Source organism: Pyxicephalus adspersus, chromosome 12 (assembly GCF_032062135.1).
Source record: "Pyxicephalus adspersus chromosome 12, UCB_Pads_2.0, whole genome shotgun sequence".
NCBI classification, from domain to species: domain Eukaryota; kingdom Metazoa; phylum Chordata; class Amphibia; order Anura; family Pyxicephalidae; genus Pyxicephalus; species Pyxicephalus adspersus.
The window spans coordinates 6,307,601-6,379,689 of record NC_092869.1 but is presented as its reverse complement, the minus strand read 5'-3'; the positions used below and the strand labels follow the sequence as shown (position 1 = coordinate 6,379,689).

Sequence of the window (72,089 nt, the reverse complement as noted above, 5' to 3'; positions counted from 1 at the left end):
GATTACCAGCCAAGTTCTGACATTAAAAACACATTCATGGTGATGTATATAAGATATATAGAATGACCTGAATGATCTAGTATTTTGATTACATCAAAATTGTAAGTCTACTACACGTATGCTTATCTTACTGATTTTGTTGTTTACGTACCAATATATATTCAATTACTGTATGATAGAACATTCTGCTTAGTCATTGATCCTTAATTATTGATGATCTGCAAATACATTTTTTGCTGCAGTTTGGGAAAGATTTCAAATTTGAAGTATAACTTCCACCGTAGGACTTCTGTTCCCATCTCGATCTGATGAAGCAGACCTTGTTTTGCGAAACGTGTCATTGGTTTAAGAAGCAGTAAAAAACGTGTGTAAACACTCTCTGTATTATACTTTTATAAACATGACATCTGTGGAACTGTGTTTCTAAAAATTGCTCACAAATTTGCTTTGTGCAACAAAGTTGTTTCTTTATAAGTTAAGTATGTGAAATTTTACTTTGATTCTAATAAAATTATATTTACAGTGTTATTGATTGTATTATAGATACACAAAGCTCTAACATACCATGCTCTTTTCCTGGTTTAAACTAATGCCCCCGTCTAAACGGTGAAAATTTGAATCAAATCAAGAAAATGTTCCTCTTTCTGTAAATAGGCATTATAATGTCAGCAAACACTATCACTATGCAAATACAAATATGAAAAGAAAACAGGCACCCTGGGAATGGGGATAGGGCAGACTCTAAAGCAGCTGTTGTGTGTTTCTATACAAAAGAAAAATGAGATCCAACAGGTATAGTGAGAAGTTCCTATGATGGCCCCGTCATGAAGTGAAGACTTAAGAAATTAGGGATATAAGGAACTTTCAGAGGTTTAAACTCTTTGTATTTTAAGAAAATTGTGATGATTGTTTTCGGTGACCTACCCTTTTCCTGTTTACTTCAGGTAATCACTAAATTAATGTGTTCTATCATATTGAAAGGTTTAGCCCACATGTGGTGCTCATAAAGTCCTCACTTGCTAAGTCCACCCTATTCCTATTGAATAAGGGAGCTTAGGATGGTTGGGTGAATGATTTTAATGATGAACCCATTCTGAAAAGCAATAGATTATATGTACATTTACCAAAAGCAGACAGCTAGTATAACTTGTAAGTTATTAGTACTAATATAAACCAAAGTAAAACACACATAAACAAACACATGTCTGACCTATTTTGCTTTCCTTTATACTCCCTTTTATGATAAAACAAAAATATCACACATCACAAAAATGTGGTTATGCTCAGTGGGTGGGTAAACACATAGTAAGTTCTATAGATGGCTAGTTTTGAAATGATGTTCCTATTTGTGGTTGAAGAATCACATTTTGATCCCTCAAGTAAGACGGCTGTTTTATTTTTGTATCTCCCATTTGGATGATTTGGTCTTTTGTGAATTTGTGGAATCTGTAGGTAAACTCTATTACCGAATCATAAACAAACTAACACCATACAAAATGTGAAAAAAAACAATATACAAAAAAAAAAGACAAAAATCATAGCCTTGAGGTCAGCTGCAAAATAACATTGCAAAACAATGGAAAACATTTTTTTTTAATTTTTTTGGTTTTTGCTTTAGTATGATATTTGCATATATCCAAATGAATTTTGAAGGCACCTTTACATCAAATAACATCATTTAAAGTTTAAAAGGATAGACATATGCATTATCTTTTGCAAATATCCAAACAAAATATATCAAGTCTTAATTTTGTGAGTATTGGAGGTGTGGATGCAATAAACCCGTTCTTGATATCAATTTTTTAGTGATAAGAGAAAATAGAACATGCGACCTTGCGTACTATTAGGAAAAGTAAAGAAGATATTAATTTAAATTATGTTTGTAGGATACCTGGTAATATGAAGATCTTACTTTAGAGGATTACTGGTTATCCCATATATGGGCACAAGTAGATGGGGAGTGGTTTGTTAAAAAGAAAAAGAAAGGGATGCATATATATATATATATATATATATATATATATAGTATTTTCAACAGAAGTTTTAGTATATAAAAGTATAATTAAGGAAAGTAAACTTACTATTAAAGTATTATTGTTGTGGTTTAGTGTTAGGGAGCAAGGCAGCGGCAGCCGTCCAGGCAACAGCTGGCACTGCCCACGGCTCTCCCTTAAATGGGTTAAAGTTTCCCTTAACAAGTTGACTAATGTGCGCGCGCTATTGAGGGCGCATGCGCAGTTTTATAAAAAGTGTTGGTTGAAGGAAATATTTCCGCCCCTCTGTGAGGCTCGCAGGTTAATAAAGTTTAGGTTGCTTTGTATACGCATGAGTGGTAACTATGTTTAGGGTATTCATTCATTGTAGTCAGTGGGCCGAGAAGTCTTGCCCACAGGGAGGAGAGCTAGTGATTCGATTGGGTTTTTATCACCGCCTTGACTTGCCTAATTAACTGAGCCAGGAGCTCTGAGATGGCAAGTCCTGGGTATCCATGTTATGGATATCCAAACAGGGGAGAGAGAGGAACAGCTGGCAAACAGGATACGGGAGGGGGCTGAACTACACACCCAAAACATTGGGTGCTCCCATGCCCAGTAAGGCTAGTGATGGAGTAATTGCCCATTAAATTATAATTGAAAGGTATAAAATGTAAGGAATTCTGTGATAACAAGTTTCAAATTAATAAAGAACAGCAAGTGACCATTCCTATGTATAGTTTGGAAAAAGGGTATTCTTTTGAAAATAGTTGTAGGGTTTAAATTTTGTTAAAATCTGATTGTACATGAGGAAGTTTGGCTGTAGGTATAACATAGTTACAATGCAAAAATTACAATAGGATCTTCTTGTTACAAAAAATTTTACATGAATGAAAAAAAGTATAGTAAAGTTACATGCTGGTATACCTCCACAAGAAAACAAGTAAATAGTGCATAATAATAATAAAAAATAATAATATTAAAAAAATATTATGTTCCAACAAAAGGTGTTACAAAATAACTACTTTTTTGGTATAAACTCTATATATGAAACAGTGGGAATAGCCATTAGCGAGAAATAACTAAGATTACTTATTACTTATAAGAGATACCAGGGAACTTACTAGTGGTAGGAGGGAGGGTAGGTTTTTATGATGCCTCTATAGCTGTGTGTCCTGAATTAAAGGATTTGAAAGATACCATATCATTCAAGCCTGGTGGTGTGGTGGCTTTTAGATCTAAGATCTATTTTGTTTCGGATTGTAATAAGGGCTTGCCAATATCCCCACCCCTGGGGTTGGGGATGATGTTTTCCAAGACTGAAAAGGAGATCACGGAGCTATCAAAATTATGTTACATGCCAACATGGTGACCTATAGGAGTGAGCAGTTTTCCTGTAGTATATATGTTCATATATGCGCTTTCTAAGTGAGTGTTTCGTCTTTCCTACATAATACCACCCACAGATACGTGTAATAAATAGATAATTCCAGGGGTGGAGCAGTCCATGTGATTTCTAATTTTATGTATTTTGTTGTTGGGAAGTCTAAATGCCAGTTGTTCTTTCAGCCATGGGCATTGGGAACAGCTTTCACATTTATAAGTACCAGGCAGTGGTAATTGCTGTTGTGTTGGTTTTTCAGTATACTGGCTACAAACCAGTAAGTCTTTGGAAGATGGCGATTTTCTATATGTAATACTTTGGTAATGCTGTATAAATTTGGAAGTTTTAGGGTCTGATGCAAGAATGTACCAGTGTTTTTTAAGGATTTTTGAAATAGCTTGATGTTGGTTGCTGTAAGTGGTAAAAATACGGGTCTGTGGGTTTGGCAAATTGGGTTTGTTTGTGTGATGAAAACATTACAGTCAAGGGTTTTGGTTTTCTGGTAAGCTCTCTTAAGCAGATTTTTACTGCAGCCATGATCTAGTAGCCTTTGTTGTAAGCCTTTTGCTTCAACCTCAAAATCTTTAATCTCCGTGCAATTTCGTTTAGGTCTGATATATTGGCTGCCGAGAATGTTATTTTTCAAAGGAGCGGGATGTGCGCTACTAGAATGCAGGATAGTGTTTCCAGCTGTACTCTTCCTATAAAAAGTTATGGTGACAGTCCCCTTGTCTGTTAAGCTTATGTAAGTGCCCAAGAACGGTACTTTGGTTCTATTTGAGAACATGGTACATTTCAGGTTATAAACATTATGTTGAAGTTCATAGAAGAATTCATTCAGGAGTGAGACTGAGCCTTTCCATATCATGAGGATATCATCAATGTATCTTCTCCATATTAAAATATGGGGAAGATATTTCGTGTTAAGGGGATTGGAGGAGATTGCTTTTCCCAATCACCTAAATAGATATTATGTAAGTAATAGGTGTTTTTGAAGATGAAAATGTTTTTGGTAAGTATAAACTCTAAAAGAGAAATGATGAATCCATTGAAGGCATGGTTTTGAGGATAGTGTGTCCCTAACCCCCCTAGCAGTAATCCCGAGTCACACTCTAGGTAGCTTTAACTTAAAAAAAAAAAACACTTACCTTGCTCCGTTGTTGCCCCTCGGTGTCCTGCTGGTCCCCAGGGGGACCAACCTGGGGACACGTACTGCTCCTCCAATATCCAGCCGCGAAATGCAGAGACGTTCTCCAAGGTTTCCCGGTGACGTGGGTGCATGCGTCGGTGCGGGCGGGGGGATTGGCAGGAAATTCAAATAATTTTGAATAATAATCAAAACAAAATAGCTGTATTGAGTCCAATACAAAGAAATTTTCATATAATATATATATATAATTATATTATATATATTATATATGCTACTGTACACTTACATTACATGTTTAACTATTTTTTTATAACAGATTCTTTGTTTTTTTATTTAAAGTTTATTAATAAATTTATTAAATGTATTAAATATTGGACATAAATGGGTGAGTTATGGCTAAAAGCCATAGCCTGCTAAATAGCCTGCAATGTCAAATAAATTTCCATGCAAAAGAAGTAACACTTTATGAATGGAAATTTGGATGGAATTAGAACGCAAGGGAGGTTAAGTATTTTTTAATAGTCCTGATGCCTTTGTTGTGGGGTATACTACAACAGAGTGCTTCTAAATCTAATTATAGTAATTATACTATTATAAAATTAGGTTATACTTATTATTTATTATTTTTTTGTCATATTTTTTCTAATTTGATTTCTTTTTACCATAATGATGATTTTACAATCATCACAATTGTTAGTTATGAATTATTTTTCCAACCAGGAACTTTAAATCTTGCTACACAATGTCCTTTACCAAATCATAAACAAACTAAGCAAAAACACCACACAAAATGTAAAAAAAAATAAATAAAAACAACCAAAAAAAAACGTAGACAAAAATCATAGCCTTGAGGTCAGCTGCAAAATATTATTGCAAAACAAGTGTTCTCATCCAAGACTTCCCAAACAACATGTACCAACAAATATACCATTCCAACATTTACCCAAAAGTGAATCTTTTACTTTTGATTTAATTAGAAAATTATGAATATTGATGAGAATTATGAAAATAATTAAAAAAGTATGAATCATGAGTAAAAGTTGATTCATACTCTTTCTAATTAACCACCCTAGTGGTAATCCTGAGTCACATCTGGGGTAACTTTAAGAGCCCCCCTTACCTTTGCTCCGCACTCCAGCGGCGATCTGATGGTCCTGCTGTGATGCCGTGGCGCCGGTCCATCGGGAGGCGTGGCCGGGCGGGAAATTTAGTAATCTGCTTTTAAATACCACCCGGGTCCCTGCCACGCCACTGCCCGCATCAGCAGGACTTCTGCATTGTGCTTCACATGTCACTGCAGATGCCAGCAGCAATAGCAAATTCTGAGGGTGACCACCCCCTCCGACGCAGCAGCAGCTCCAGTGTCGGGGTGAGGCGGGCGGGGCATCCCCACTCGCATCACCCGGGAGGATGTGACATCTTCCGGGTGATGTGAGTGGTGATGTATTGGGGGATGTGTCGGGTGGGAAATTTAAAAGCAGATTACAATGTAATCTGCTTTTAAATGGTTTTTACAGTACACAAAAACACAACACAACATGAAAAAAAAATAAAAGTACATTTTTAATTTTATATTTTATTTTAAGATTACATTGTTGTCTATTATTTCATTATTTTTTAAAATTACTATTTATAATTTGGTATTATAATTTATGATTATAATATAATAAATAAATATAATTATCATACCTGGGAGTTAATCCTAAGAATTACAGGCCCACAACATAAACAAAAACTTTTTTGCAAAAAAAAATAGGATCACTTTTTGCATCCAAAAACTGACAGAATTAGAATGCTAGGGAGGTTAAATCTAACATATCAAATGTGTACATTTGGGGTAAAGGTTGAGTGAATAATGGGTGAAAAGATTTAGAGTTTTTTTTCTTTCAAGATTTTAAGATTCACCCAATTTCATCTGTTCAAACCATGGGTCTTGACTCCTATTGTCACAATGTATTCAATTTCCCAGCTCAGCACTTATATCTACCCCAATAGCATAGGAGGAATACACAACATACAAATTGTTCCCTGTTTAGTATGTTGTAAAAGAATTGTAAGGTAATCAAATTTCATCTTTAAAAGCAGTTTAAGATCCAGTGAACAGAATAATATGGAAATACCCATTTCAGTTGATCATATGACTTTGTCAGGGGCTTTCTGTGAAAGCCACAAACCTCCTTCTCTCCTGGACTGAAATTACGTCCAGAAAATGCTGGCTGCTTTTCTAGAAGCACAGAATATTATTGGATATTAAAATTTAAAGTGACAACATTGAATGTTTATCCAGGATTATCTGATGGCCTATTAGAGTTAAGGAAGGATTTTTTCCCCTGTTGAAGCAAATTAAATTATATTCATAATTAATTTTTTTGTTGTCTTCCTCTGGATCAGCCATGTATATGGGTTTTTTTTGGGGATATGCTGGTTTGTAGTAAATTTATTTTCCTAGTGGGTGAACTGGATTTTTTTTCAACCTAACTATGAAATGTAAGTCTGAGAGCTGGAGCCATTTGGATGTTTAAATAGCTCAGCATACTGCGTGAATTTACGTACTATAGCTGTTTGATGGCTTGTATAATTTCATTTATATCCATTCACACAGGCCCTTTGTCCCACTTAGATCTCCTTAGGCATTGGTAATTCAAATCCAATTACAGCTGCAGTCCTGCAGATCTAGAAAGACCCTGGCCTTATTCAGTTTTGCCTTCTGCACTTTCTTTTGACCCAACAAACAGAATATTTGGGCAATCTTGTTGTATTGTAGACTTTTTACCAGCAGTGAAGACCCAGGGTGGGCTGGGCCAAGCACAACATGAACCCATTCTGAAAAGCAATAGATTATATGTACATTTACCAAAAGCAGACAGCTAGTATAACTTGTAAGTTATTAGTACTAATATAAACCAAGTAAAACACAACATTGTATACGTTTCTATACCAGTTAGTAAAAACAAACACATGTCTGACCTATTTTGCTTTTCTTTCTACTCCCTTTTATGATAAAACAAAAACATCACACATCACAAAAATGTGGTTATGCTCAGAGTGGATGGGTAAATACATAGTAAGTTCTACAGATGGCTAGTTTTGAAATGATGTTCCTATTTATGATTGAAGAAGCATATTTTGATCCCTCAAGTAAGACGGCTGTTTTATTTTTGTATCTCCCAGTTGGACGATTTGGTCTTTTGTGAATATACCCATGGATTTGTGGAATCTGTAGGTAAACTCTACTAACAAATCATAAACAAACTAACACCATACAAAATGTGAAAAAAACAATATAAAAAAAAAGACAAAAATCATAGCCTTGAGGTCAGCTGCAAAATAACATTGCAAAACAATGTAAAACAATCACTAGGGGCCCTGACAATTGACAGTTCTGTGTGAGTTTTTTTTTTTAATTTTTTTGGTTTTTGCAATAGTATGATTTTTGCATATATCCAAATGGATTTTAAAGGCACCTTTCAATCAAATAACCTCATTTAAAATTTAAAAGGATAGACATATGCATTATCCTTTGCAAATATACAAACAAAATATATCAAGTCTTAATTTTGACATGTTTCACAGAATCTGCTTCCTTAGGAGTTTTGCTATTCTGCTTAGATATTTTTCAATAATAAATATATATTATTCATGCATTTAGTTTTTTATATCTGTGGTGTGTATCTGTTTGGGACTTTGGTTGTTTGAATGTTTTTTGAATATGTGTCTATGTTTTTCTTTTTTTAGCGTGTATATAGAATATAGAGCTAGAAAAGTGGCTTTTTAAGGCAAACTCGAGAGATCTAGATGTACACAGAGCACGTTAGTAGTGAAAAAATGTTATGGTCTCACTCCCGACGCGTTTCGCCCCAGCGGGCTTCCTTTAAGGGATTCGGAGACCTTAAAGAATCATATTAATACAATATATCAATGAATAACCAAATATTTCAGACAAACTTGTATTGAAGTTAATAAGGCCAAATGGTTGAACTTTTGGTCAAACTGGTTTAAGGTAAAGGTTCCAAGAATATAGAAACAAGCTGGTTTGGACGCTTAAACCAAGAGACAAAAAAGAACATGTGCATATAAGTAAAATGGTACATAGGTAAATAATCATAGGGTTCCTAATTCTCAAGGGTTATGGGTCTTACTTGCGTGCCAGTAGATCGGTGCTTAGGTTGTAATCAATACTGGGATGTCTAATAGTTAGATTTTTTTTTTTTAAAGATAAAAACTTTATTACCAACTGGTTTTCTATGAGATTAGAGAAAAAGTAAAAGAAAAGTGGGTTACTTGCACTCTTTATTAGATGATATTAAAGAGGTATGCAATAATAATGTGTTGCCTAACTAAGGTTTGATCTGTAATATATTGGATAAGAAGGAAAAGAATAGATGTAAATATAAATGGAATAAAAATAATAGTATAATCTGTAGTATTTCAAAGTATCCACAAGATGACGTTCCTGTGATATAGGATTGCAGTGAGTATTGGAAGTATGGATGCAATAAACTCGTTCTTGATATCAATTCTATGGTAATAGGATAAAAAGAACATTTGACCTTCAGTAGTATTAGGAAAAGTGAAGAACATATTAATTGAAATTATGTTTGAGTATATATAAATGTAGAATACCTGGTTATATGTAGAACTTATTTTAGAGGATTACTGGTTATCCCATATAAGAGCACAAGTAGATGGGGAGTGGTTTTCTATGAAAGAATATATATATATATATATATGTTTGTATATATAGTATTTTCAACATAAGTTTTAGTATATAAAAATATAATTAAAGAGAGTAAACTTACTAATAAAGTATTATTGTTGTGGTTTAGTGGTAGGGAGCAAGGTGGCGGCAGAAGATAATTCCAGGGGTGGGGCAGTCCATGTGATTTCTAATTTTATGTATTTTGTTGTTGGGAAGTCTAAATTCCAGTTGTTCCTTCAGCCATTGGCATTTGGAATAGCTTCCACATTTATATGTACCAGGCAGGGATAATTGCTGTTGTGTTGGTGGTTTTTCAGTATACTGGCTACAAACCAGTGAGTGGCGATTTTCTATATGTAATATTTGGGTATTGCTGTATGAATTTGGAGGTTTTAGGGTCTGATGCAAGAATGTACCACTGTAGCCACGAAAGCCTTTTGCCTCAACCTCAAAATCTTTAATCTCCGTGCAATTGCGTTTAAGTCTGATATATTGGCTGCCGAGAATGTTATTTTTCAAAGGAGCGGGATGTGCGCTACTAGAATGCAGGATAGTGTTTCCAGCTGTACTCTTCCTATAAAAGGTTATTGTGACAATCCCCTTGTCTGTTAACCTTTTGTAAGATCTAGAAAGACCCTGGCCTTATTCAGTTTTGCCTTCTGCGCTTTCTTTTTTGACCCAACAAACAGAATATTTGGGCAATCTTGTTGTATTGTAGACTTTTTACCAGCAGTGAAGACCCAGGGTGGGCTGGGCCAAGCACAACTTTCAAGCTTTTCTAATTTTAGGATTAGGTCACATTCTCAATAGGCACAACGGGAGGAGGTACTATGCTGCCGGCCTCTTTGGTACAGAGAAGTGCTGATCTCTTTAAAGCCTACAGAGCACATAGTGAGGTAGCGTAATGCTGGAATCGAAATAAACACTCACATTTTATTGTTTTTTTTTGTATCAGCTCATTGCTAAAAATGTAAACATTGGGCTAAATGTAGTTGCCAACTTTAGCCCTATCCCCAATAAAGGGGGTCTTACTAACCAATAACAAATTAAAATAGTCAGAACAGCAAGAACATTTGTTTTTCCAGGTTAGCGTTTATTTCTTATTTGCTTTTTTAATGTTTTTTTTACGTCATTGTTCCTTATACTGTAGATAATAGGGTTCAACATTGGTGTCACAGCCGTATAAAGAATAGACAGAGCTTTGTCTATCTCAGCAGAGTATGCAGAACGGGGTGGTAGATACACAAACATGATGGTCCCATAAAAGAGGACCACCATAGTCAGGTGGGAAGCACATGTGGAGAATGCTTTTTGTCTTCCTTGTGAAGATCGGATCTTCAAGATGGTGGACATAATGTGGACATACGAGACTAGAGTCAAGATGAAAGAACACATAACAATGACACTTGCTCCAAGGTACACAAATATCTCATTGAGCCATGTATCCCGGCAGGACAGTTGGAATAAAGATGGCATCTCACAAAAGAAATGGTGGATGTTGTGGGACTTGCAGTAGGGAAGCCGGAAGGTGAGAACAACATGAATGGAAGAGATCAGAAAGCAAATACACCATGACCCTACAGCTAGACTGGAACACAATGTTTTGTTCATGATCCTGTTGTAGTGCAATGGTTTACAGATGGCAGCAAACCTGTCGTACGCCATGACAGCTAGAATGAGACACTCCGTTGATCCTAAAGCCAAATGGAAGTACATCTGTAATGCACATCCCAACATGGAAATACTTTTGTCTATGACCAGAGTGTTTATGAGAATTTTAGGAACAATGGTGGATGAGAAAAAGATGTCGATAATGGAGAGATTACTCAGAAAGAAATACATGGGGGTCTGTAGATTTGGGTTGATCCTCACTACGATGATCAGTAGAAGGTTTCCTGATAATGTAATAATATACATCACAAGGAACAGAAGGAAGCATATAGCCTGGAGATCTGGGGTATTAGAGAGTCCAAGAAGAATAAAGGCTTCTAAAGATGTTTGGTTGGCATCTTCCATATTGTATACCTAATGTATAATAGGAAAAATGTTAATAGAATGTTATAGTAGTATTGATTTCCTTCTGGGTAAACTATTTTTCATGATTTCCCATTACTATTTTATTAGTAACCTCATAACCTCATATGTTCAAACTTGAGGATACATAAATCTCTTTTAGCATTGTGCAATAAAAATAAAAAACAAATTATGCTTGTTGCATGTTTGGTGCAGCTTCAGACAAAATATACCACATAGGAATTTATGTAAATTTAAAACTTTTTTAAATTTTTTTTCCTTTGTTCATTATTTTTTCGGTGTTGTGAAATGTAAAAAACTTAAATTTATTAAAAAATTAAAAAAATATATATAGGTGCAATAGCTAAGTTGTTCAATAAAAAAGACATTTGGATAATTAATATTGTATTCATGGAATACTTAACTTCCTCACCTTGATAGGTACTGATGTTCCAGGAGGTAAAGGGAAAAACCCTTACTATTTTTTTTTTCATTATTTTTTTCTTTCATTATTTGGTTTTATATTGGTTTAGTATTTTGTTTCTTTTTTTATGTTCTTTCCATGCCTTAATATCTTTCATCAGAGAGGTTGGGTAAATACCAGAAGATTTGTTTTTAAAGCAAATAATCCAGTTGTATTGGAGATACCTTCTTATATATATTGTAACAAACAACATATTTAGGTCCCTCGGCTGGGCAAGAAGATGCAAATTGTTTTATGTAATTTTAGTATCACCCAGTTGGAAGGTCCCTGGTCCATAGAGAATGTATATTTGTTTTTAGTTCCCAAGTGTATTATTTTTGTGAACCTTTACATTTTTTCTACGTTGTAATGTGTTTTCCCACTGAACTGTAGCCCTCAAGAGATGGTCTAGCCATCTATCCATAGTATTTCTTACCAACTATTTTTTTCTTTGTTAGAAACTGGCTAATTCCAAACTCTCTGGTGACAGAATAGTAACACAGTCTCTGGTCTGTGAGAAGAAGGTTCAAAAACATTTGCTTGGTACCACTACATGGTTGGTAAATACTTTGTCATATTGGTAGGATACATTATGTATATATATATATATATATATATGCACCCTTAGAGACTGGTATGTGTGTTGACTTCCGTATGGATATGGATACAATTATGGATCTGATTTATTGAAGCTCTCTAAGGCTGGAGGGAATACACTTTCATCAGTGAAGCAGGATGATCCAGCAAACCAGGAATGGATCTGGTCCAGGATTCAAAACATTTGCAAGCAAAAAGCAAATGATTTTAAGAAATCCATTCCAGGTTTTCTCGATTACCCAGCTTCACTGAATAAAGTGTATCCTCTCCAGCCTTGGAGAGCTTTATTAAATCTAATTTATCAATGCACTTACTACTGTCACCAAAATTGCTAAGAATGTCAAAAGAATGAGAATATGTCTAAAAAAATTGTGTATATAAACACACACACACACACATATATATATATATATATATATATATATATATAAATATATATATTCACCAAGATTCCTGCCAATGTAACACGTGTTGCAGACACCTACACCTACTACACACACCAATAATGTTTTAATTGTCTAGGTGTTTATTTTTAATGTATTACAATTTTTGTGTGAATATTTTTAATATAAAATATTTGTCTTAGTAATGTGTAGTTTTGATTCCATTTTGATACATATGCTTAATGAGGTATGTAAAATGTTATGGCGCCCACATACAAGAAGTTTTTTTTTTTTTTTAAATGGCAGATGACAAGAGGCTGGCCATTCTGGTTGGCCTAAGTTTCCTTTGGTTGGTCATATATAGCTTCCTACTGTAGTCCAATTGCCCTGATTTTCATAAGTTCTGATCTGTAAATTCAGGTCTTGGATAGCCATCTTTTATTTATATTCGAAGCAAATTAGCAATAATCCAAAGAGTTTATAACTTAACCAGTTTTTTCTTAATTGCACCTTTGACATCCTTGTTTCTCATGCTGTAGATGATGGGGTTCAACATCGGAGTCACAGTTGTGTAAAGTACAGATACTGTCTTGTCTGTTTCAGGAGAATATTTGGAGCGAGGTCGTAGGTACATAAACATTATGGTGCCATAGTAAAGAGCCACCACAGTCAGATGTGAAACACAAGTAGAGAACGCTTTATGCCTGCCTTGAGCAGACCGAATCTTTACTATGGTGGAGATGATATGAACATAAGAGATTAAAGTCAAGCAGAAGGAACACATGGCTATAATACCTGCTGAGATATACATGACTATCTCATTGAGCCACGTGTCCCGGCAGGACAGCCGAAAGAAAGGTGGCATCTCACAGAAGAAGTGGTTAACTTGGTGGGACCTGCAGTAGGGCAATTGAAAGGTGAGGGCAACATGAATAGCAGAATTTAAGAAACAAATACTCCATGATATAGATGCCAAACAAGCACACATCTTCTTGTTCATGATGGTGTTGTAGTGCAAAGGTCTACAGATGGCGGCAAACCTGTCGTACGCCATGACAGCTAGAATAACACACTCTGTTGCCCCAAGTGCTAGAGAGAAGTACATTTGGGCAGCACATCCCCACAGGGAAATGCTTCTGTCCTTGGCTAGAGAATTAATAAGAATTTTGGGAACGATAGTGGAAGAGAAACAGATGTCAATAATGGAGAGGTTACACAGGAAAAAATACATGGGGTTCTGTAGAGTTCTGTTGAGTAAAACCACAGCAACAAGTAAAAAATTTCCTGAAATCGTTATTGCATACATCACCAAGAAGATAAAGAAACATAATATCTGGAGGTAATAGATGTTAGAAAGACCAAGCAAGATGAACAGATTTGAAGATGTTTGGTTGTAGCCTTCCATAACGACCTTCAGCTAAGTAAACAGAAGAAGAATTAGAAAGTGGTGATTTTATGATGGAAGGCAACTGTAATCTTTAGAACCCATCTCCATTTTATTTTCATATTGTTTTCAATAATCTATAAATAATAATCTAAAAAAATCAACTTTTGCTATAACAGACACCCTCCTAATACTTCAATGCTTTAGCCGTTGGTCTTAATTCAGTAGAGGAGCAAAGAATGGCAACTCCTGCAGCCACCTATTATTTTACCTTTACTCCACACAATGTAAAGCCATACACACAACAAGGAAAAGAACACTAAAGGAAATAAACTAAACTACCATTAGTACACACAAAATACACACTTTCTTAATAAAGACCCCCTGGGCTTCTGGACCCAGAACTTAAAATTCTGAAAAAAAGCAAAAAGTTAGGTTTCTACTCAACCAAACAACCAAACCAAAGTTCTGGGAAAAGTCTAGGTTACATTCATTCAGCCCTGAAGACTGTTGACTTGACTTGATAAAAGGACTACTATTTGTTTTAGGTCTGGTTTTACCTTTTTAGTTGCTTAGCTTTAAATAAATTGTGTAAAATAATCCAGTAAATGACAGATCTATGGGTTATACACCTTGGTAATAAGTATAGTCAGAACGGAACATCTGGTCCCCTTCAAAAGACAGACAGGGAGTCCCCTACTATTTCAATAACCTCTCTGTATAGCAGGACATCTGAAAGCGATCTATAGATATTCAGTACAATAAATGTTGACGAGAATGGACCTCATCAATCCTTGCAGGGTTCCTCTATTTAATAGTTAAGAATGAAAACATTGGAATATATTGCAATCAAAATCTCCATATCTGAATAACTTAAAGCAGAACTTTTACAAAAATATACCACTTACTATTACTGGTGAAAAGCCCTTGATCCCCCTGCAAACTAAATCCAGTTGGTCCTGCGCCATCCCCGCCTCTCTGTTCTTTAAGTCATGAACAGAACAGAGAGTGCGGCCATTGAGTGCCCTTTGTATTATAATTTTTTATTTTGTGTTTGTTTGTTAATTGTGTGCTGCCACTTTTAGTCTTTTTTTATCCTACTTTTTAGCACCTATAGTTTTTATTTAAGAAAAAAATGGGAAATACCAAGCCCAGTTTTGACACAAGAACAGGTCCAAGATAGTTGAAATGTGTTCTTACATACTACTAACTTTATCAACCTACTTTGTATATAGGAGACATTGTCGTAAAACCTTTATGTTTATATTATTTTCCCTACTTGGGAACTTTTATTACCTAAAACTTACCTTTAAAACAATGAATCCTTTTTTTCCAATGCAAAACTCAACTGCAGCCATTTGTCCTGTAAAAAAACTACATATTGAATAAATAGTAGTATTCTAATAGCTTTAATTTTTAGGATAAAATGTATAGTTATCAAAAATATATATGATATAAAAAATTATATAAGCTCTTATGTAAATATTTATATAAAATGCTGAGTGTTACTACAGAGCAAATAATGAATGCTGTGAAATCAACCTCCTTTATAGGATAAATTTGTTATGGGTAAATGATTCCCTCTGCAATTAGCTGTCTCCAGGTATTGAATTATAACTCAGTTTCTCAAAATGTATTTACAATAAAAGTTCTACAATCATTTTCAAATTTTTTTGCCTATTTGCATGCTAGACACTTTTTTTGTTTTGCATACATTGCTGATGAGTTAGACCACTTGACACGTTTTCCTAACTAGGAAGATTCACCTGCATGCCATCACCACCAGGGCACTCGTTTCCCTACCAGTTATTGAGACCTGGGTATTCTTCCTCCCACTATGCACCAACAACAAAGTACTATGCCTTGCACTGACCAATGCCATCAGGGTGCCATACTTTCTACATGCAGTCACTAACAGGATACTTTGTCACCTTCTGATTACTGAGATCCCAGCATTGCCCCTTCCACTGTACTCCAACACCAAAGTATGCCTCTTACTGACCACTGTCCAACCTTCAACATTCCAGTCCCTCATTCTCCTTATAATTACTGAGTTTAGGGCATAGTTCCTCCAACTGAGCTCCAAAGTCAACTACTAGGACTATGTCTCCTACCGACCACTGCCATCAGGGTGTCCTACCTTCAACATACAATCACCAACAATGCACTTTTTCTCCTTCTGAATACTAAGTACTATGCCTCTTACTGACTACTGTCCAACCTTCAACATTCCAGTCCCTCTTTCCCTTTATGATTACTGAGTTCAGGGCGTAGTTCCTTCAACGGAGCACCAGCAACAAAATACTATGCTTTGCACTGACCACTGCCATCATGGTTCCCTACTTGCAACATTCCATCCCCATCAGGATACTTTTTCTCTTTCTGATTACTGGAAGTGTTGCTCCTTCAACGTAACACCAATACTATGCATTCTACTGACCACTGTCCTAGCTACTGACCAGGGCACTCATTCTACTTCTGAGTACTGAAACCAGGGCATAGTTCCTCCAACTGAGCACCCATGTCAAAATGCTATGCCTTCTCCTGACCACTGGCATCAGGGTGACCTTCAACAAATCATCATGACCGGGGCACTCTTTTTTTCTCTGTTCGATGAGACCAAGGAATTTATTTCCCACCAGCACCAACACCAAGGAACTCTACCTCCTTCTGATCAGTGCCCTACCCTACATATCACCACCAGGGTATTCTTTCTCCTACTGAGCGCCAACACTAAGTCACCAGTCTTCCAATTGAACATTACCTTCTGGATATCCTACCTACCATGGCACCTCCACCAGGGAGTACTTCCACCCACTGACCACCAACATAAGGATTGCCTTGAGCAAGTAATGTCCTGGGACTTTACAGTGTATACTGGAGCCTTGCTGGCCTGATGGTACCCCTGGCTGCTTGGAGCCAATATTTAAGTGTACCTTTTTTTTGCTCTCCACTGTGTACTTTAACAGCTTGAATATCATGTATTAAATCTAAGTTCCAAATTATATATCATTGTTTTTTCATCTCACCTACTTCTTTGATACACTTTATGCTATTTATTGCAGCGACTCTAAAAAACCCTTTTACAGGAAAACCACGGATATGTGTTACTTCTTATATGCGCAATTTATGTGTTTTAATTCAAGCGTGTGAAAATGCTTTTAAGGCAAATCATATATTATTCAAAACATCACACATACATACAAAATCAACATAGAATATATATTTATATTTACAGTCATGTGAAAAAGAAAGTACACCCTCTTTCAATGTGAAGGTTTTATGTATCAGGAAAAAAATACAACCTTACCACTTTGGAACTTAAAAGACATTCAATCATGTGTTAATAAAATACACTTGATTAACTGACCATCAGCAAGTGTGGCCAGCTCTATAAAAACAGAAGTTTTGGTAGTCTGCTGGTCTGTAGCATTTAGGTGTGCGTTAACACAATGCAAAGGAGGAAATACATCAGCAATCATCTTAGAGAATCAACCTGGGAAAGGTTATAGGGCCATTTTCAAACAATTTGAAGTCCATCAATCTACATGGAGAAAGATTATTTGCAAGTAGAAAAACATTTAATATGGTTGCCTATCTTTCCAGTAATGGATGCCCAAGAAAATTCACCCCAAGTTCGGATCCTGAAATGCTCAGTTAAATTGAAAATAAAACGAACTGTAGAGCTGTATCTAAAAAAACATGGCGGCATGGCTTAGGTTTGCAAAGCTGCATCTGAAAAACTTTGGAACAATGTCCTTTGAACAGATAAAACCAGAGTGAATATGTTCGGCCATAATACACAGCACCTGGTTTGGGTGAAAACTAAACACGGTATATCAGCACAAATGCTTCTATTTTCGCAGCACAGTGGCGAAGGGGTGATGATTTGGGCTTGTTTTGCAGCCCCAGGACCAGGGCACCTTACAGTTACACAACGGAGAATGAATTCCTCTGTATGTCAAAGTATTCTAAGCCAGAGGTCGCCAACCGGTGGTCCGCAAGAAAATTTTGAGGGTTCGCGGCTCTGGCCGGCACACCCCTGAGCAGGAACAGGAGAAGGACCCTGCTGGGGGGATGCACTGGCCAGAGCCACGGACCACATCCCCAGTAGAGTTCCCAGGCTTGGGGAAGTGGGCAGGCTATGTCCCTGGACACAACCCACCCGCTCTCCAATTGCAGGCTCAGATCTCCGATGGGAGAGTGGGCAAGGTTATGTCATAATGACATCACTATGGGGGAACCCCTTTGAGTGACACCCTGCTCCCCACGCATGCGCAGTCAGGAGCCGGTGAATTTAGTGGTCCGCGGAACCGAAAAGCTTGGCGACCACTGTTCTAAGCCACCTGAGCTACAGCTCAGAGGACACAGACAATGAAATGAAAATGTGACAGGGATTTTACCCATTCCCTTTTTATTTAAAACTAAAATGTTAGATTTAAATATACTTTAAATAGTGTTGTGGTAAGGGCACTTGCCTGATGATGTTGACCTTGTGTATAAATACAGGTCAAATCATGGGTCATGGTGGATCACTCCTTTCAACTTACAATGTCAGATGTCTCAACCACTGCTTTGCTCTTGATGGTCAGACTGATCACTACTCCAACCATATCACTTTCCAGGTATGTCCTCACCCTAGGTGTTCTAAATAGATATCTTGAAGCAACTTTAAAAAAAAGAGTTCAAGAAATACTTCGTCCACCTGGAGTGCCAATGGGGTAGCTAAATGTATGAACGTGGTGTAAGCTAAGAGATAGAAGGACACAAATAGGAAGCAGCACAGACTTGATCTGGGGAAAAAAAATGATTGTGTGGAGCATCAGGAGGCCTTTAATGGTTGACGCAACCAAGGAAAGAAATGCCTCTAAGACCTTATTGGTCTGTTCACCTAGTTTGTGAAATCCAAGAGATGTCAAGGAACTTTTCCACTTCTTGCCTAACCAGGGCTGAGGCATAATTCCCCCCTTTATTCATCTTTATATATGGTGAATACATGTTAAACGTTGGCAATAGTTCAGTTTTGAGGCTGCTTCTTCCAATAGGCCTACCTGCTGGAATGGATAATAAGGTCGGACCATCACATTTAACAAAGATTTCTTTTCTAGAACCTAAAATTATTGTAATAAACTATCACATTTTAGAGAAGTCATTACAGGGCAAAAATGTCCTTTTCACCGTACTTTTAACATCTTTATTTCTAATACTATAGATAAAAAGATTGAGCATAGGAGTCACAGCTGTATAAAGAATGGACACAGTCCTGTCCATTTCTGAAAAAGCGGATGGGGGTTTCATGTACATGAACAGAATAGTTCCATAGTATAGAGTGACAACAGTGAGGTGTGAACCACAAGTAGAGAAAGTTTTTTTTCTTCCTTGCGAGGAATGGATCTTCAAGACCGTACCTATAATGTTAAAGTATGATATTACAGTCAGCAAGAAGGAGCACATGACTATGATCACTGCTGAAATATAAACTAGGACTTCATTAGGCCACGTATCTCTGGACGAGATTTGTAAAAAGGGAGGTATCTCACAGAAGTAATGGCTGACATGGTGGGATCGACAGTAGGGCAATTCAAAGGTGAGAATGACATGAATGGCAGAATTTATGAAGCAAAAGCTCCATGATCCAGATGCTAACCAAAGACACAACGTCCTGTTCATGATATTATTGTAATGCAGCGGCTTACAGATGGCAGCAAATCTGTCATAGGCCATGACAGCAAGTAAAATACATTCTGTTGCCCCTAGAGCCAAAGAAAAGAACATTTGTATGGCACAACCCAACAAAGAGATACTTCTGTCTTTGGACAGTGTGTTAACTAGGAGTTTGGGAACAATGGTGGAAGAGAAGAAGACATCAATAATGGAGAGGTTGCTCAAGAAAAAGTACATGGGGTTCTGCAAAGATGGGTTGATCCCCACCGCTAGAACCAGAGAGAGATTTCCAGATACTGTAATTATATACATTACTAAAAATACAAGGACACAGATGATCTGTAAATAGGGGATCTCTGATAGACCAAGAAGTATGAAACTTTCTTGAGATGTTTGATTGGGACAGTCCATGATATTTACCTGTGGCCTGAAAGAAAAGAAACTTACAACCTGAAAATTATGTACTTTCCATTTTAGCTTTACCCGTGTACTACAACAGACACTTTTATTATTCAGAAATGAATATACCAGTGTTTCTCAAATTTTATAACACAGAGAACCCCCTGAAATAACTTTCAGGTCTTCTGAGAACCCCTGCTCAAATTAATATATTCACACATCACTGTACATTAGTATGATGATCGGTAGGTAGAATGTATTCTACGTGGCTGGCTATTGGAAAGGCTGCCACCCTTAAAGATAGCCAAAATGATCATTGGTATATGCTAAACTAACCTGAGAGTCAAAAACTGCTCAATACTCAAGGAACCGCTAGCAACCTCTGGAGAAACTTTGGAAATGAGCAACCTGTGTTCCTCTACAGGTCTCAGGTGTCCTCACACAAACCTCTAATGTTAGAAAAGTTTGGGTACATGTCTGAAGAAGATGCAACAATGATAAAAGGCTCTCCCGGTCCACACATGATGCCCCACCCCAAATGCAACATCAATACGATAAAAAATAGAACAACTGAGGGGGTTTTGTAAGCATTAATTAATACATACTTATGTTTTAAAACAGCTATGTTATAATGACCACTGGCAGCAATATATCAAAAGACATCACAGAAGAATGTATAGAAGTTTCAATCACATATCTCCACCTCCAAATTATCTTGACACGTTTCGCAGTAAAAAAAAACACTTCTTCAGGAGCAGGTAAGGAAAGAAAAGGTTGTATGTTTTCTACAATTTAATACCCACGTTAGTTATACACCTTCTATATATGTACCAAATAGGTAGGTATCACTGTCAAACTTACAGTGGTGAGATGCCACTGATCATGTGTCAAACCAGTCCTATCCTCAAAATCTCATCTACAGTGAGCAATCTGAAAGACACAGCAGAGACATAACTTGTCATCCTTATTATTTGCTTATCCCAAGTTTGACAAACAAAAAAGCAAGAGGAAAAGCTGTCTCTCTACTTCCCCTTCATCCAGTCGCATTAAGTCCTGAACATTGGACAAAAGGAAGGTCATAACCTACGTACAAATCTGAACAAACCCTTTATGATCTTTCAGATATTTCGCATCGCATGTCACAGTCACCCTGAGAAAGCCTTGTAATGGCTAAACGTGTCGAATATACGGGCAACTGTGGTTAATAATTGAACATTTGAATTTGCAGTTTCCTGCTGCTAGTACCATTTAGTACATAAGGAATATTCTGTATAGCACCATCTATGGCACATATCATACAATGCTTTTGACCTTGTGATTCTATTGCCAATTAGTTACATGTCAAAAACTTTGAAGTGTTTCTTTTCAAAAAAAACCCTCTATCTGTGTATACTCCTCTGCAAATGTGTATTGTACCTATCTGGGGTTGGCATTAGCGGGAAACCATAATTACCTAATGGATAGTGAGGAACCCTCATAAACCCTTTTCTCAAGACCATTTATTACCCATGTATGTACTGTCCATATAACCATAAAGGTATCACTAACCCCATATTTCTTAATCATTCATAATAATGTGCCCATAACTTATTACATTCAAATAAACTAATCCATTTACAAATCACTACTAAGAACTTACTATCTTGGTACAGCCACATCCAATACAACAGTTGGGAGAGCTTTTTCAATGGCTGCCCCAGCTTTCCTACCCCTTATATCCCATGCTGCCAGCCAGGAATGAGAGCATCCACCTGGGGAGGTGGAAAACATGTCTGAAGAAAAAAGGGGATATGCCTAATAAGCTCTATTAGAGAATTGCATGAACTGGGCATCTCAGACAACAATTCTGCTTATTGGATTGCACAGGTATTTTTAAAGCTTAACTCAAAATAGATCTATAATCAATAATATATAATGCATGCTATTTTTTTAAGTGCAAGAAGTTTCAATATCTGAGTTTGGCCTGCTATCAGTGTGGCAGAACTGGAACATGAGAGGTAGAAGAAGCACAAGAAGCCAATTAGTCCATGTGCTGATATTAGAAATAGTATAACGTAGTAACGGAGAGGTGAGCTCATCAATGTGTTTTCACTGGGGTGATTCCAAAATGCCCTGGGCTCAAATGAAATAGAATGAATGGTGTTGGCCAACTGACTGAGGACATCTAGTGGCAGAAAAAAGTACTGTGTAATGGGTAAACTGAGAATTGTTACTACAATGTCTATTCAAATAAGGATTTCTGTGATCCTAGTTGAGCTTTAAAACTTTAAAATAGAATACAGACTCACTTTAGTAGCCTAAACTTGTATCTATAGTATGTGCAGTCTGTAGCATTTGTTGATGTGCAAAATGTTGTGTCCATGCTGAGCTGCACTGTAATACTTACCCACCCTGTGTGCTTATTACAGCCTTTGCAGAGGTACAAACATACAACGTCAAACATCCCTGGATATTAGGGTGCATCAGTGATCACGCTCAGTTCAGCCATATGCGTGTCTATTGTTGTAACATTAGAATATATTATAAAATGAAGAACAAAACTGTCAGACATGACATCCAGTCTAGTTGATATCTTTCATTATGGTTGAAAGTGTTTAGCTAAAAAACGTCAAAAGGCAGTTTATATGAATGTCTATCATCTCTGATACCAATCCATATTTCTTTATGTAACACTGAACAAGCTGAAATATTAGCTTCATGTTTTTATACTTGTTGTAGTGAACAGATGTCCCAGGAGCAAATACCTAGACTGAAAGTAGTGGCAGCTGTAGTCTGATCTAATAAGTAATTATTATCCTCTGGAGACAATTGTCATCTGACACTCCGGATTAATAAGATTTCTTTTAGACTGCCTTTGATTGAATGTATTAAAAAGCCATATAAGAAAAAAAAACTACTTGGGAATGACATTACTATACTTTATGTTACTAATTATGGAGTATATCACAAATAAATATACATACCCAAAACAGAATCAATGTTCAGGACTTTAAAAGCACTAATTTTGGAGTATATCATAATTCTTTACATTAAAAATATTATTTATTATATAAAAATTTAAAGTTATGTTAGCTGTTACAGAAATATTGTTTGCACATTCAATCTCACACAATTCGACACGTTTCGCGACAGGTCAGGACTTCCTCAGGTCTCATGAGGCTGTTATATCTGAAAACATATCTGTAGAAATACAAAATCTAGAAAGCTCGTAAATCCAGAAGAAGAAGAGGAGGGCAATGTCATATCATTGCTGATTGAATTGGAATGGGTTACACAACAAGCTGACATTTTTGTGATAGTCAGTTGTCCACAAACCTTGACCTTGTATGACTAGGACATCATTCTGTAAAGATGTAGCCCTGATTATTACAGCCCAGAGTAAAGAATGAGCATCTACATGGAGTTTGCCAATCTGGAAAGGCCATTTGTAGCCTTATCCTGCCCCTATGTACTAATAATAAACTTAGTCTAATGATAACCAGAATAGAGGGCTCAACTTGACTAATTCAGGACTTTGTCCCTGCCCCCACAAACAAATGAGAGAACCTCAGGAACCAAAACAAAGTCTGCTATTGGTTTACAGAAAGTACGGGGAATTAAGTCAGAGCAACTACTCAAGGAACATAAGGTCCCTGAATATTTTCAGGAATTGGAGTAATTTATAGCAATTTATTATCTTTTATTTTTTTACTATGGTCATGGATAAAAAATACAATATAGGAAATACTTTTTCCATCTGTTGTGTGAAAGTTTAAAAAAAGATGTACTTTTTAAAAAAGATGTATGTATAAAAATATTGTATTGAGATTTTTTTTCATTTGCAGTCACAGGTGTCACTCTAAGCTCCATTACTTTTTTTAGGCTATGCTTAAGTGCTTGGCTGAATACACAGCTCAACAACTCAAGCATACATTTTCTAACAAAATTAAATAATCAGTTACCTATCCCCTTGTTCTCTGTTTTGTAATTGATGGCTCTGAAAGAATCTCAGAAAGACAATGCAAACAGAAACTGATCTCCCCTTTTTCCTTCTGTACTGAAATTGCATACTATGGGCCTAACTTATTAAAGCTATCCAAGACTGGGGATGATAGAATATTATGGGAGAACCTGGGTGACCCAACAAATTCAGAATATCTTTTTTTAAAAATAATTTCCATCACTGTTTAATCTAGGACCAGATCCATTCCAGTTTATTGGATTTCCCAGGTTCTCCCATGATAGTCCATCTTCTGCAGTCTTGGAAAGCTTTAATAAATCAGCTCCTAGGATCTCACTGCACACGATCCACTTGCGTTGGAAGCTTCAGCAAGTCAGATGGAGCCCGGCATTTTTCTGGCCAGAGGACATTGTACATCATCTCTAGCCTGACTGCGCTTAGCCCACCCCTTTCATTCACTGAATTTCAGGTCTTTCAGTTATAAAGGGCTCCGTAGGAAAATATCTCAGTTTTGAAAAAAAAGGGGTTTTAAAGGCCACAATGAGCTATACATTTGTAATTTTATTTCAGGAATAGAAACAAATACAGTATACCAATAAAATTTAAGAAATACAATTAGATTAAGTTGTGAGTCCATGAATCATTGCAGTACAGGTCCCCTGTTCTGACACGCAGGTCCCCTGTTCATTACCCTGACACGCTTCGCCTGTATAGGCTTCTTCGGGGGAATTTTCAAAGTGAGAAACACATCATATGGGAACTCATGTTAGCAGTACTTTGAAGTGGGTAAATGGGTCACCAGCTCAAGAGATGTCCAAAGGGAGTATTAGTTTGGTTGAGTAGTTTAGCAGAGGAACTGGGTTTACAGCTCTCCTTGGTAAGAAGATGTTGAAGCAAGGGTTAAGGAGCTTTGCAGTTGTTGGTCCGTCTGCTTTCAGGAGACGGCATTGTCAGCAGCGGTATCTTCAAAGCATCATGTGTAGTAACAGTTTGAAGATGCTGCTGCCATAATATTTTAGGAGGACAGCCTATACACCATATTTAGGGGTGGGCCCACAATTTGTATATTTTGGGATAATGGGTTCCTTTTACTATATATAGTATAATAGTGTAGTATACTTTGTGGGCATTAACACAGCTTTCTATTTTTAGGAAACTGTATACAACACCCTGCTGGGCAAACACCATATGGTGATGCCACAGGGTCTAAAATAAGGCATGTAATAAAAACATAACAGTTTTATTTCATAACTTAATTACTGTTGATGAGGAGTACAATGAGGAGCCAGGAACACAAAATGTAAGCAAATACAATTCATCTTTAAAGATGGACTTTAGTGAAACACATTTAGAACTCAAACAGGCTCCAAGAACACAAGATGTCTGCTAGATCGCTGTAATTTTTACCTGCCATTGTCACTTGGCTTGGCCTTTTATGTTAAAGGGTGGTATAAGTTATACCAGTACTGGAATCAGACTTACAATATATTGCTGCTAGTATGTGGAATCTGACTATCGCACCTGTATAACCTGAGCTTTTAAAATACAATGGGCATTAATATAGTGTTGTCCTCTCCAAATCCACCATTTGTAGTTGTATTAGCCAACGTGTGTCTCTGGGAATTTGTGCTCGACCAACAAAGCATTTGTGAGGTCAGGTACTGATGCTGGGTGAGAAGTCCTGGCTCTCCATTGATGTTTCTATTTTTATCATGGGTGATGACCCAGTTTAGGCTTGAGGTTAGTGCTATATGCAATTTACTTGAGTTCTTTAACATTAAACTCATAAAACCATTCTCCTTTGTGGAGCTAGTTTACTGAATTTACAGTCATGCTGGAGCAGAGACCTGCCTTCCTAACCTTTTGCCCCAAAGTTGAAAGCACCCAACTGTCTCAAATGTCTTTGTATGCTGTTCCATTGTCTGAAAATAGCTAAAGGTTGTAATCGGAACTGTTCATATACTTTTAACCATATCCAGTGTGTGATAGCTAGGTATGTACAAAAGTTTTACCATCAACTGGTTGGGAATACTTTTCTCAAACTTTTTACCCCTAGGGAGCCATTTAAATATTTTGGGAAACTTGGGGAACCTCTTCTAAAACCATAAAATCAATAGAAAAATACACCTTCCAATTGGTGGTCAGTTGAAAGAATGCCCGCCCGATTTTTCAACTTGACATTGGCCACAAAACTTTGAAGACAACATCACATGGGAGGTCAACCAGCCAACACTCCAGGAACCCCTAGCAACCTCTCAAGGAATTCTAGGATTCTATGGAACCCTGGTTGAGACTGACTGATTGAATGTATCCAAAGGTAATGGGTAATTCATAGCACTCAGTCTAACCAAACTTGCAAATTAACCAAAGTGTAAGTAAAGGCAACATTTTTGGATAAAGAATCAGTTAGACACGCTCTTTTAAGTTTATATAACTGTTTGTGTCCCACCTGTGGAAATTCACCCCTTTTATATGTTCTGGTGATCATTGCCGCTATGATTTGTAGTTAAGGTAAACCCAACATTGTCATTAGAACAATAGGTGAGGGAAAATATAATGACGGGGACACTTAGATCAGGGACAACTCTCTAAAATAAAAATCTGCTTAACTTTGAAGAAATCTTATTAGTTCCATATTTTACCATATAAAAGCATTTACCAACAGACTGTGATACAAATACAGTTGCCTATATTAGAGTTTTTTTTATAGGATTGGTTTGCCTTAGAGGATTTCTAATTATGGAACTCTTAACATCCTTGTTTCGTATGCTGTAGATGATAGGGTTCAACATTGGAGTGATCACTGTATAGATAATGGACACCACCTTATCCGTTTCAGAAGAGAAAGCTGAACGTGGTTGTAGGTAGATAAACGTTATGGTCCCATAATAGAGAGTGACAACCGTGAGATGTGAAGCACAAGTGGAGAAAGCTTTTAGCCTCCCCTGTGAGCTACGAATCTTCAGAATGGTGGAGACAATATGGACATAGGAAATAAGAGTCAACAGAAAGGCACATAAAGAAATGATGCCAGCAGCAATGTACATGGCTATCTCATTAAGTCTTGTGTCTCTACAAGATAAACGTAAAAATGGAGGAACCTCACAGAAGAAGTGGTTGACATGGTGGGACCTGCAGTAGGGCAATTGGAAGGTAAGGACAACATGAATGGTGGCATTTACTAGACCACCACTCCATGCTATTAAGGCTAAACCAATGCATGACTTTTTATTCATGATGGCATTGTAGTGCAACGGTTTACAAATAGCTGCATACCTGTCATAGGCCATTACGGCAAGCAATAAGCATTCTGTTGCCCCAAGGACTAAAGAGAAGAACATCTGGGTTGCACAGCCATCTAAAGAAATACTTCCGTTTGTGGATATGGTGTTGAGTAGAAGTATGGGAACAATGGTGGAGGAGAAGCAAAGGTCAATAATAGAGAGGTTACTTAGGAAAAAGTACATGGGGGTCTGTAATTTTGGGTTACTCCTCACCACGAAGATCAGAAGAAGATTTCCCGATAAGGTGGTCAGATAAATCACCAGGAAGACAAGGAAGCAAATCACCTGGAGGTAAGGGTCAGTAGACAACCCAAGCAAGAAGAATTTTTCAGATGTTTTATTTGGATGTCCCATAAAGTTAACCTGCAATACATAAAAATTAACAATAATATTTGGGGGGAATTAATACCAATTAAAGGAAATTTAAAAATTCTAATAAACAAGAAGAATTATGGATTTAGCAACATTTGTTTCAATAAATAACTTTTTACTTTCAGAATTCTAGTTTGATGGTCAACAACACAAATACTCACCCCTTGAACTACTATTCAAACTAGAAAAAAGAAAAAATTTTTTTCATATATTTTTCATATAGTAACAATTTTGTACGATAGTACAGTGCTCAAAATGCAAGATGGTTAGAGCAGGACCTCGGCTACCTTGGTCCTATTGTTGAATAGTATTGATATTTCTAGACATGAATCACCTACTTATTAGTTTGATTGTCATCCAAAGATCCAAGCCAACTCAAAAGAACGGTCCAGCTGGAGAAGACATTACACAGCAGTCCAACTCTCCTATCACCAATACAAGAACTTTGGATGGAAATAAATGTTGTGACATTGTATAAGCTTATCAAAATGATACCACAACATATGCATTTCGTAACTAACAAGATGTTAGAGTGTGTGACTTTTTCTTGACCAGGCAGTGTGTATCACACACTTTTTTTTCCCAAAACAATTTTATTATTATAGAAACTTTTCCAGGTTACAAATAGAGAAATGAAGACATCAGATTATTATGTTAATATATTATATTGCTGAAAATAAAAATGTGCCTGTGACATTATAATTATTAACTTTATCAGCTATACAATCATAATTGTATCATTTCTTATGCTCACGCACTTTTTATGGCCTAAATGGTGTTTTCAGAAAATACACAAGTACCAAATTTGCCACTTGCTAATACATATGTAATATATACAATTGTATAAAAAAGAAAATGTATGTATAATTAATACCAACCATATCATACTAAATTTTTTGCCTTGTAGCTAAAATTCACAACACTCAAAGCTTTTGAAAGAAACTTGTGGGAGCACAAATAAAAGTTTTACATTTGTTATCATCTTGTCATCATTTTGTCACATTTTCACTGGTAATGTGTTTTTCTAAAGCAAATAAAAATGCACCCAGTGATTGCTACTAAGTAAAAGAGAGCCATGGGGGTGAACTTGAGCTAGTAACTTCCTAAAATGATGGCAGAGGAGGTAGCGTTGTGCTTAAGCTGCTTACCAACTCTTAAGCAGGAACAACATGATGATTGACTTTAAGGATATTACAAAAATGGTCTGTGCCATTTATTATACACAAGTTCATGAGGTTACCAGATGAACGTAATTGCACACATATCCTATAGCAACTTTAAAAAAGTAATATAACAGATATTCTTATATATGGTGTTTAGGATCCATGTGTTGCACCTATGAGTTATCATATTTGGAATCTAAGAGATCAGACTCTATTTATGTGCAGAAATTCTGCTGGAAAGCGTTCTGTTGATAAGGAGTAAACATTTTGTCTATACAGAACCTTTTTTTTATATTTTATTATAAACATGTTAATTGATCCCTGAGGATGATGAATGTGTAAAAAACACACGATTAGCACCCAGACGTTCTCAGGTCCGCTAGGTCTCTGGAGTTTTCTAATCTTCTATATTGTAAATATAGCCTTCCTACAATTTATTATTTTGTAACAAGATAAAGATGGACATTCTTGTAATTTGTAAATTACTTTAAAGCAAAACTAAATGTCTTGTTTGAATGACAGCTATGTTCCACAAGAATGGGAGGGAAGTCCATGAACTGGATGGTAAAGAGAAAAGAGGAATAGGGGGAACAAATTGTGGAATAGGGAGGTGCATTAACTTGAATTTGTCCCTTATCAAATCGGTAGTTTATACCCTCTTTATTCTCTTGATGTGTGAAATTGTTAGGGGGCTTGCTCCAGCCAGATACACCTGCAATCAAAGGTAAGGCACACGCAGGGCTCCTGCACATTGGCAGTCTGATTGAACTTTTGGAATTTTACACCTACATTTATTCCAAGGAACACCAAAATTAAAAGTCTGCAAAGTAGAAGAATCTTGTACCCTGTCAGTATGCTGCAGAGAGGGGCACATACAGTGGTCTTTCTACTAAGGTCTTGAGACCCTTGCAGTGGTCTTTCTACTGAGGTCTACAGACCCCTACAGTGAACTTTCTACTGAGGTCTACAGTCCCCTACAGTGATCTTTATACCGAGGTCTACAGTAACCTACAGGGGTCTTTCAACTTAAGTCTACAGTGGTCTTTTTCAAAGGTCTACAGTCCCCTACAGTGATCTTTCTACTTGAGTCTACAGATTGTTGCAGTGGTCATTCTACTGAGGTCTATGGGCTCCTGCAGAGATCTTTCTACTTAGGTCAACAAATCCTTTTTAGTGGTATTTATACTGAGGTCTACAGATCCTTGTAGTTGGTCTTTCTACTGAGGTTTACAGATCCATTCATTGGCCTTACTAGTAAGGTTTATAGATCATTGCAGTGGTCTTCTAATGAGGTCTACAGACCCTTACAATGGTCTTTTTAGTGAGGTTTACAGAACCTTGCAGTGGTCTTTTAACAGAGGTCTGACATTCTGGTGTTCAGGATTCCCACTAATTTGAAAGTCATAGACATAGTTGGTCCAGAGGTAGGCAAAAAAAAACCCTGATACAATTTTCTTCAACAGAAAGACTCCACTGTCTACCTGTTTACTTACTTCCTCATAAGACGAGAGTAAATTTGTTTGACAACTTCGGTCTTTCTTGAAGCCATCACTTATAATATTATTTTCTAGCATAAATTTCTTTATGAGGTTCTTTATCAAACTCTCCAAGACCTTTCCATCCATGGACGTTAAACTAAAAGGTCTGTAGTTACCTGGTAATGACTTTTCTCCCTGCTATCCCTGAAGATAGGAACCACGTTGGCCCTACGCCAATCCATCGGTACCTTGCCAGTGACTAAAGAGTGTCTAAAAATTAGAAATAATGGCTTTGAAATAATGTGAAGTGGTATTGAACTATGCTTCACACCACTATGGCAATAGTGCCAAGGTCAATGTATGGACAGCTGCCAGTTGCTGTAGATTGGCTATTAGAGTTACTATGACAGTAAATGCTGTGGGAAGCAAAGAGGGGTGCAAGAGAATGTAGAAGAACATGAATATGTGGGTTGCTGTCTGAGAACAAAGTATGTTGTAGACCTGCCGTGAAACCCTTTGCAGTAGTTGACCACGATATTAAAAGGGAATTCATCATTACCAACTATTTTGAGTAGTGAATGTTGATGAGAGCAGAACATGCTGGCTTTACTTTAGTTTCTGTGTCATATAACAAAAATGGTATTTTCAAGTAAATGTTCCGTCACTGTCTGTCTTAGGGATTCCAAATAGTAAAAAAGATGAAATGTATGGATAAGAGAGTGAGAAGTGAGGTGGTCAGATATGAAAAGGAGAGTAGTTCATTATACGAGCAAAGTTCCATACCTGGTGCTTTTCTCAGTTTTTTAGACTTGAATGGGGGCTTCCTTCTACAATACAAAAAAGTCCCATTTAGGGAAATTAGTAGATTTTACCCAGCCAGGATGTAGACAAGATTAAGGAGAGGTAATAAGGCATCTTTTAGGGGCAGTTTAGGTTTGGAGTCTAGGGAGCAGAACTGGGGGTATGGAATGAGTAAACTTGTATTTTAATTCTCTATAAAATACCAGAGCTAAAAATGCAAAAAGTATACTAACCCTCTTCCATTCTTCCATTCTGGAAGCTACACTGTGTTGGGGGATCTTCTCTTTTGATACCCAGAATTTTATCTTTACCTTTTCCACTAATTCTGCAACATTTTGCCAAAATCTAATGATTTTTATTAAGGGGAATGTAATTTTTTTAAAATCCCAACACAGCACTAAGGCTATGACTAAGACTGGCAGTGAGGTAGTAATGCGGTTACTGCTTCCTCATGCACCCGAACAGCTTCCTAAATTGGGACATCATATGTACAAGGTTATGGGTGGGTGGCTGAGTGACTGGCAAGGTGCAATGGTAATGGTAATGCCTAATTTTACATAGCTACCTGTTTTCAGGAAGCTATGTAAAATACCCCACTGACCCCCCATGGTCTGCCTGCATTGCCCAGAGAAGCACGAAGACCTATCAATGACAAGACGAGTCTAAAACAACAATATTTGTAATAAATTAAAAACATAAAACATGTTGACAAAATAAAAACAACAATATATCTAATAAATAAAGAAAGGTTTTATTAATTATTTCAATATCATCTTGATGAGGGGGAAGTTAAGGAATTGGAGAGGGCAAATTACAAGCAGCCTAAACTTCAAAGCAAACTGGAGCACTCTGGAAATGATATGCTGGATAATGTTATAAAAATTGTCCATAGCTTAGGCCAATTTATTGGTATAGTATTAATGGCATGGATTGAAGCGTTTCTGTCTTTGAAACCTTAGTAAAATTTAAAATATATTATTCTTAATATTATACAGTAAGAAAAAAGAAAAATTAGTCTATTGGCCTCTGGAGTAAATGATTTCATTGTTGCTGTTTTTTCATATTCTCTGTACAGTTATAAAACATATCTCAGGGCTCATTATCTCGAGGTATTATGTGCAATTGTTTGCAATTAATGTCTTGGGATCCTTTCATTATACTTTTACTTCAGTGTTTTAATGGAATATTTTTTTTACTTTTACGTTGTCTTCTTCAATAAGTTATCATTTTAGAGTATAAATATATTTCCTTTAAAGCTGAAAAAACATGACATATATGATGCAGTTTGTAAGGAGCATTAACACAGTTTGACTGTCCTGTAACAGTTTTTAGATGATTTCATGAGATCCATTATTCCTTTTACATTCTATTGCTAGGCCATGGCGTCAAAAATATCAATCCCGATAAGTTCCATTCTTGGTTCCTACATGAACACATTAGTTGTCAATCAAATGGCAGGGAGGATGAATGCAGTAGATTGGAATACAGTACAACTGCATGACAACATAAGCTGGCAGCATAACAAGTATTTATTAGAAATGTACTCACACTGATATAAAAACCCTATCAGAACTTGTTATACAAGGCAAAAAATGAGTTTTTTATAAGTTTAGTATCTGGATAACATTTACTCTTACTTCCTCCTTTCCCATCAGCTTGTGGTTTGTGTCCAAGATCAACACTGCTCTGCCCACAAGGAGCCCCCACTGAATCCTCATAAGGCTGGATCATTATTTCTTCTGCACAAGCCATGAAAAATCCCAATTTACAATAGATATATGCAATGTGGATAGGCATATGGTGGGCATAAAAACGAAAGAAACAGGGGGTGCTTATGGCAAAAATGGGTATTATAATATTTATCAGATACATTTCATATAGTATAAACACATCAAACTCATGTAGTAGGAAAATTACAAAGCATCAAACTAAGCTATTCACTGTCCAGTGCCAATTACTTTGGTCAACAAACAGTTGATGCTTTGTTATTTTCCTACAACATTAATATATTATTATTTGTTTATAATATATGAAATGTATTGTATTGTATTGTAATCCTATTATTATTAAAATACCCATTTTTGCCCCCGTGTTTCTTTTTTTTTTCTTAGACTTATGTCGGGGTTGACAACTAACCAAGAGTATCTTAAATTACCAACTCAATCAGGAAAGCTACCACTACTTTTACTACATACTCATTTTCTTTGCTTTGCATAAACCCTGAGCATTAATCAGATTTAAAAATCTATGTGATAATGGTTTATTCTGAGGCCAGGTTTCAGAAACAGCAAAGTGGTGGAAGGATCAGAAAGGTTTGCAGCTGTAAGGTTCCAACTGCTGGTGGTCAACAGTGCTAGCAAATGGAATTTATAATATCTTCTATTTTTATTATGCTGGTATATTTTTAGAAAGTTCATAATGGTGCCACACTTTCCTCCTGACGGGCTTACAATCTAATGTGCTTACCATAGTTGTTAATACAAGTCCAATTTTTGAGGGAAAGCCAATTGCCTAACTACATGGTGGAATAAAACCAGGGTTGCCTTAACAAGATGAAGGAAATGGATGTGATTTTTATTTCTTTAACAATTTTATTGTATAATGTTGTAATAATAAAAAATTGCATTTAAAGTCTGTATGTACGCTATTTTTGACAACCAAGTTGGAGGAAATTATGGATTCACAGCCCTCTTTGCCATCCAGTGAATATTTTATAAGACTTTTACATTTTTTGATAAAAAAAAGTTGCTGTGAGATATAAAAATACACCAAATTCATCATTTAGGGTTTATATTGTATGTTGAGTTTTTGTGGTGTAGCTAAAATCAGTTTAGGTCTCTACAATTATCTCATACAACTATGTCATCTATGGATCCCATGCTATGTGTTTGTAGCTTGCTGAGAAGGTAAATGCAACATGCACACTACAGTCTGTGTTGAGCAGTAAGTGATGAGGAATTTGTGCCTCTCAAGTCAGTTTAGGTGAGACCAATGATCTTTTTGGCTATCTGTAAGGGTGGCATTCTTCCCACTGGCCAGTAGGGATGAGCGAGCGAATTTATTAAATTCAGTCTCACAGCCAATTGGGTCGTTTTCGCTTACCAAACATGTAGGCGAGAACGGCCTTTGTAAATTTGAGACCAAATTTTGGGGACCTGCAAGACCAATCAGGGGAGTCCTGTGTTCCTGGATAGAGAAACTCTATCCAGAAACACATACTAAAGGGCGGCAACAGCATTCAGGGGAGCGGAGCTTCTCATGAATGAATGCAGCGTGGGAAAAATCCTCTAATTTTTCCCACAGCCACGTTCATTCATAAACACAAGCCACATGACTTACTCTGAGAGGATGAGTATTGCGGCTGCATTTATGAATGGAGCTGTGAGAATCCTCCTCGCAGGGAGAGATCCCCGGGCACTACAGGTCAGAATGAGGGCTTGCCCGGAACTTTGAGGAAATTTTTGCAAGAATGCCATAAGCATTCTCGCTCATTCCTACTGGCCAGCAATGTAAGAGGAATTCTTCCTACTAACCACCACACTAATATATTGTGATCTGTGAATAAAGTATTTATACAAGGGGTTCCCTGAAGACCTGAAAGTTATTTAAAGAGGTTTCCTATGTTAAAAACTCTGCTTTTGAACATAAAAGAATATCATAACACATTAACACATTGAAAGATTTTACTTCTTAATAAATTTACCGCTAAATGAACCTTTAACATCTTTATTCCTCATACTGTAGATAAAAGGATTTAACATTGGAGTCACTGTAGTATAAATGACAGACACAACTCTGTCCATTTCATGAGTACTTATGGAGCGTGGCCTCAGGTACATGAACATGATGGTTCCATAGAAGATTGTGACCACAGTCAGGTGAGATCCACATGTGGAGAAAGCTTTATGCCTCCCTTGTGAAGAACGGATCTTCAGGATGGTGGAGATAATACGAATATAGGAGATAAGAGTTAGAAAGAAAGAACTCATAACAATGAGTCCTGCAGATGTGAAGACCACAATAAGATTGAGCCAAGTGTCTGTGCAGGCTATCCGTAACATTGGGGGAATTTCACAAAAGAAATGGTTCAGGTGCCACCTGCAGAAAGGTAGTTGAAACGTGTGACTTACCAGGACGATGGAATTCAAGAATCCTATACTCCAGGTTAGTACGGATAAACAATAGCAGAACTTTGTGTTCATGATGGCATTGTAGTGCAATGGCTTACAGATAGCTGCATATCTATCATAGGCCATGACTGCCAGTATCATACACTCAATTGCCCCTAGAGCTAAAGAGAAAAATACTTGTATCCCGCATTCCAGTAAGGAAATACTTCTGTCTTTGGCAAGCATTTTGACCAAGATTACAGGAACAATACTGGAGGAAAAGGACATGTCAATAACAGAGAGGTTACTCAGAAAAAAGTACATAGGAGTGTGGAGTTTTGGGTTGATCCTCACTACAATGACCAGGAGAAGATTTCCTGACAACATGATCATATAGATCACTAGGAAAATGATGAAGAATAGGACCTGAAGATAGGGGACATCGGAGACTCCTAGAAGAATAATCCGAGGCGGATATGTCTGATTGACCACTTCCATTACTACCTGGTAGATGTGGTAGGAAACACATTATCAATGTTATTACAAATACAAAGTCAATACAAATAGAGAAATGGCAAAAGATGTCGATTACAAGCTAACTTACAATATTTTAGCTGGCCTTAGGTGCATGCCTTGCAGTCCATCCATTTCCCGTGATATGGATAAATAAATTCATTGGCCCTTTCATCAATGAAGCTAAATGATCCAGCAAACCTTGAATGGATCTGCTCCAGGATTCAAAATATTTGCTAGCAAAAGACTGAAGAAATCAATTCCAGGTTTGCTTGATCAGCCTGCTTCACTGATGTATCATACCGATCACCAATCATACAGAGGAGAAGCCCATGGAGTACACGTACAATCATTGTCGTTGGAAAGGATCTTTCACAATCCTTTCTAACGACTGCACGATGCATGAACGAGGGGTTTACATTCAGCACCGTTCTGCTCTATGGAGAGGGGAGGGGGAGAACGATGGAGTGGAACCCCGCTGCGCCCTATCCCCTTTCACTTTCATTATGATCGTTCGTTGTCCATCGTCTGTTGATCCGCCAGGACGGTTGTTCAGACGATGGGCAATGAGAGATGTTGAGTCAGTTGAACTTCCAAAGTCTACATGGCCCCTGTCCATCTACGATATGTGATGTGCACATCACTTTTACCTTAATTTGGACTGAATAACATTTAGGGAGAATGGTATAAGTGAGTTACATACCTCCCAACCATCCCTGATTTGAAGGCACTGGGCCTGATTTATTAAAGTTCTCCAAGGCTGGAGAGAATACACTTTCATCAGTGAAGCTGGGTGATCCAGCAAACCTGGAATGGATCTGGTCCAGGATTGAAAACATTTGCTAACAAATAGCAAATGACTTTATGAAAATCCATTCCAGGTTTGCTGGATTACCAAACGTCACAGATGAAAGTGTATTCTCTCCAGCCTTGGAGAACTTTATTAAATCAGGGCCAATGTCTCTCTGTCAGATCCCTCTCAAGTCCCTCTTTCATCCCCAGCAGTCTCTCTTTTTGGAAGGCTATATACTGCTATAAAAATATATATTATTTATTATTTATTTATAAATATGTGCAATTGTACACAAAATCTTCATCTTGGCTCTAATAATTTTCATAAATATCATATATATATATATATTTATTTAAAGAAAGTTGTGAATAAGGAGCACTTGTCTGTTTAACAAGTCATTTTTTTTTTTTTGTATTTATTTTTTATAATCCACAAAATGGAAACATGGTGTGTAATTTACCTACATACTTTGACCTTCTTCCCTATGTCCAAATGTTGGGAGAAATTATGTATGAGTGTATGGATAGATCTTAAAGGGTCATTGGTTTGCATTTGGTAACATGAAGCCCCTCAATACTGCAAACATAACATAAATTTGTGTGTCAACTTGTTCTCCAATCTGCTTGTTATTTGTGTACTTTATAATGGTGTAAAATAAGCAATAATACAACACTTTTATGTGGATTGGATCTTACTACCTGTCAGCTTCCCTTCTCCTAGTTGTAATGAATGATAAATCTCCCGGAATCCATGCTCTATGATCCTATAACTCTGCTTACTAATGAAACATCTCTCCCTCTGACTATGCACTAAGTTTGACACAACAATTTATTTTAGAAAAGTTTCACAAGTGTGAATTGGTGATAGGGTTCCTTTAACTCCTTGCAATCACTCACTACATAGCTTTAGGAATACACATCAATGTCCTGTTTTAGGATTAAGCAAAGAAAGATTTTTTTTCTATATTAAAAAAATGCAAATGGATTTTGATAAAACAGTGCCTGATATGTCACTTAAAACAATAGAAACATTATTTAGGTTGGAAATATTATTTATAGGGCTATAGCCAGAGCATACTGGCACCAATATATTTGGACTTGTAGGCTTCAAAGTATACATTTATAATATTAATCCTTCTTCTGGACCCATTTTTTTCTGTCTAGATAAGACAAGGTTTGGGGTTGTTGCAGGTATTATAGGTGGATATAGGACTGGCTTTCGAATTCTTTTGTTTCAATTCACATTTTCACCAGGAGGTCAGAAACGATGGCCCCTGTGTGGCTTTCAGGACTAGCTACCTTTAAAATTCTGGTTCACCTTTCGGGATCACAAGCAGACCTCCAAAGCCTTTCCTCTGTTCTCCCCATTTCTCTTCCCATCTCCCCATTGCAACCCCAGATAAAGATACCTAACATTGGTCCCAATCGAACCATTTTCAGGAATCAAGCATCATGTGTGATATAACACAATAGCTCATTGAGTGGAATTATGTAAAGATACCTCTGTATAGTAAACTGGAACACTGGATGGGGTGCAGAGCTGCAACACATGCAGAACGGAAAGGAAATTACAGCTCCTATATATTGCTGGTTAGACGTGATCACCTGCCTTAGGGACCATACGGACTTATTTAGCTCTTAAATTCCCAGATTATGCAATCATTATCTATTGTTCAGTAAGAATCTCTCAAGAATATGTTAACTAAACCAATATTCTTAAATATATTACCCTCAATGTAAAAGTTGATTGAACTTTTTTTTAATCAAAAGTGCAGCTTTAAATGAATTATTATCTAGTGATCTTACCATCAGAACCCTTGTTCAGGTTCTCTTATTTCTGCTCCTGCTCTGTCACCCTGTTACATACACTCCTGATTCCAAGGTCGCTAGAAGTTAGTCCATGAGATGTGCCCCCATTGTTGGAGTGTATGCATGAGGACATAAAGAAGGAGCTTCATATGCCTGAACCTTGTGCTTTTCAATGATTAATAAAAAGCAGCAAAAATGTGCCAAATAGTAATAAACCTTTTGGCCTGTACTGGTCCAGTTACATAAAGAGAACCTTAGGCAGCTGCCTAATTCACCCCCACAACCACCCACCCAACACATACCTTACTGCCAGTAATACCAACCCTGGGTATCACTGGGATGCAAAACAGATGAAAAAAAATAGGACTAGTTCCCGACTAGGAAGCTATATGTATGGAGTTTTCTTGTTCTTCCCCAGTTTGGATGGGCCCCAACCAGGAAGTAGCTAATGGGTTTGATTGTTTTTCCCTAATGGAACCCTTACCAGGTCACATCTTTACTTCTATATTTAGGTATCAGAGGTGTCTTGAGATTCTGGGACTGGAGCTTCTTCCAGAACATTAGAAGGTGAGGGCACAGATTCCTCCTTCTCTCTAGTCTCTATAGATGAAAAGACTTCTGTCAAACTTTAATCCATTTCTTCTTCAAGCTCATGTGGACACCTCCTTGGTTCCAGACTAGCACATCTCTGTGGTAAGAGCTCTGGTATTTCGACCCTTGAGGGTTTAGACTGTGTTTCAACGACTGGTTGAATGATAGTGATGGAATCAGATAGCCACAACATCTGCATCCTAAAGTCCTCTACCCAATAATCATTGTCTTCCTCCTTATCATCTAATGGAGGGGAAGGCTGAAATCAGGAATTGACACAACCAATGCAGGTAAAGTTTTCATGCGCCCTGTTTTCCCCTCTGGGCAGATCTGGTACACTGGAAAGCCAGGCAGTTGGGCACAGATGATACAAGTTCTAAAAAGATCTGAGCTTCCATTGGTGGCCAATATTTCTCCACGGCACATGATCACTTGTTTGTAGATCAGGCATAGGGATCAGATCACAGGGAGTCTTGACCATGTGGGAGACAGCAGAGGTCCCATCAAGTGAGACACCAAAGTCTAAGTCTACAGGTAATCAGGCCTCTTTTCTAAAGATCAAAAAGTCGAGAAAGTACATTTTACATATTTTTAAAAATGCTTATGTTATGGTTATATTTTTATGTTATGGTTATATTTTTACTTTATGGTTTAACCCCATGCAATCTTTAAAAAAAGTTGCTTCTGTCCCTCATGTAGTTGGTCCACTGATAAGGACTTCCTCCTCCTAATAACTTGGTTGAAAACCCCAGATTGGAGGAATGGTTTTATAATACAGTGTTTTAGGTAATAAAAGGAGCATGCCCTGTCTATGGTAGCTGTTGTGGTTTGTTGTGTGGAGAGACTAATAAGCAAATGTGTTATTTTTTAGCAATGTGATTGTTGCTCGGGGCTTTTTGTATATTTGAGATCTATTGACACAAGTATATCCAATTGTCTCCCATTGCAGCTATAGTCCATTTTAGGCCTAGCTAATTAGCTTTAATTTGGGGCTCATAAAACAGTGAGTATAGGGCAGAGATCAGCTAGACATCCAATGGCCCATATGTAGAGGGACTACGTGGCAGAGTAAACACTCTGGGCTCGATTTATAAAAGCTCCCCAATGTGGGGAGAATACACTTTCATCAGTGAAGCTGGGTGATCCAGCAAACAGAAAGGATCTGGTCCAGGATTGAAAACATTTGCTAAGTAATAGCAAATTATTTTAGGAGATCCATTCCAGGTTTGTTAAATCACCCAGCTTCACTGATGAAAGTCTATCCTCTCCAGCCTTGGATAGCTTTATTAATTTAGGCCAATGTATTATTAAAATGTACTTTATAAAGTCCTGGTTACTTAAATTCTTGTGTGGGTATTGCTGTAATGTGCTTATAGTTCCTCTGCTCCCAATAACTTTGTTATTTCAGTTATTGCCAAATTATTTATCTCACCCACTCGTCCACTTACCAAGGGCTCTGGTTCTTAGTTCATCATCTGTTTAGAATGAGCTGTTTCTCTTAACTTCCCTACCCTCACCAAAACAGGGATATCCATGTTTTATTACTTTTTCTTACACTTTTTGTCATCTGGCTTTTTTTGCATGTTTTTATTAGTGCAAACAGCATCTTTGTGAGTGCAGGGTGCCATAGTGATGCCCCCCATGGTGTAGGCCCATGAAGCTTGGTGTCATTTACCAAGAAAAGGACTGGTGGCGGACCTCTGAACTGTGAGTGTGTGATGGACAGGACTGGAGAACATGTTTTATTTCAGCTGATACACCAAATACCAAAAGCCCAAACCAATAACACTGGAAATTTTTTCAATGACCCCACAGTCGTCTATTATAAAACTACTATATTCAATGTTAATATAATGCAGTACTGATCAACCAAAAATAAACTCAATATAGGTTTTACAGATGGGGTTGGCTAGTTTGAAAGTTTTTAAAGGTTTCTTTAACATTCTTATTTCTTATACTGTAGATGAAGGGATTTAACATTGGAGTTACAGCTGTGTAGACAATTGGCACAATCTTGTCTATCTTTGGGGAATATGCACTCCGGGGTCTCATATACATAAACATGATAGTCCCATAGAAGACGGTGACTACAGCAAGGTGCGAAGCACAAGTTGAGAAGGTCTTATACCTTCCTCGTGAGCTACGTATCTTTAATATTGAGGAGATGATATGAAAATATGAAATCAAAGTTAAAAAAAATGAACACATCACAATAATCCCAGCTGAGATATAGATAACAATGACATTGATTCGAGTATCTGTGCAGGACATTTGTAAGAATGGAGGTATCTCACAGAAGAAATGGTCGATGAGGTTAGATCGGCACAATGGTAGCTGCAAAGTAGGGATCACAAGAATGAACGAGTTGAGGAATCCCACACTCCATGCCATGGCGGCCAACCCGAAACAAACCTTCCCGTTCATTATGACTTTATAGTGCAATGGCTTGCAGATGGCTATAAATCTGTCGTAGGCCATGACTGCCAGTAAAATGGACTCACAAGCACCCATGGCTAGATGGATGTACATCTGAACTGCACATTCCAACAGAGAGATACTTTTGTCTTCGGATAAAGTGTTGACCAGGAATTTGGGGACAACACTGGAGGAGAAGCAGATGTCTATAATGGAGAGATTACTTAGAAAAAAGTACATGGGCGTCTGTAGAGTTGGGTTGATCCTCACCACTAGAATTAGAAGAAGATTGCCTGATAGAGTAATGATATACATCAGCAGGAACACAACGAAACAAAGGGTCTGGAGATAAGGGATATTGGATATGCCAAGAAGGACAAACCTTGTTTGAGAAGTCTGGTTTTCTGGTTTCATAATGGTCAGCTGATTGGAAATAGCTTTGGTATTCACTGGAGTTTTATTGATTTTTATCAGTATGATTAAAGCCAAAATTTATAAAGAAGAATTCCAAAACAAACTTTACAAATTCAAACAGCCATTTTGTAGCTGTGCAGTTATAGGATGCCCTATACATGGTTGGTTAGCAGTCTGTGATGTTAGAATTTCCGGCCTCCACATGCTTTTTCCTGTTATACAAGGAAGCTGGATATTGTAGTCTAACATCTATTGTTCTTCCAACTTGTCACATGGTCAGATATGAGTGACCCTCCCACAGGCTAAAGCAGGAAGAGGAAATAAGATTTAGTGCAGTGTGAAAGCACATTTACCCCATAAAACAAATATTATGTCCAACATAATAGTCCAACATGACTAGTGCATAGAAGCAGTTACCAGCAAAGCCTTGTACTGATGCTGAAAGTTGTGAATATAGGCCTTTAGTGTCTGCAGGTATCCCTGCTCTATGATCCTGCATGCACTGATGCCTTGGTACCTTGGGCTTGCAGATCTGCATCTTACACAGTGAGTCCACTTAGAGAAGAGCTCTGCTATGTGCAAGGTGTGTTGTTCTACAATTGAATGCATGCCAATGCACGATGCCACAACATGATGGTATGAAGCTAGGCCACATGTCGTGTAAACAGTACTGGAAGAAGTGGGCAGAGATGGCAGCCCTAGGATTACTACCAATGAAAAATGAAAAAAAGCTGCCAATAAATATGGGGTAAGTGGGGAATAAAAGGGGTTTATTAAAAAGTAAACTAAATAAGCACACTGTTGGCAAATCACCACTTTCCATGAATGGTGGCACAATAGTGGCTTCTTAGAAGACTTCTTATCATGATGTCTATATTCTATTTTCTTTTAGATTGTAAGCTTTTCGGGGCAGCGTCCTCTCCTCCTGCTCCATCATTATACTGGTATATACTGGTGCCAGCTTCAGAGTCTGATTTATTAAAGTTCTCCAGAAGATAGACTATTATGGGAGAACCTGGGTGGTCTAGCAAACCTAAAATAGATCTGGTCTAGGATTAAAATAATTTGGCAACTAATAGCAAGGAATCCATTTCAAGTTTACTAGATCCCCCATGTTCTCCCATGAAAGTAGCCTTTGGAGAAAGAATTGCCACAGACCTCAGTAAACTGGAAGCCATGACCATACATGATTGCTCAGGATACTTTCTGGACTTTTTGATCTTTAGAGAAGACGCCTGTAGACTTAGACTTTGGTGTCTCACTTGATGGGACCTCTGCTGTCTCCCAAATGGTCATGTTGATAGGCTTAGGCAAACTTTCAAGATTGCACTAAATAATATACAGTGCTATGTAATATGTTGGCACTATATAAATATTGTTTATTATTAATGCTAATAATACCAATTAATATATTAAACCTTCATTCCAACAAGAGCAGTGTTGATCTATTTTTTAACTTTATTGTATACGTATGGACCAGGCAAGATTTGTGATCTGTAGGTGACTCCGGCTTACGGCTGCAGAGATATTTTTTTTCGGGTTACTCACATTTTAACAGAGGTCAGCAACAATGACCCTGCATGCCTTGGATGACCCCTTAGCCATAATGGATAGACCTCACCTTTTTCTTCTATTTTTTTGTATTTTAAAATATCATTAAGAATGTTATATTTTATATAGTAACATTGAATACAGCAAACATTTTAGAACAATAAGATAAAAGAGTACAAACATAGTTCTTCACTCTCTGCCTGATATAGCAAAGTTCATATGGCCTAATGGGGAGACATTAAAGAAAGTGAATGATTAAATTAAGGAGAAATCATCAAGACCAATATGAGAACTAGGTAAGGTAAGCCCATCCTGCCAGCTGAAGAGTTTGAACGTAGGAGAGAAGAGAACAGACATAGCTTACAAAGACAAACCCAAGAAAGCTAAAAGTAGAATAAGAAGAACTTTAGAGTAAAAGAAAAAGGAGAGAGAAGAGGAAATACGTGAAAATCCCAGCTAATAATAAGGACAAATAAGTAATTTACAAATGCCAGGATATTCAGGAGATCGATGGATTATTATTACAGTGCATAATAGTTTATCATTAATCACTGCCCAATTCCGTTTGGATTTGTGTGAATGGTATCCAATATTTGGCTGCAAAATATGTAATGAATTAAGTGTAAAAATTAAGAGTAAGGGTCAATAGAAGAATTTAAGGCGCCTTACAAAGTCTGGTATTAGTAAATAAAACTGTTGATTCTCATCCAAAATCTGCTGACCCAACCCCAGGACCACCAAATGTCCCATCATGTTTTTCCTAATATCTTGGTATCAAATGTCTTGCAAACATTTCCGGTTTCCCAAATCTTACCTGACATTGTACTCAAAAAAACGCTCTCTTCGCTCCTCCAATGACCTACCACCGACTTCCTCACTCATAACCTCATCACACACACGGCTCCAGGACTTTTCTAGAGCTGCCCTGACTCTCTGGAATGGTCTTCCCGTCCTATTCGGCTTGCTTCTATTTTCTGCTCATTTAAAAAAGCACTCAAATTACACTTTTTCAGACTTGCCTACCCATCTTCTTCTGTCTCTTAAAACCCTCACTACTTCCCTCCACTTCTCCACCTCCTATTGTGTGTTACTTCCCCCACCTCCTAGATTGTGAGCTCTTCGGGACAGGGTCCCCTTCTCCTCCTGTGTCACTATCTGCAACTGTCTTTTATTTGCTACCCCTATTTAATGTACCGCGCTGCGTAATATGTTGGTGCTATATAAATCCTGTTAATAATAATAATAATAATATAATAATATATACTCAGTCTAGTGAATCTCATAAATCAAGCATTGTGTGTGATATAACAGAATATTCTGTTCTGGAGCACTGGATGGACAGTTGCTGTCAGTACACACACACAGAGTACACAAAGGTAACTGAAGCTCCTATATAGTGTAGGTAAAACACAATCGCCTGTCTCAGGGGTCAGAGACCTGCTGCACTAATTTAGATTTTCTATTCCCAGATTACGCAGTCATTATTTATTCTTCTTTTCAACTTTTCCATCCCTAAAGTATTTAACAACATGATCACTATATGATAAAATTTTACATTAAAAACAATAATAACTATTGATCCTGCCTTAAAATCCCTTGTTTAGGTTTATTCTGTTATAGGGTGAGGACTATCTCCTATTTCTGCTGTCACCCCATCACATGTGACCAGAAGTGTGACTTCCATTGGCAAGTTCCACCTTTGTCATCATTAAGCCTTTGGTTGGTTTACCGATTGTCCTTCATTGGACCACTTTGGTAGAATTACCCATTGCATACTGGGAACTCTCCATAAGATCGGATGTTTTGGAGATTCTCTGACCCAGTTTTCCAGCCATTACAATTCTGACCTTCCATCCTTATACTTTTCCATTCTTCCTGTTTTACTGTTCGCGTTCTGCCTGTAAATATGTCACGCCTTGTCAGGGGGCCTTTGTAACCAGATAATCAATATGAACACCTTCACCTGTCATTGGGATTAATGTTTTGTCTGATCTGTGTATAAAACCTTTGGATACACAAAAAGGATAACCGGGCCTCCATAATTGTGTAGAAACAGGTCCTCTTTACTGCAACATTTACCGGCTGATATAACTCCTTAATTTAATAGTGATAGGTGCCTTTCAGTGCAAAATATGCTAAGCCCTGCAATAGGTTATGCTAAGCCCTAACAGGTCCTCTTTAATAGCAGGCACAACTGATGTAAGTAAGGATTAATGTACTTTAAAAAGTAATAAATGGCGAGTCCTCATTTTTAGAAGAGTGAACAATGGCGGTTTTTTTCAGGAAATAAAAAAACGACAGGCCCTCTTTAATCTGAGACTTAGCTAGACCTGGATCCAGGAAGGAATGTGAGGAACCCTCGGAGAATGAAGCCCAAAAACAGAAGGAAATATGCTGCACACTGTACAGTTCTTGTTGAAGAGCCAGTTGTAAGAGTAGGTAAGTTGTTACATGGGGAATGCCTGCATACACAGGGACCAGGACATACATAGGTAGGTAGTATAGATGATATAAAATAGGGGTTCCCAACCCCCGGTCCAATAGTGGGCCGCAGCCGTCAGACAGCTGGGCCGCTAGAGCACTGAGACCCGCGGTGGTCCATGGCTCTAGCCGGTGCCCCCTCAGTGGGGTCGGGGAAGGACCCCACTTGGGGGGGCACACCGGCCAGAGCCGCGGTTCACATCTTCCGTATTCATCGCAGGCTCAGGGTGGTGGACGGCTTTTGTCTCTGCTCCAGGGTCCGTAGATTTAGTGGTCTGCAAGCTACAAAAGTTTGGGAACCACTGATATAAAGGGTTGAGGTGAGGGCTCTGTGCAGGCCGCTCCAGTCCTCTAACCATGAAACAGAAAAAGGTCTTTCTCCAAGGTCGGGGGCATCCATCCATCCATCCATCCATCCATCCATACATCAATCCATCCATCCATCCATCCATCCATCCATACATCCATCCATCCATCCATACATCCATCCATCCATCCATCCATCCATCCATACATCCATACATCCATACATCCATACATCCATCCATCCATACATCCATCCATACATCCATACATCCATCCATCCATCCATCCATTCATCCATCCGGGGCTCCCTTCATTGTGAAGATGGCTGTGACGCTGTGGAGAAGCTCCCATTGCTGGATGGATAAATAAAAGAATGGATCATCCATGCTGAGCACATATACACATTGCTGAATCCTTTAAATGATAAGTATTAGTTATAAAGAGAATAGATGTTTTTACATGATGTGGTGTCCTTCCCTAGGGCTGCTTTAACTTTTTGTGGGAATGGGTAAGGGGCGTTATGTGCCCCTACACTTATTCCCCATGGTGGCAATCATCATCCGGAGGCTTCTACATTCCAAGTAATCCCCCACCCACAGTTTTGGGGACGAGGCCCTTATTCTCAAGGTTGGCTCTTGCCATCGTTGGGGCAGGCGGGTCTGGTTTTTCTAAAATAGAAGATGACTACACTCTTTTTGCCCCCTCTTTTTTTGGGAAAACCAGACTTCTGAGGAGTTTTATGTATAGGAGAGGGGAGCACAGGTAGCCTTTGGAGGGTCTGGTTTCAATATCTGGGGGTAACCAGATTTATTTCTATTTAAAAAGAAAAGATTTTAGGTGTGCATGGCTACACGATGGTGGAGAAAGCATGCACTATTCCGGAGCTCTTCGCCTCAAGCAGCCATTAAACATGTTTTAGGGTGATCCAGCAACTCATCCTTACCTACTTGTCAATGTCGAGAGTAAGGAAGACATCAAAATCATCTAGATGCGCTCTTGGCCAGGCACGTAAGTCTTCATCACTATTTTCCCACCTATATGGCCGACCCTTCTGAAGGGGTTACATCCAGATGTCATCGACCCAACCTTCCTCTTCCACTGCTACAGCGCGAGGTGGCACCACTGCCCGCTCAAATCTCTCAGGAAGTCCTAGGGCATCACTGATCCACTTTCCACTGATATTAAACTTGGGTGAAACCTCTACTTCGCCAAGGGACATATTATGGGCCACTTATTCACTCTTACATAGGAGATCATATGCCAGGCCTGGAGGGTCCATAGAATGTGCTGGGGCGCAGATTCAAATACTCCCAGACCTGGCACCATTCTTCGCATTTACCGCCAACTCTGATTCCTCACAGATGGGGACATCCGTTTTATCTCATAGCTTCTAAAGCGGGAGTCTCATTTATATTACAGTATCCTACCCAACTACCAGCTTTATTCACTTTTCTGAATACTGAACCCATTGATGTAAATTAGATTTTTCCTTGAATCGACTGGAAAAAAGTACAGGGTGTAGTACATAATATCTACCAGCAGATGGTAGTGTCACACCAGAAATGGAACTTTTAGAGACGAAACGTTTGCTTCTTCATAGGGAATATTTAATAAAGAGAAATGTGATCATTTATATTTTCATAGCTAAACTGGAAATGAATTTTTCACCAGGTCACAAAAGTATAAACAAATAATGATCATAAAACATACTTGCACTGTTTTTGTCTTCTAAAAATATTTTTTAACCACTTGCAATGTGTCTTTGAACCAGTTGGAAAATCTGAGTACAATAAGAAGAGTCAATTTGTCTAATAAGGGCCTGTGTTGGCCCAGTTCCTTTGTCCATCACATAACCTTTTTATGTAGCAAAGGGAAATTCTATACGGTTTGATATGAATGACAGCTCCAAATCCGCTGGGGCTGCTGACATCATGATCTAAATGGTGGAAGCCAACAGCAATACTCTTATGAGAGAACCTGGGTGATTCAGAAAACCTTGAATGAATTAAAAAAAACTATTTGCTATTAGTTTAGTTTCAATCCAGGTTTGCTGGGTCACCCAGGTTCTCCCATGATAGTCAATCTTCTCCAGTCTTGGAGAGTTTTGATTAATCAGGCCCTTCTTAAGGGAAGATTAGTGTTAAAATGAATTGGTGTTCCCTTTGCTCCCCCTCTATTAAGCTCCAGGAGTGAAGACAAGGCCTTTGCAAGCTGTTCAGTTACACAGGGCTAAGGATTCCCAACCTACCCCATGTGACGGGACTGGGCCAATCACCAACTACCAGTGCGCTGCTGTCACACTGAATAAGTCACATGCTTAATAATACCCTAAAGTATTGGGTAGTAGGGGTTGATTAGCTGAAGTGATGCCTATAATTTTTGCATGTTGTCACAATTTTGTAAGCATTAGTCTAATTATTACTGTTTTGTGAATTCACAATGAGGAATCCGTGAGTTAATTGCAAAGCCTCATGACATGGTATTGTCATCAAAATTGAGGGGGAGACGTGTGGGAACATGTCCAAAATGGACAAAAATTCTAAACAGCATTTTGTGTTACCATTCAACAGTTTGTCAGGGCAATATGTTTTCAAAGCCACCTAATGACATTCTGAGTTGTTCACAAAGTTTTGAAGAGAATATTGTCACCAAAATTGCTAGGAGGAGGGGGTCAAGGGTGAACATGGGAGCGTGGCTCAAGCTAAAATGATGTAAAACAAAAAAAAGCAAGTAGCTTTTACATAAAGAAAATGTAGAGTATGGTCAGGAGTTTTTAAAAGTCAGCTATTTTTTCACTTGAGACACATTCCCACAGGTAAGGTGTTGCAAGAGCACTATTCAATCGAAGATATCAGTAGGACACTTTTTTTGGTAAGGTGGATCGTTTTTTGTGGAACATCTGCATGGCATTTACAGGGCAGGTTTTTCAATATTGTGTAATGTGTCGTCAAACCATTGGAAGAGGTGGGTTTTCATGGCATCTTGAGCTCCCAGCTCTGGCCAGAAGGTATGGTGATTTTGTTTGTGCCACCCAGAAGCATGGAAGACCAGAACAACCTAAACATTTTTGAGAATGAAGTAGTTGAGGAGGTTGTTTTTTGGGGTGGGGTTGAGGACTTCTTTGGTGGTTTCTTGGTGAACAATCTACAACTGCCATTGAAACACATGGACCTAGAATATTCTCCACCAGGGAATGTTTCAGTGAATGTCACTGCTTTATAAACCTCTTTGTGTACCAATGGCTTTTTTTTAGACAATTTGTATCAGTGGGACAGGGGGTTGCCAGAAAAGTGGACCTTCTATTTGCCCCAAGAGGTGCATTTTTCCATGATGAAGCTTGTATTCACGTGTAGGAATGACGTGTGAACGTCATGCAATAACCTGTACTTTCACGTGTGGCGAATAGCACCTACCATGTATTGTGTAATGTGGTGTCATTCATTCCATGTGGTGTGCTCGGGAAAATAGTTCAAATCCAATTTTTGGACCACCATGGAGCATTGGGCAACCTAGGGAATAGGCTGCCCTATTGCCAAGCATGGTAACACACAACCTGAAGCAGCACATATGTATGAATCTGACCCGGTGATTGGGTTCTTCTTTAAAATAATGCCCAAAGTAATGAATTAATCAAAAATAAAAAACACACCAACTTGCCGATCCGGCACTGTGGTAAATATTTATTTGTTCTTTTTATTTTACAGCTCCATAATCTACATAATTAGGTATTCATTGACAAATTGGGTTATCCTGTCTGAAGAAGGAAAAAAAAACACAGCAACTTTATGCTCCGCCTATTCCCAAACTGCCAACCCCTCCCACCCAACCACCACCACCCACCCGCTACTTATTGTTTTATCAATAGACTGGAAACCTCAGGCAACAGCGCCATCTTGTGCACACAAGACATAAATGCAATTGAAAGTTCTAGGCGTTAGTTGTCTAGGCATTCACAGACGGTATATACTGTTATCTACACGCACTGTACAGATCTATGCACACACACAGAATATATATCAATTGACACATATCTATAGCTATACATACACCGATGCACATACACACACTTGTGTATACATATTCTCTGCCATTTAAAAGTAGTTTTCTCTGTTGTTCAATGCATATGAGAAATTTAAAGTAGCAGTTGTACAGACGGCATTTCAGAAAAAGAACAGGAATCTCCATAACAGAAGAATTTTTGTTTTCTTAAGGATCACCTAGCTCCATATAGCCGGGTAAGGCCAAGTCAGTCCAGGTGATTAGGTAAGTGCAGACTATTAAAGATATGTGATACTATTGGCCATGAAATAATATTGGATTATATTACCAGCTATGGTTGTTTGGCCACCAGCGAAGCTAAGATGGCTTTTGACATTCATTTCCATGGACGGGGCTGGTGGTTATTGCTTTACGTTTGGCCCTGTTGGGTGTCTGTTGGTTGAGAAAGGAGAAAACATTGAGAAGGGCTCTGACAATGTAATAAATATACCAGCCATTCTCAACCAGGGTTCCGTGAGATCCAAGGTTCCAATGTTGCTGATGGTTCCCTGAGCAGTGCCTAACTCACCTCCAATTTATTGGTGCCCGCATGGTTGCAGGTCTAGTGCCACTCCATAGAACGTGTCGCATGGCAGCAATGTTTTTAACTGTTGGTAAGGTTGGTATTCTGACCACCAGTGTAAAAGGGGAATTTTTCCCACCAACCTTCCAATAATTATTATCAGGGGTTTTACAAAACCTAAAAAATATTTCAATGGTTTCTCTACGGTAAAATGGTTGAGAAAGGATGACATAGACTGTAGATTTGTGGTTACAAGGAGTAGTCAACTCACGTGCCAAGCTGTTTAATTTCCGTGGCTTCTGTAATATAATTGCATGGCCACATTAGGTACTCGTAGGCCAAAATGTTGAGCTAAGAAGAATTAGAGTGTGCGGTAAACTGCTACTACAGTGATCTCAGCTCAAGGGCCACCACCAGAGGCCCCAATGTATTGAAGATCGGTCAACAGTCAAAGTCTCAAGAAGAATGAAGACCAAACCTTGGTCCAACTCAATGAAAACTGATGTCTAGGAGCATCTATGTTTCATGAAAATAGGATCATGTATGATGTTCAAGGCTTGTCTAACTTCCCAGTATGATAAATTCATACACTATTTTGTGAACAGCTATAAAGATGGGTTCCTGAGCTTGATTTCGAGTTAGACTGGTCCACATGGATAAGCTGAAGGCAACAGATGGGTAACAATGTAAAAATAGTGGTAATGATAAATTGCTAAGAACGATGGTGTGATGATCAAGTTTTCCAAATAAGGTTTGGCTTGGGTACATACATTATCCGTACAGAATGGGGTCCATGTTTTCCAGAGGAGTACAACCCAAAGATAAATGCCTATTATATCAATGCAGAACGGGCTGTGTGGAATCAGTGAAATCCACCATCCATTTATACCTAATACGTTGGCCATGCCAAAGAGGTGGCACAGTAAGCTGGAACCAGGAAATATGGGTGATGCCTTACTGACTAAATATTACTACTGACAGAATAGAAGTAGAAATCCATATGGTAGGTTAAAGAGGTACAGGTAGTTCCTCTTTACATAGAAACCTCTTGTATCTAATGATGAGTAATGAGTATTTCTGAAGACATATTGCTACAATCAACTGAAATTAAGGCTCCAAAAGTGACCACAGACAACAAGTGATCATTATCTCGACACATCTCCAGTCATTGAATAAGTTGTGAGATATTGTTGGTTAAGAAGACCTGGCTTACAAATGGGGCTCTAATTCATCCTAATGATCAGTTCCTTCACACCAACCTGCCTATATGATGTCTTTATGAAGCTGTCTTTGTTCCGGAACAGAAAAGGACCTTCTCCAAACATCACAAGGTTGGGGGCACACAATTGCATAAAATGTCTCTGTATGCTAGAGCATTATTCATACCCTTCAGTACCTAAAATCAATAATTTGGGGAAGGGTGTTTCGCAAACTTTTTTACCATGGGGGGACCCTTGAAATAGTTTTCAGGACCTCAAGGAACCCCTACTATAATTACTATATCCACAGATTACTGTACATTGTCTTAGTGGTCATTCGGAACAATGCCTCTTACACTGTTGGTCATTGGGATGGCTGCCACACTTACAGATACCAAGAAATATAATAAAAATATGTTAAACTGACCTGAGAGTCACAAACTGCTCATTGCCCAAGAGACCCCTAGCAACCTATAAGGGAACCCAAGGATTCCACAGAACCCTGTTTGAGAAACTCTGCTCTAGGCCATGTAGTGGTTGTGATGGTCATCATATTTTTGGCTGTAAAATGTATGTCTAAATATGAAATCAAAGTTCAGTTCATTAATATAATGAACATTGTGAATCATTACAGGTGGCCTAAGAAAGCAATAATTTTACTACAATGGTATAAGAGTATTCACTCAACGCATAGAAACATATTTGGTTACAGTTTACAACTATAGTCTTTTTTGCAATAATAAAATATTTGAACACATTGCTTAAATTTTATCTACCACAAAAATAATATCATTCTATAAGGATTTTAAGACTCAAGTTCAATTAATACCTTTATGATACCTTGTAGTGTAATTTAAACCAATAGCCCGGGTATATTAACAACCCCCCAAGAATAATGGCAACATCCCAATTTTACCTGTTGGGTGGCCCAATCCAAATATCAGGAAAGTAGGTCACAAGGGTAGCTTCTACATCTTGGAATTGCTTTATGACCCCTTCCATCATATTTTGGAAAAATTAGCGGAAACATTTGGGGGCAGAGCCTAAATTGTGCATGAATGTATCTAAGGGTGCTTATGTTAAGGACAATTTAGAAGTATATATTTTAAGCCCCCTCCCCCCCCCTAAAATATACACAACTCTATCCAATACTTTTTTAAATTTGGAATCGAAGGGGAAAGGCTGTAATAACACTTATGTCCATACTGGGAGGATTTTACCTTGCTTTCTTTTGCAACAGAAAGTAATGGAAGATCCCTTCAGTTGGGCAAAACACACATTTTTGGGGAGATCAGGGATCACTAAAGCAACTGACAATCTTTTTATTGCTATCTATGCCTTTCAGCCTTTCCCCCTTAAAGGTGGTCACATAAACAAGAAATGGGGCAAAATCTCAGAAGTGGGGCCAAAAATAAAATGTAATAGAAATTTGAAAGCCAATTTGGCTAGAACCAGGATTACATTTAAAAATGCATTTTAGGTATAGATATTTACCGAAAGTATTAAAAAAATAATTCACAATTGTTTGCAATGACAGAGCTCTGCAGAACTTTCTTCAAGAAGAATATAATTTTCACTTGAGGAATGACATTTATCTTAAATAGGCAGCTAACTAATTAATTATTCTTAGTTTAGTCAAAAATATATCTAATATTATATATATTACATATTTGATAATTATATTATAACTTATCAGTATACTGAGTCACTGAAACAACTTTAAGGCTATTACTAAATAATTGGACATCAAGTTTAAAAAAAAAAAATCCAGCTTGAATTAGTTTAACGCAATCACATGCCATGCGCCAATTACATCTCTTTCTATAAGGGCTAATCATGCAAAATTACAAGAGAAGGTAATTCCCTAGGGGCTGACAATTACCACTAACACAATGGAAGACCTTTATACTATTTTGGGTACAGTAAGGGGCACTTCATTTAGTTTGATCTCTAGGGGCTCAACATCTTAAACAAATCCAGAATATTTTTTTTACTGAGCTGGCATTTTTGTACAATTATTAGCAGAACCATTTTACAATCAATAAAAAAGTAGAATATTGCAAGTTAATTTTTAGGTACGGTAATGGGGTCTGCGCCAGGTCTGCAAAATGATCCTGTTCAAAAATAGCGCCGTGCTGATAACAAGGAGTTTAATGTACATCCTTTACAGAAAATGTTATGTTGTCATCTTCATACACATGTGCATATAGGTGTGCGTGTATATAAATAAATATGTGTTTACACAACCACGTCTGTGTGTCCCTAATCTCTATCTTTCTAGATATAGATATATAGATATATATTTATATATTTGTATTTATACATATTACAGGGCAAAGTGCTGTAAGATACCCTAAGATACAGAAGAGAACAAATCCCTTGTACATAAAACAACGCCCGTTTTCCATGATATGCCCCTTCTACTATCACATTCATATACAGTATATATTTATACATATATAAATGTTAATGTGATCTCTGCGTGTGCTTTGCTTGTAATATTATCATTAGGATGGAAATCATAGTAATAGTTACTCTATATTATACATTCAACTTTCAAAATTTGATGGGTAAAATATTTAAAATTAATGTAAGTGCTGTCTTTACTGACTTTTTGTTGAAGTTTGCGTGCAAAATACAAGATTTAGTAAATAGTGGTGTCTTAAACAACTTCATCAAAAAGGGGTGACGAAGAGTAATTTTCTGAATCAATAGTTAAACTTCAATACAGATTTGGTCACCCTAGTTGCTACTAAAATCTAATATTCACATTTATGGTTAAAATTACTACGTAAAACCTCTGGTTCTTTATATAAAACTGGACCTGTCTTCTTACTGTAGGGTGTGAAAACCATTCAAGGTATCAAAAATTGTGTCATTTTCATAGGTGTCTCCATTTTAATCACACAGAGCCATAATGTAACGTTATATGATGGCTATCACACTAGTTTCAGTTGCTTGATTTTGGGAGTCTACTGATAACATTCACATAAATGTATGTAAAGTTTAACTTTTTATAAAAGCTGTATTCTCAGGTCTGATTATATCATTTTAAATCCATATATGCCCACCTTTCAGTCGCCTCAGGATACCATGGAGAGCCATTCCCAGTGTTTTAGATTTTGCTACAGACTTAAAGAATTTACATATATATTTGTGAATGTTACAAGCATTTCCTTCCTTTTTATATTCTATTTTGTTAATACGGTAAATAACCCTTTAATTGGAGGATTCATTTTGAGTGAAAAGATTCTGGAAACTGGCAAGCTGTTTAATCTGTTCTGTTTGCATAGAATGCCTTCTTATAAGTTTCTTTTTGGCTTTGGCATCAAAGTGTTTCGGAGAGCTTGGGGCTACAGGAATTAATGTTTTCTGGCTGCCGTGTACTGGTGAAGGAGCTTTGCCATTTGATCGGATATCTGGAATTGGAGGGTTTAGGTTGACGTTAAGCGGTGGTAAGAAGCCCGGTCTAGTATGAGATATGTGATCCAAAAGAAGGGTCCCAGATCCCCGTCTTTCAAGGAGACCAGGAGTCCTTCTCCGAACAGTCATTGGGGAGACAGCACTGGGAATACTCTCCAAGGATTCTCTAGAGGAACTGGTGAAAAGTGTTAATGGAGAAGCATTGTATTTTCTCCTCTCCAAGGAAACCCGCCCAGAGTCTGGAGAACCTGGAATAGAATCAGGGCAAAGATGGGAATCCGATTCGTAATGGTCCATACGTGTCAACTTATGATGAGGAACCCCACGTAAATTAGTTCCAATCGTTGGAGCCAAGGTGACATTAGTTGTTTCCTGAGTCTCAGGGGCTGTGTTGCGCCTTGAGAGTGGCTGGTGTAGGTGGCTTAAATGAACTTTGTCAGCCCATGAGGAGTCTGGTCCAGAGGGATCTTCCTCAGAAGACTGCTCACTGTTCTTAAAACAAGATGAGTCTTGTCCCTCTATACTATGACGCCTAGAAAGCAAAGATCTTTTGTTGATGGAGAGGTTATTGACCTCTGAAATAATCTTCTCTTCAGATTCTTCTGAGGGTTTTTCTTGAGGTACGGAAAGTTGAGAAGCAGCCAGAACAGATGGGGCCACCAAACCCCAAGGTTCAGAGTTAAGCCTTTTTAATTGTTTCTTGTTGACCATCCTGCCTTTTGTTGGTAGGTGTTCAGAAGTTTTAATCTCTAATTTGCTGGATGTAGGACAGGTAAGCCTGGTACCCATGTTAAAGTTGAAAACATCTCGTGCCTCTTCTTTTTCGCTGGCAGGGGAAAGTGATGTTTTTAAGTCAATGTCTGAAGGTGACATGCATATGGATGGTGATTGCTTATCATCGATTCCAGGTGAAGGAGGTGAGTTAAGATACTGTTTTGTTTTTTTAGTACCAGAAGGAGAGGTATCTGTGGTAATAATGATGACCTCTTTCCCTCTGGCTTTACAGGCATCCAGGAGGACCCTTAAGGTTTCTCGGTCGCCCTTATTAAGTGCATACATGAGGGCCGATGTGCCAGAATAGTCTTTCAGACTTGGGTCTGAACCATGTTCCAGCAGCACAGACACAACGCTTGCCCCAGTATGATTGCCGCAAGCATGCATTAAAGCTGTCTTACCCATCTTGTCTGGCATATTAGGGTCAGCCCCATTTTCCAGAAGGTATTTCACCATCCGAGCTTTGTTTTGGGGATCATCATATTTGGCTAAGCAGGCTGCTATCAAAGGGGTTTCACCCTGGGCATTGCCTTCATTGATATACGCACCTCCTTCCAGCAAGAGGCGGGTCAGTCTAAATTTACCCTGCCAGACAGCCTTCAGTAAGGCACTGCCCTCGGTATGCAACATGGTAGAGTCTCTCATTGGTAAAGTTGGTCCGGAACAGATAGATTATCTGCTAAACTGAAGCGGGAATGCTAAGGTGTGTTGGAATGGCACATTCTACAAGCCAGATGTTCTTTCTGTATAAAAGAAAAAACAGAGAGAAAAATAATTAGCACTTTTATAAAAAAAGGAACATTACAATTTAATTAATTGTGTAACAAATAGTTGATAGAATCGTGTTCCTATATAAAATATATAGCTAAACTCCAAACAAACAGCTAAATATGATTAACCACATATAAGGAAGCTGTTTTTTCTACGAGAGGATCCATATTCCAGATCTGTATTAAAAAGCATTTGTAAAATATTTTTACAAAAATTAAGCATTTTAATTTTTTAATCAAAATTCTAGTTTTCAAAACCTCTGGCACTCGTAGTTTGAATGCTGGAGGCTTTTAAGGAAAGCCAGTTGGTGTCACTGTTGACTTGGATATTTAGAAAGGTTTTCATCATTGCTGCTAACAGTGGGTACAAAGACACACAAAAAGGCATAGGCTGATCGCTCTTTACTACATGTTGAACTGGTAACTTTTGAGTGTACAGAAAAGACATAGCGGTATAGAAAACAATTACCAATTTACTAATAAATTTCCAGCTACTTCAAATCATTTCATTTTACAAACACCTACACGAATATCACTCCTATTACTCACCTTTGCTCCATTAGCAAAAATACCAACCTTCACCACAATGCCTGCAGTTATATCTACAAATCAGCTATCCTAATCCCCCTCCCAAGCAAACCTAACTCCTTTCCAAGGGGACATCAACGAATGGTGGAAACTGACCACTCAACCAATCCGCACTGTCTGGGGGAAAGTCTTTGCTGTGTCCCATCTGTGTTTGCCTCTATTGTTTGCTTTTATTTTACATTTTATGTGTCATAGTTCTATACATTTTTTGCTTTATTGTACTCAAATTATTTGAAAGAAAGAAAGATTGAAAAAGAAACTCTCCCCATTTTTTAAATACACTTAAACTTGCACACAAAGCACTTACATTAGTGCAAAGCCACCCATCCTGGATCACTCAATATCTATTGTCCACTTTGAGGGTGGTTAGAGAGTACTGAGCACCCAACAGAAAGGTCAAATGGACACTTTCCATAGGACTTTAAATCCTATTGTCCCCAGGGCCAGCTCAATGAAATGTAGGTGCCACCATCCTTAGACCTGGGAGCCACTTCCAATCAATTAATAACTAATAAATGACTGGAAGCTATGAAGGTTGTCACCCTATAACATGAGCTTCCAGTAGGCAATATAGGACGTCATGTTGACCAGACGTAGTCCAGTGTTGGTTGTAGTTTCTGCCACCTACCCAACAGCACTATATTTTTCTAGTGGAGACCTAAGGGTTGGCAAATGGAATTACAGTTTGTGGCTGGAAATGCAATCTAAAACCCGCTAAAGTAATAGGTGCTAAAGGTTCTTCTGAAGGCCAGTAGTCTTGAAGATATCTTCGTAAGAACCCACCACCCACAAGACAGATAAGCATTTAGACTTTTTTTAGAGTGGGTGTTTTTTATTTTTAAGTCTCTTTAGAATTACACCCAAATTAGCCGAATGCCATTGTGAAAATGGGAATACTCATTCCGATACACTTGGAAAATGTATTTTTTACACAGCATGCGTGTATCAAAGCCCTGCTAACATGAATACTTATATTTGTGGACAAGAACAAATGAAGATTACCCACAAGCTCTGTATTTAATGTTAAGAACAATAACGCTCATTTTGACAAGAACAGTATGGTCACGTCCCTCAACAGAACATGGAACAGATGCTTTTAATACTTCACACCAAAATCCTCAAGGTCCATCGTGGTTTCTTTTTACTACATCAAGTGTTTTTGTTAAAAGAGACCTATGATGTGCTCAGGAAAGGGCTGGTAAGGTGGAGAAGGGTGAAAATGCCCCTTGGGTCTCTCATGTTTTGCAAATAAAGGCTTGCAGAGAAAAGAAGGCAGCTTCAGACCTTTTCTTCTTGTAATTTTTATGTTCTTCTTGTATTTTTATGGTGCTATCCTACAAACGGGGTTAGAGGCCCCCTGTCTGGTATCTGAGAACTACCCTGCATAATGGGCAGACATGGTAGGTAAAAGAATGCTCATGTTTGAAGCCTGTGATCAAGCTTTGGGGAAAAAGGTTGGATTAGTACTCCTTGAAGGTCTTGCCTGCTTAGAGACAGTTTCGGCCAATCCTATATATCGTTACAAGCAGATATAGTTTGCCCTGCATCTTTTTTTTCAAGTAATCCGCAGCAAACCATTTAATAAAACAAAACCAGTCAACAAAATGTTGCTCCTGCCTCTTTATGTGGCCCTGTTACAAACCTTAAACTTAGAAGCACACTGGTAGCTTGGTTGGTGTCTACTTCTAACTCTACCATGGCTGGTTACAAGGCCATCCTAAAATGGAAGATGAATGAAGAGTAGGTTGAAGAGATAGAACCTATTATACATAGAACATATTATACAATGAATTGCTTCATTGGTTTGCTTGCTCAGGGTTGTATAGTGAGCCCATTAAAGGATGGTGGCCCATTCAACCAAGAAAACCAAAGACATTTAGGGGAGAAGTCTTTGGCAAGAAGAAGTTCCACACTAATTATAAGTATTAGAGTTGGTGTTCTGCTTTTTTACTTATGGGTGGCAGGTCCTAGGAGGTTCAACTTTTGGCAGAATCCCTACATCCAAAATACTTCCAGGTGCCTGGTTACCCTCTGAGCCCTGTGGTTCCTCCTGCATACTTTAGCGATGGCTGAGAACTCTCCAAGCTTATCAATGATGAGTATTCAAAGTCACTGCAGAGATTTGCAAACAAGACAACGTCCGTTGTCAGCCATTAAGACTTAAATTGTATTTATGAGGCTCAGTTTAGAATGTCTGAACATTGTAGAACCTGGTTTAGCATAATATTTGCCAGGCATGAGACGAATCCAACATGGAGAAATTTGAGCACCACTACTCACTTTATACACTTTATGAAGCTGCTTAGAAAGCAGCTAAGTGGAATACTATGTGCTAAATGAGTGACAGCTCTGATTATACTAGAAATACATCAGATCCAAGATGGCGGCACCCAATAGAAGTCTTGGGGCTTTTAGATGTCTAAACAAGAAAGGCTTACACAGGTAAACAACATGCATAAAATACGGTAAATGCAATGTATTTTATGCTAGGATTGCTGAAATGCATAGTCTACTGACAGGTTCCCTGTTTCTATCTCAGGTTACAGTACAGAATTGGTAGAAGCCGGATAGACATGGCAAAGGTGCCAGTGCAGAGACATCTAAGAGTTCATCTCTCTAGAGAATGGCACTTGGGATAAGTAATTGGATGGACTCAGTGTAATTGATTGGTGGAATCCAGAAGGCCATTTGCATGTGTGCTCCCCTCTCAGGCTCTATCCTCCATGTGTATACAGAGGAAGTACAGCAGGTCTACATTAAATTACATCTATTGCCAGCAATCGTTTTCAACAGGCACAAGAGCTCTGGGAGCAATTACTGCCTATCTGCTCGCAGGAGGAGGGGGGGGGATGCATTCAGTTGGGATGAAGAACACCGTCATTAACACCACTGTCTATTAGAAACAAACAAGCCACATGCAAAGGGAATCTATTATGCTTTTTAAAAAAAAAGTATAACATTTTGATTTTTTTACATAACTATGTAGGTCAGTTGGACATAAATTAGTCCATAAAATATGTTAACATTCTTTCTTTTATGTATAAATTGGAATTATATATGGACTAGGGGCAACCATATTTACCTATTTCAAAATCAGACTTCCATCTTTCTAGTTCTGCACTATTGATGTATTTGTAATGCCTCTTCTCAAAGTGAAGAGTCAAGGAGCCAACTAAAGACAATGGACTACCTGCATGGATGAGAAGAAATGCAAATGGAATCACTTGCATTGGAGTTTTCAATAGGTGGGAATCCCAGGATGAATAACACTTTGGCCAGATGAACTGTATGAGAAGCCTTCAGTTTGCACAGGTTTTGCAGTACCTTATATATAGACAAGGGAGGTCCAACAGGGCGTAATGGCCTAGTGCACTAAAAAATATGGATGTGTGACTCCGATGAAGAGGACCTTAAAATGAAAGACAACAGTGTTCTTGTAGTTTAATTTTCCATGCATTTTGTTGGCTATTTTCTTTACTTGAAACCTAGAAGTAGGGGTACCCATGTCGGCTTCAAGTGGGTCCACTACTTTGAATTATCTGGTTTTGTACCACATGGATTCAAGAGCGCACAGCCTCTTTACTGGCATTGGCGGATGGTAGATTGCCCCAGGCTTGTTATGGGCTCTACCTTATAAGACTCATGTGAGTGCATTATTATTAAAGGTTAACTTCAGAATAAGCAAATATTGTCCAAATACAGACGCTTTGTGTTTTCTTACATTATTCTGAGCATTTTGTATTTCTTCTGGTCTGTGCAGTAATCCAGTGTGAAGCTTGGTGCAGGAGCTTCCTGAAAGAAAGATTGATCACTACTGCTCTCTGTCTTGGTTTAGGGTCTTGAATCTGCTACCTTCTGCAGGTAGCCCATAATGATTGAGCCCATGGTTTCTTAGATGGTCCAATGTTGTTCCAATCGGCATAATTGCTGACTTTGTTCATGTCCTGAAGATATAGGTGCATACGTCCTACTTTGTGTGTTCTAAAAATCCAGCAGTAGGGAGGACAAATCCTAGAAACTTAATCTCAACACGAGGAACAAAATGTCATCAGATGACCTAAATACAGTTACAACTGGGTTAAATTACCCTTTCCCCTCCATTCATTTTACCCTCTATTCATTTCAGGTTAACGCCAGAAAGCCCCTCTACAAACCCCATCTGAAATTACATCAGGTCTAAAAGGGATGTGGGACAGGGTTGGGTTTGCTTAAATGGCGGTCCAAATGGGTGATCTCCAGCTGTCTTATGACGAACAAATGTAAACACAGATTACAACAAATATGGCATATAGCTAATATTTTGATAGATAGAAAACCTTGCTAGTTAAAAGCAGTTTCAAGCGTCCCTTGTCAGATTCACACAGTACCAGTGCCAGATACGAGAGTCACGAGTTGTTTGGTTGAACGTGTTAGGAGCTGGAACTGTGTCATATCATTCTAAGATTGATCCAAAAAAAGATTCCTGTCCTGATAGTCATCTACAGTGCAAAAAAAGCTTTGTGTAGACCTAAAATAAAACCTCTAGGTTGCCCTATTTAGAGCATAGTGAACAAACCCAAAAAAAGCCTGGCAGATGCTAGAGAACTTCAGGGCTTATAAACTTCTGTAGACAACTCAGAATTAAAGCGTAAATCCACTTTACTCATTCGGTGGTGGTTAAGCCCTTTCTCCTCTGCTAAAGCTTACTTTCCATTTGCCCCCATGCCACCCTATTCCTCCGCCATGGCCCCCTCTGAATACTTGTAGTATGAAGCTGACCCATACTTTGATTATTTAGGACAAACCTTCAAGTTTATTGCTTTCATGCCCCCTTTTCCAGTAGCACATCTGCACATTTGCTTTGCTCCCTTACCTTTGTCTCCTTCTAAAAGATGAGAGCAAAGATAATCCCCAAGTATGGAGGAACATTTGGTTCTCATGTGACATCATTGGCACTTGGTGATTGGACTATAACCGCTCCTTGGGGGAGGGGAATATTCTTGGCCCTTTGTAGGCTCTGATTTGGGTCAGTTGGAGCTTACAAAGACAGGACAGCTTTTCTTTGCTGCTTGTGGCTGAACAGAGTGGTAGGGAAGGAAAGTATGTATTGCCCTGGAGGGGGACAGTAAAGCAAATCTGTTGTATTGGGCAATAAAGGGCAAGGCGCAGGTTTTATTTAAGGAACCCCATTCTTTAAGTAGCCTCACCCCTATCTGACAACATTTAGGCCTGGATAATAGCCTCTTAGTTCCCCTCATCACTAAATAAGTAGGTTGGCTTACTAAAAAACATACATACCACATGTGGCCAATATTCCCACAGTGGGAAATCTACAAACCTTTACATTCAATATTAAATAACCATGGTTGATCAAGCTTGTACAAATGTGAAATATCACATATACAAATCACTCAAAGGAAACCCATACAGAAATAAATGTGTAGGTTGCCACTCATGACTCCCTGTCGAAAATGCTTTCTTCCTATCACAATCACTTTTTTTTTTTACATCTGACTGCTTATGTAGAGTTGTCAGAGCTAAGTAGGTTTATGCAATTTCTGAATGAAAGAATGACTGAATAAATGAATGCAGATTTCTATGAAGGGGAAGGAATTTCTCACATTTACTAATCATTTCGCTTATTTTTTAGTAAGGCGGCATGAATACATGGATATACGAATCCATACAACTCACTCCACCAATCCACTAAGAATCAATAGGTCCTAATGTATGCAACACACACTGCGGTCAGTTTCTGCAGTCTTGCGTGCCGATAATGTGGAAGCTGTGAAGGAATGTTACACTACATATACCTATATATATCAACCCTTACACGATACTTCCTTTTATATTGGAAAGAAAGAAGAGTACTTCCCCTTACCTTCTAGCAATACAATCAGATTCTTGCCCACATAAACCAAAGCCATGTACATGTTTTTTAATTGCCTTCCCAACTTACCTTTCCTGTTTTAAATAATATATTTACCATTTTTCATAACCTCTCCATGCTCCAGCGCTGTCTCTTTTATCCTACTTGACCCAATGGCAGCACATTATTCTTCCAATTATACATAAGCTTAGCCTGCTGCTTACTTGCCCCCCTCGTGCAGGGTGACTGGTCTTGAATCTGCCTCCTTTCTTTAGTTTTCTGAAGGCAGCCCATAGTAAGTGAGTCTCTGGTTTCTTAGATGCTCCAATGGCGTTCCCCCCACCATAATTACTGACTTTGTTCATGTCTGGAAGATCCAAATGGCTTGACCCAATGGCGGCACTTAATTATCTTTTCCACTTCCTACATGATTAGCCCCCGCCTCATTTTTCCCCCCAAAAAGACGTGACTGTGTGTACTCGGCTCTCACAGTTCTCTGACACTAAGACTTTATTTTAGCAAATTTCAATTCAAAGAAGAGAGACTCTTTGTGTCGCTATATTACCACGGGTAGGAGTATACACTGGGACGGTCCAAAAAGAGGAATTTTAGGTCTCCAGAGAGGGTCACTGTATGTGGTGTCATATTTTAGAGAACAATTTACATTCAAATAACAGTTTATATTGTATAGACGTTAAGATTAGGAAGTGGAGTTGTCCATAGTGAATAAAATTACATAGCCACATATACACAAGCCCAATACACTTATTCTACGGGCAGGGCTAGGGGTAGAGGGAAAGGCGTAACCCTAGGCATTGGCCATTGCCAACAAGTGCTTTTGCGATGATTATCACAGACCCAAATCCCAACAACACTAATCATTATAACTAAAATTTTCACTTTTTCCATTTTGATAACGCTAGTTCCTATTTACCTTGACGTGTGTTGACCAAAAATGTGCAGGTCCATTGATTAGTGTTTTGACGCACGTTGCAGGTTCTATAGAAAATCCCAGGCAGCAAGTAAAAAGCCAGCAACATGCATTTTTAACAATCACCCAATTCTTACAGCCCTTCCCACAGTAACCCCATTTAACGTACCATTTCATTGGCTAGCAAACCCAACAAAGTAGCACTGAACCTATGGATATACACATTAAAATGCCTAAAGAAAGGTGTAAACCCAGCACTAGGTAAGATTTTGTTTTTATGTGCTGTTGTGTGTCTCAAATATATATTTTAAAAAGTATAAATACATAATAAATACACAGCATGTGGAATTACATGTTTTATCCCAAAAATTCCAAAACCGGCCCCTGGAAACTGGGCCTAGTTGGCAGTTTCTGGACATAATTTCAGTATCACACCATGGGACGCAGCACTGGCATCACAATTGGCTAAAGATTATTTCCCAGGAAAATAAAATAACCTTTCTTTTTACATATTGATGGCTTTAGCTGGGTATTTTTTGGGTCCGTAGTTTTCCCTTAATAACCATTTTATTACACATCATCTCTCTTTCTCATATTTTTAGCTCAGGGATCTAACACATTAATATGAGCTCATCAGGCTACAGAGAGTGCCGCTGCTCGCTGTGCAAGGGAGTGTTTTGATACTGCTATCGCTTACAAAGAGCAAGAGTGGAGCCACTCATCCTCCATCGTATTACCAATTCAAATGATCCTTTACAGCACTGTGTTATGCAAATGCTTCTTCTTTTTTTTTAAACGCTCTCTCCTATGGCAAGACGAATGAGGCAAGGATATATAGGGAACAACTAACGAGGTGGCAATTGAATTAATATTAGTTATTATTATTTTATGTTACCTAAACATAATTGAAAGTCCTTACCATCTGCGGCTCGAATCCTCATGAGTTCTGATCTTTTTAGGGTTGTGTGTAATTTTAGCTCAGTTGATCCTCGTGGACCGACTCCTCTGGGCTCTGAAATATGCTGCAGCTTTTTTTTTTTTCAGATCATTGTGAACGAACACAAGAGGTGGGCTGGTGGGGTTTAATTAGTGTATATGGGTAATTATACGTCTAAACAAGGTCTGCCTGTCTTCCCCCGGCGACTCTTAATATCCCATTATTTCGTTTCTTCGAAATCAGAACGTTTGTCTGTATATTCAGTATACATTACTGTTGGAGTCATTATTGTTTCTATAATTATGGCTAATTCTGCTGGATACTGGATGATATTTACAAGTATCTAAATCTTAGCATTGTTTATTGAGAGTTTGGTGAAATATCACCGTCTTGGTGAAATGCATTGAGGCCAATAGTGAGGGGGAAATTGGTGTTTTGGTGTCAACGAGTCTGATTTATCAACTTCCAACCAGAAGGTGTTCTATGGCTTTACTAGCTTGCTAAACTTCTGTTTACTTTCATCCTTACTTTCCTTGTTTCTTTAAAATGAGACATCCAAGACCTTCTCAAGAATACTTCTGGCTACCGGTGGCTATGTTGCTATATAGGGCATCCATGGAGTCTCGGAGTCGCAACGCTTAAGTTGGCACTCCTCTGTGCTGACACACACAGTTACAACAAGTTTCCTATGCAAAAGGTCTATGGAAAATTGTGAGAGGTGTTTTGGGACCTAAAGTCCCAATGTGTGCAATCTGGTGATGATTCCCCAATGCACACTACTTGTTCTGAAGATTATGGATGTTGCTCAGAGAGATGCTGTGGTGGTAAATATGAAAAGAGATGAAGTTGACATTTTAGATCAAAATAAGAAAAATTGTTTTGCTAACGAAGAGGATTTATGAGAAAGCTTAGGATTTGTTACTAACACTGTAGCCTTGGTTTTCTGAGTCCTTGTTGCAAAGATTTGCTTAATCTGTTTTGTCCTGGTGGGCATTCTCAATGGGGTGGTGGGAAATCTAAAAATTTCAATTCAAATGCCTTCTTTAGGTTGGAAAGTTGAGCTTCAGCCCATTCTGCCCCATCCAGCGCAATGCACCTCACTATTGATTAACAACGCCACCTATCTATGGGGGCAAGAACAGTATGCCTGAAGTGGTTGACCAAAATCAACTTTTCATAATGAGGGTCTATATACGTTTGGGCTCCATATGTCTCTGGGACACTAATGAAGCAGGAATCTCTAAGGGCTTCTTCTTCAGATAATTCAGATAATTTGTTTGGTGTTATTTGGTATTCCTGATTATTTGGTGGGAAGCATAAGCTGACTTTCAATCAAGGCTTGCAGGGTACCAACCAATTCATAACCATGTCTTCTTCTATAATAACTAGAGTTGGGTAAAGGTGTCCCAGGCTCTCCTTGGATCACTTTTTCCTATGGTACTACTTTCACCTTGTGGTCCGAGATGATGTTCTCCTCCCAGGCTATTTTCTCTTGTATTTGCTCAGATAAAAAAGTTTGTTCATTAAAGTTATCTTTATTTTATATTGACATAAATATCTAAACTCGAAGTTCAACTACGGGATTAAACCCCAAGAATTTTATCTGACTACTAGGACATTTTTCTATGTGACGTCTATTGGAATTATTTGTATGACAATAAACAAATGATCTCCGTCTACTGGACATTTTACGGCCCTTAAGGTTCAGCAGCAGGTTTTCTAAAGACCTCATTGATTTTACCAAATGTTTAAATGATGGTTGAACTCTGCTGGGGATACAATATGACTAAATCCCAAGTCAATGGTCATTCCATGCCTCCACCATGTTGAAGTTGTCTAGCAGGCTACCAAAAATTTCAAGAACCAGAGGTTCTGATCATTGACTATGATGTTCATCCATCTGTGCCCAGCATGCTCCAGAACAAATCACTGCCTGTTGAAGTGAACCTACCAAGTATCTAACACTACATTATTTTACACCCCATTTCCACACTTACCTAAATTGTTATTAAAATTTGTAATACCTGCAAACAGCTTTGGGTTGAAAAACCAAGCATAGCACGGTTATATTCATTCTGTAAAAAGGGGGGCGGTCAGGCCATTTTACCTATACAGATCCTGCCCTTTGACAGAGAGCTTGGGACCTATTTTTGGGAAGGGGCAACATGAAGGTTAGGGTTTAATAGGTAAAGATCCAGCATATATTGTACAACTTAATGTAAGATGCAAGTACAATATTAATGTAAGACTGGACAATTCTCCATGCATTGTACTATTCTGGTGATGAAGAAGCATTGCAACTGATCAAGCGTTAACCTGATTATCATGCCGGGGTTTAATATTGTATACCCGTTCAGACAGCTGTCCAAAACAATCAGAGTTGCCTATATTGAATTTTTAGTCCATATAAGAACTCCTTAACTCATTTTTGGTGAGCAGATATTTGTGTACTTTTCAATGCATTGTATGAAGTCAATTTTTTATATGACTTTTACATTTTAAAATGCTGCAACATATTTTTTTTTGCATTACACTTTGAATTGATCTGTAGATTGACCACTGGAAGGAAATCTGTATATACCTGCAGTCACCGAGCCTCCCTGCTTATGGAGATAAGAAACCAGCCATAGGGAGTGCATGGACTTTATTAACTCGCATGGTGATTATTATAGACTTGCATGGTGAAAAGGAGCTGTAAAGTGCAGCCATTGTCTACTACTGATAAACTCTCATTAAATTTTATGGGACTTATAGTTGTTCCTCCACACAGTAGCATAGGCACTGGGAAGTAAATTGAATGAGGAGGTTGGATATTGTAAAATTGAACTCTGGAGAAATACAATTGTGATAAATAATAGGGCAAATTGACCTGCATATGGTGCACCATTGACCTGCAGCTCAAGGAATGGAAAGTCTGGCTTTATAAACACGTACTTGTCAAAATAAACTATAAACAAAAGACTTGAGTGCCACATATTCAGATCTTATGGATTCATATGGATAAAGGTGAAGCTACCAAATTTCCAAGCTATACTGTTCTAATGCTCTTCTAGGTACCTTGAAAGAGGTTTCTCTGATGTTTGGACGATCAAAGATCCTTCTTTTCCTGCAGAGATTCACATTTTGGTAAATCAGCTAAACTGACTAATTTTATGCTATTGTTTATTCTACGTGAGACCCTCCCTTGCTGTTGTTTTTTCTGCAAAGCAATTTTTTTTTTGGTATTTATTCCAACCACATTTTGGTCCTTCAGTGACCTATCTACCTTGGCTTCCAGAGATTGTGGACACCTACTAAATAGGCGTTTCATGTTCCTCATTTCTGCTCATGTGAAATCCCCCGATTCATAAATGATAACTTTAGGCGCTCGTACGAGAAGGAGGAGCTTGCACGTGGCACCAAAGCTACAGATATGAAGAGCCATGGTGTGTCATTCCTCATATTGATAAAATTTATAGCAACACGTAGTTTGCCATAACACATACCTTGTTGATAATTCAGCTCCAAGACTCAGTAGTTGGCATATTCTGAACCAAGAATTATAGATAATATGGTTAAACCAAATGCTAATGATCATCATTATAGGTACCTTCTCTTTTCTAACCATTCCATCAAAATTAGAATTCCGCACCTTGCCCACCGCCTACCAAACCAGTGTATGGTAATAGTAAAGCATAGGTGCCACATTGCCTTGGAACCAGGCTGGCATGGCCTCTATCTCATTAACCCATTTCGAGCAGATTCAGAAACGTCCTTTCATGATGCTAAAAATAAAATAGGAGGAGCCGCATTCCAATATCTCCCCCCCCATTCCAATATTCCGTACCTCTGTCTCGCCCGACTCACCGACCAGAGCTCTCTAGAAAAGATTGCAGGTTCGCGGCACAATAATGACATTTTTGGAGGCGTTATTATGGTTATAGTACAGCATATTCAAGATTTTATAAAAGAGAAACATTAAAACAAGGGCTATTAGGTATAACAAGTATGGGGATTTGTCGGGGGTGAATAATGGATAGAGGGATGGATAGATAGATAGATAGATAGATAGATAGATAGATAGATAGAAAGATAGATAGATAGATAGATAGATAGATAGATAGATAGATAGATAGATAGATAGATAGATGGATAGATAGATGAATAGATAGATAGATAGATAGATAGATAGATAGATAGATAGATAGATAGATTGAGGGATAGACATAGATAGAGGGATATACATAGATAGATATGATTAAAAGGGAAAAGGAAAGAAAGGTAAAGATAGATAGTTATTATAGAGAAATAGAAGAAAGGATATATAGATAGAATAAAATAAAATAAATAGAATAGAATGGAGAAATAGGCAGAATAGAATAAAATAGAGAGAAAGAGAGAAAAAAAGAAAGCTAGATATACAAAAGAAAGAAAGAAAGATAAAACAATTCTACAGAAAGGTTGATAAGAAGTGTAGATGCAGATATATGCTGTATATATATATATGTATTTAGAAATGTGTGTATATGGTGTATTTATATACTGTAAATAGTAGACAGATACACCAAAAATTAGATAGATTAAAGATTAGATACCCAAAGATTAGATTACTTATTACCATATCCAGCATGCAATAAAAGTAACTGGGTTATTAAAGGGAACAATGTGATCCGGACAGGACCCCTGCCACCCCCAGCGTACCCAACCCCCTGCCCCCCAGAATATGCCCACAGATGGTAACAAGGAATGTCAGACTCACCTGGTAAGCTTCTGCCCCTGCTACATGAAAGCTTGGAAGGAAGGCTTGCTTGTTCCTTACACCAGCTGTTTTGGCTTGACAATTCCTCCTTATATAATATTCCCACAGTAAATTCATGTCTGGTGAGAAAAATAAAAATACTCCCCTCAATAGGACTCTAAAGAAAAAATAAATCTTGAATTTTTTTTTTTAATTTCCTATTTTTAAAAAAAAGGCTAATCGCCTGTCTATTGCTAAGAAAAGGCAATGTAGAGAGGTGTCAGTGTGCAGAATCCTGTGTTGCAGCCCTGCATACAATCTGGTGCCTGCAAGTCACTGTCATAGAATGAAAAGCCCTGAGAGACCCACATTGGCTATTTTTAGCTCCTTTCCCATAGAGCAGAAGTAGATATATTCCATTAAAATACACTGCAGCAATATACAGAGCGCAGGGTCTGCGCTTCCTCCAACCCTGCCTCGCCTGCTATGCTCCATGCAGCTTAAGGGGCTGCAATATTTTACTGATTAACTCTTTAGTGGCAGATTTATCTGGAAGACAATGGAGGGAAAATGGTTCTTTTCTTAATGTATTCTTCCTCCTTGAATTTTTTTAGATACCTGCTGCAGTTTTTGAGCAAATCGTGAAATTTTGCATTTTGGCAAATTGCATTGGGGTCAATGGGTAAAGCAAAGGTGGATTTAGGATCAAGCTTGCATGGCATGTATGTGTTTGTCCAGGGATGTTTTACGCCTTTTTTACGCCTTGATAGTATTTTAAACCAGATCATTTTCTATGCGTAGTAAAAAGGGAAAAGGAGCAAAATGCCTATAGGCAGGTATAATCTTCTCCAAAAATTGTAATATATTTTAGAATAATTCAGATGCATTTAAATTTATTATTGTGTGTTAAGGTGTTGTGACACCTAAAATTACCTTTTTCATGTATTGGCACATGACTATGAAGGGAGACTTCAAGTAACGTGTTTTTGGGCGGTTAAACGTGGTATTTTATTGCTGGTGAGTAGTCCATGCATACTAGGTGATACCTAGATTCTCTCTGTATTCCACTAACCTGACTCTCTCCTCTACAATCTATTATGAATGCTGCAGCCAGACTCATCCATCCTTCCCTCCGCTCCTCTTCCGCTGCATCTCTTTGTAGTTCTCTTCATTGGCTTCAATTTCATCTTAGAATCAAATTCAAGCTCCTGAGCTTTGCCTTCCAATCCCTCCACAGTTCTTGTCCCACTTACCTTTCTGATCTGATAGAAAAATACCCCCCAGCCGCTCTCTGCGATCCTCCAATGACCTACTAATGACTTCCTCACTCATAACCTCCTCACACACGGCTCCAAGACTTTTCTAGAGCTGCCCCTTTCTGACCTGATAGAAAAGTACCCCCAGCCGCTCTCTCCGCTCCTCCAATTACCTACTAATGACTTCCTCACTCATAACCTCATCACACACACGGCTCCAGGACTTTCTAGAGCTGCCCGGACTCCTTAGAATGGTCTTCCTCGTCCTATTCGGCTTGCTCCTACTTTATGCTCATTTAAAAGATCACTCAAAACCCATTTTTTCAAACTTGTCTAGCCGTCTTTTTCTGTTTCCTAAAACCCCCACGACTTCCGACCACTGCATATCTCCCTCCTATTATGTGCTAATTCCCCCACCTCCTAGATTGTAAGCTCTTCAGGGCAGGGTCCTCTCCTCCTTCTGTATCACTGTCTGTATTAGTCTGTCATTTGCAACCCCTATTTAATGTACAGCGCTGTGTAATATGTTGGTGCTTTATAAATACTGTTTAATAATTTTATTATTATTATTATTATTATTATTAATAATAATAATAATAATAATAAGAGTGCATAGTTATGGAAGATCCTGAAGACCTTGGACTTATTCTTGTGCCATCCCTTTGTTAGCTGTTTATTTTGAATAGCACCCGATGCCCCAAAGCAATGTGCTTACCCGGTAATGTGCTACAATCCCTGTTAGTGCATTGCAGTGCGTGGTGCTTTTTTTTAGCATGCTAAGGTGTGTTGCCAGCCAATTCATTTACAATAGACTTGCATGGTAAAGCACAAAATGCAAACGTATCAATGTTTGTTGACGCACTGCAAATGGGCCCTGAATAAAAAAAAAACATTAACTACCCAAAAGAACACCCACTAAAAAATCCAGTGAAAAAGGAAAAAAGCTATTTTCACCTA

At 38.1% G+C, this 72,089-nt stretch overlaps 7 protein-coding genes across 7 annotated transcripts; all 7 read right to left on the bottom strand.

Annotated features, from left to right (window-relative positions):
• Positions 1-10,292: 10,292 nt before the first annotated feature.
• On the bottom strand, positions 10,293-11,222 carry LOC140342317 (olfactory receptor 5AP2-like). Its single transcript, XM_072428459.1, has one exon. The coding sequence runs from the start codon at positions 11,220-11,222 to the stop codon at positions 10,293-10,295; it is 930 nt and encodes a 309-aa protein (XP_072284560.1).
• Positions 11,223-13,140: 1,918 nt separating this feature from the next.
• Positions 13,141-14,067, bottom strand: LOC140342253 (olfactory receptor 5AR1-like). Its single transcript, XM_072428372.1, has one exon. The coding sequence runs from the start codon at positions 14,065-14,067 to the stop codon at positions 13,141-13,143; it is 927 nt and encodes a 308-aa protein (XP_072284473.1).
• Positions 14,068-19,179: 5,112 nt separating this feature from the next.
• LOC140342489 (olfactory receptor-like protein OLF1) lies at positions 19,180-20,121 on the bottom strand. The gene has a single exon (XM_072428695.1). The coding sequence runs from the start codon at positions 20,119-20,121 to the stop codon at positions 19,180-19,182; it is 942 nt and encodes a 313-aa protein (XP_072284796.1).
• Positions 20,122-26,736: 6,615 nt separating this feature from the next.
• LOC140342488 (olfactory receptor-like protein OLF1) lies at positions 26,737-27,687 on the bottom strand. Its single transcript, XM_072428694.1, has one exon. It carries the CDS (start codon positions 27,685-27,687, stop codon positions 26,737-26,739), a length of 951 nt encoding a protein of 316 aa, XP_072284795.1.
• Positions 27,688-34,830: 7,143 nt separating this feature from the next.
• On the bottom strand, positions 34,831-35,754 carry LOC140342487 (olfactory receptor 2D3-like). The gene has a single exon (XM_072428692.1). It carries the CDS (start codon positions 35,752-35,754, stop codon positions 34,831-34,833), a length of 924 nt encoding a protein of 307 aa, XP_072284793.1.
• Positions 35,755-40,854: 5,100 nt separating this feature from the next.
• On the bottom strand, positions 40,855-41,790 carry LOC140342486 (olfactory receptor 5V1-like). Its single transcript, XM_072428691.1, has one exon. It carries the CDS (start codon positions 41,788-41,790, stop codon positions 40,855-40,857), a length of 936 nt encoding a protein of 311 aa, XP_072284792.1.
• An 8,017-nt stretch (positions 41,791-49,807) lies between these two features.
• On the bottom strand, positions 49,808-70,886 carry ANKRD34A (ankyrin repeat domain 34A). Its single transcript, XM_072428162.1, has 2 exons — positions 69,898-70,886; positions 49,808-56,828 (listed from the first exon to the last, which is right to left on the bottom strand). Exon 2 carries the CDS (start codon positions 56,728-56,730, stop codon positions 55,108-55,110), a length of 1,623 nt encoding a protein of 540 aa, XP_072284263.1. The 5' UTR covers positions 56,731-56,828; positions 69,898-70,886; the 3' UTR covers positions 49,808-55,107.
• Between the last annotated feature and the right edge of the window lie 1,203 nt (positions 70,887-72,089).

Excerpts from the sequence above, each read along its gene's own strand:
- LOC140342317 (XM_072428459.1), bottom strand. The coding sequence starts at position 11,222 with ATGGAAGATGCCAACCAAACATCTTTAGAAGCCTTTATTCTTCTTGGA.
- LOC140342487 (XM_072428692.1), bottom strand. The coding sequence starts at position 35,754 with ATGGAAGTGGTCAATCAGACATATCCGCCTCGGATTATTCTTCTAGGA.
- LOC140342488 (XM_072428694.1), bottom strand. The coding sequence starts at position 27,687 with ATGGGACATCCAAATAAAACATCTGAAAAATTCTTCTTGCTTGGGTTG.
- LOC140342253 (XM_072428372.1), bottom strand. The coding sequence starts at position 14,067 with ATGGAAGGCTACAACCAAACATCTTCAAATCTGTTCATCTTGCTTGGT.
- LOC140342486 (XM_072428691.1), bottom strand. The coding sequence starts at position 41,790 with ATGAAACCAGAAAACCAGACTTCTCAAACAAGGTTTGTCCTTCTTGGC.
- ANKRD34A (XM_072428162.1), bottom strand. The coding sequence starts at position 56,730 with ATGAGAGACTCTACCATGTTGCATACCGAGGGCAGTGCCTTACTGAAG.
- LOC140342489 (XM_072428695.1), bottom strand. The coding sequence starts at position 20,121 with ATGGACTGTCCCAATCAAACATCTCAAGAAAGTTTCATACTTCTTGGT.